The following is a 60,948-nucleotide window of genomic DNA, read 5'->3' on the forward strand; positions in this document are numbered from 1 at the left end:
AATGTGTCCCCTGCAGGGTCAGGGCATCTGCTTCCCATTGGGTGGGGTCACTGTAGTATTCAATCCAGTCTCCCTTGAGCCAGCCTGGGGCTGAGGGTGGGGCATTGGCAAGGACCTGACCCTCCTGTGTTTGCAGGGAGGAGCGTGGAAGAGCCTCCAGAGCCCAAACGGATACCAGAGCTCAGCCCAGCTTGGAACCTACCCCCCCGTCCCCACACAGGCCATCCTTGGACAATAAACTCTTGACAAACATAGACATTCTCTGACTCTGCATGGGGGGAGGGGGGGGTAAGGGGACAGGGGAGGCTTCAGAGAGAATGGTACCAGCCTCATGACCCAAGGCAACTGCACAGTACACATGGAAGTGGGGGCCCACCTTGACAAGGCCACCAGATCAGGTCCTACATAAAGCAAGGGTTTAAGCAAGAACAGGTCTCACCAAGGGGAGTATAAAACAAGATCCCTCAAGAAATGGGCCAGGTTCCCTGGTCCTCATCACTGGGCCCTGATGTTAATCACTGAGCCCAAGCCTGGTCACTGAGCCTTGGTCCTGAGCCCTGAGCCCTGATCCTGGTCACTGGACCATGGTCCCGGTCACTGAGCCCTGGTCCTCCTGATCACTGGACCCTGATCTTAATCACTGAGCCCTGCTCCTGGTCACTGGGCTTTGGTCCTGATCACTGAGCCCTGATCTTAATCACTGAGCCCTGTTCCTGGTCACTGGGCCCTGGGCCCTGGTCCTGATCACTGAGCCCTGATCTTGATCACTGAGCTCTGGTCTTGGCCATTGAACCCTGTTCCTGGTCACTGGGCCCTGGGCCCTGGTCCTGATCACTGAGCCCTGATCTTGATCACTGAGCTCTGGTCTTGGCCACTGAACCCTGTTCCTGGTCACTGGGCCCTGGGCCCTGGTCCTGATCACTGAGCCTTGATCTTGATCACTGAGCTCTGGTCTTGGCCACTGAACCCTGTTCCTGGTCACTGAGCCCTGGTCCTCGTCACTGGGCCCTGGTCCTGATCACTGAGCCCTGGTCCTCCTGATCACTAGGCCCTGATCTTAATCACTGAGCTCTGTTCCTAGTCACTGAGCCCTGTTCCTGGTCACAGAACTCTGGTCCTGATCACTGAACCCTATTCCTGATCACTAGGCCCTGATCTTAATCACTGAGCCCTGGTCCTAGTCACTGAGCCCTGATCCCAATCACTGAGCCCTGGTCTTGGTCACTGAGCCCTGGTCCTCCTGATCACTAGGCCCTGATCTTAATCACTGAGCTCTGGTCCTAGTCACTGAGCCCTGTTCCTGGTCACTGGGCCCTGGTCCTGATCACTGAGCTTTGATCTTGATCACTGAGCTCTGGTCTTGGTCACTGAGCCCTGGTCCTGGTCACTGGGCCTTGGTCCTGGTCACTGGACCCTGGTCCTGATCACTGGGCCCTGGTCCTCATTACTCGGCCAGGTTCTGGTCTTATTTCCACCCTAGTCCCTATTGTTAGCCTGCATCACTTTATCTTACATCCTGAGTCCTATCCCCATGCTCTGGGTCCCAAGCACTGACCCTCTTTAAGCAGTGACCCACATGGAGGACAGGGAGCCTCCCAGGGGACCTATCACCCTCTGGGTCTGGGCACTGGATGGAGAATGACATGATGACCCACCACCTGGCCCCCTCCTCTCCAGGTACAAGAGTGTTGAGTGGGTGCCAAGCCCAGGTGGCCTGGACAACTCCCCTGTCCGTGAGGGTTTCCAGGCACAGAGGTCACCATGGGAGAGGGCTTGGGCACCCAGGGTGGGAACAGAAGGAGGAGGCATTGGTGTTTGTGTTCTGTTGTTTTTCTCTTTCTTCTCCATCACCTGCTGAAACTTCCAAAATAGCCCTGTGAGGCAGCTGAGTCATTGTGAGCCCAGCCTGGCCCAGGTGTCCCAGCCAGAGCCTGTGGGTCTGAGATGAAGCCCCAAACCGAGACCTGGCCAGATGGCTGGGGCCTGAGCAGTGGGCCGGAGCCCAGAAGAGCCCTTCTAGAACAGTGAAGCCCCCAAAGGCGTGCAGAATGCCCCAGCCCCCACCTCACAACAGCCTCATGCAGAACAGGGTCAGCTGGGGTCCACTCAGGGTCAGCTGGGACCACCCTGGATCAACCAATGTTGGTCTGCATCAGCCAAGTCAACAAGGGTCAGGCCTCAGAGAGGCCAAGTTCAGCCAAGATTACACAAAGGTCATCCCAGAGTCGGCTAAGGTCCAGGGTCAAGCAGGTCAGCTCGGGGTCAGCCAGAGTCAACCAAGGTCTGCTGGGGTCTGCCATGGTCAGCCTGAATGGTGCCCAGATATGGGTGGACCAGCTAGTCAAGGAGATTTCAGGGTGCCCAACATAGGCCCACTGGCCTCAGTTATGTCATGAAGGGTCAGGATGGGCTCCATTCCTTTCACAACCAGGGGAAGAATGTGGGCACAGCCCCGGGACCTCACAAGCCATTCCCTTTGGGCCCTGGGAACTTTTTGGAAGGAGCAGTCCCCTCATTGCCATCTGGTGACTGTGGAGCCATGACTGGGTCTTACAGAGGCCAAGGTCAGCCAGGATTAGAAAAGGTTAGCCAGGTCTGTCAGGGTCAGCCAAGGAACCACCAGAATCTACACCTGTTGTTCTGATGTACATCCAGTTTGGGCCAGGTTTTGGGGGGATCTAATTAGCTACGGGACTGCAGCCTATAGCCCTCACGAGGCCTGTAACCACGATACAGCCAGGCCCATGTGGAATGCTGGCATTGCAGGGTCCCGCATGGACCACTGCCGGGCCAGGCGCCCCATGCATCCCTCCTTCCTGCTTCCCCTGTGCCAGGCCCCACAGCCAGAGGCAGAGTGTGGGCACAGCCCTGGGACCCCAGCAGCCATCCCCTGTGGACTCTGGGCCAGGACAGGCATGACCCTACAGGGCTCCTGGCAGGGCCCACAGCCCACACCCAGGGACACTGCACCAAAGTCAGAGACACAGACAGAGACAGACACAAAGACAGAGACAGGGACAGACAGAGACAGAGAGAGACAGACACAGACACAGGCACAGATACAGATACAGATAGTGACAGACACAGAGACAGGGACAGACAGAGACAGGGACACAGACACAGAGATAGAGGCAAGGACAGACAGAGATAGGGACAAGGACAAGAGACAGGGACAGACAAAAACAGACAGAGTCAGAGACAAAGGCAGGGACAGACAGACACAGACAAAGGACAAGGACAGAGACAGACAAAGACAGGGACAGACAGACACAGAGACAGACAGAAACAGGGACAGAGACAGAGACAGAGACAGGGATAGACAGACACAGAGGCAGAGACAGACTGACCCAGAGACAGGGACAGAGACAGAAACAAACAAAGACAGGGACAGACACAGGAACAGACAGAAACAGAGACAGGGAGAGACAGAGACAGGGGCAGACAGGCACAGAGACAGAGAAGAACAGGCACAGAGACAGGGACAGAGACAAAGACAGGGACAGAGAGAGACAGGGACAGAGACAGGGACAGACAAAGGCAGGGACAGAGAGAGACAGGGACAGAGACAGAGACAGACAAAGGCAGGGACAGACAGACACAGAGACAGACAGACACAGATACAGACAGGGACAGACACAGATAGAGACAGGGATAGACAGATATAGAGACAGACTGACACAGAGAAAGGGAAAGAGACAAAGACAGGGACAGACAGACACAGAGACAGAGACAGAGACAGAGACAGAGACAGAGACAGAGACAGAGACAGAGACAGACAGATACAGAGACAGACACAGGGACAGGGACAGAGACAGAGACAAACAGGGACAGACAGAGACAGGGACAGACACAGAGACAGGGACAGAGACAGAGACAAACAGGGACAGGGACAGAGACAGAGATAGACACAGGGACAGAGACAGGGACAGACACAGGGACAGAGACTGGGACACACACAGAGACAGACAGCCACAGAGACAGAGACAGACAGACAGACACAGGGACAGAGACAGACAAAGACAGGGACAGACAGAGACATGGACAGAGACAGGGACAGACAAAGACATGGACAGAGACAGGGACGCACAGAGACAGAGAGAGACAGGGAGAGGGGGAGAGAAGCAGAGGTGGGGAAATGCAGAACCTGACAGGAGAAACACAGGGGAAGGCCTGGGGCATAAACAGACACAGAGGCAGAAGAGGGAGCCAGGGCACTCGGGGGTCAGGTGTGGGCCCCCCACAAACACCACACACTCCACCTGCACACGCGGCGTTTACACAGGTCCCCAACCACTGCCTGGCCTCCTCCTACTCAAGGCCACACACTCCACTCACACCCACACACTCACTCATCTATCATACTCCCAGTCTCACACTCACACCCACACACTCAGCCTCACTCTCACACTCTCACGGTCACACTCACAGTCTCTCGCACACACTCCTCCCTTTAACCCTTTGAGCTAAGGGAGACCCACTGAGGCTCGCTCAGGCCTCACCCCTCCCTGTGGGGTGAGAACATGCCCAGCGTCAGGGCCACCAACCCCACAGCTCACTCCCCGTGTGCCTGGCCCTGCCTTGGGGTCCCGTCTGTGAGCTGGGCACATGCTCTGTGCTCAAGGAAGGCCCCAAGCACAGCGTGGGAGCACAGGGGCAGAGGTCGGCAGCAGCTGGGAGGGTCCAGAGTGTCCTGGGTCAGAGCCCAGGGTCCTATGTGTGGGGTGGGCACAGAGCAGGCCAGGGCCCACCTGCAGCTCTGGGTCTGGCCTCTGAGGTTGCTGGGACGCCCACCAGCCGTCTGCCCTCTGCACTGTCACTGTGCTGGCCGAGCCAGGCCTCAGGGCCTCGGGAAAAACCCAGGCCTGCCTGGGCCCTGACACAGGGCGGGGAGGGGGGCTCGGAGGACACTGCACCAGGGGAGGCGGGAGGCCTGGGACAAGGGCACTGGGACCCCAGTCCTGGGGGCTCAGGTCTGGGGCTGGTGCAGGATGCCCCACAAGGTGCTGAGAGCCAGAGGCTTTGGTCTGCTGCCCCTGGGGAGGGTGCCCAGGGACAATCACAGAGCAGGGTGACCAGCACAGCACGGCCGGACAGGGATGGATGCTGCCAGGGTTGCAGAGTGGTGGGGGGCCCTGGTGAGACCGTGTGTGGGGCTGGGGGGCAGTGGAGATAGACGGAAGGAATGACAGAGAAACAGAGATGAAGAGAGACAGAGATAGACAGGGAGGCAGAGAGAGGGAAGGAGAGAGAGGCAGGGAGAGACAGGCTCTTCCAGGGGGTGGGTGAGCAGCTGGGTGGGCAGCTGGGTGGGCAGAGGGTCAAGGTGAGCGCCTCAGAGGGGAGCTGCTGGCTGGGCTCTGACTGAGCCCCGATGCCTGGGGTCCGGGTGGAGGTGGGAGCATGGGGTGGGCTGGGGCTGGGTGGGGGGTAGTGTGCAGGTGGGGAGGGTGTGCGACCCGGTCTGCCTGCCTCCCACTGCTCGTGGGCCCACATCACACGCGCCCCTGTCCCTCCGGGCCCTCCTCCGTGTTGGCTGGGCATGTTGAAGCCTCATCTGAAATGCTTGCTCAGGGGGCATGTGGGCAAAGGCCTGGGGGTTGTGCCCAGTGTATCTGCCTGCCCTGGCATCTCGGACACCCCAGACTCCGCCTGCAACCCCTCAGCCATGCTGTCCTTGCTGCTCTGAGTGATGACTCACCACCCTAGTGTCACACGACCCCCCGCATTCCCTCACCATCTCACCATCAGGACCTTTGTCCTTGGCGGTGCCCCTGGGGTGCTCTCCTGCTCCCCTGCCCTGCCCTGCAGTCCTGGAGGGGGGGTGGGCACTGGGGCAGCCCCCGGCTCCTCTGGCCCTCGGTACCAGGGTCTCTCTGTGGAGCTCACGGAGTGCAGGCGAGGGCGTGGGCAGCCACTGCCCAGCACTGCCCAGTCGCGGTCCCCAGACTCGCCCACGTGGGGCTCTGAGTGGTGCCAGGTGTGGGTGGACCAGCCTGCCCGGGAGACTCCAGGGTGCCCAACGTCAGGCCCACTGGCCTTGGACATCACGTTGTGAAGGGCCAGGATGGACCCCGTTCCTTTCATTCCTTCCTCACGTGTCAGCTGGGAACCTCTTGGGAGGAGCGGTCCCCTCATCACCCTCTGGTGACTGTGGACCATGGATCATTCTGGAAAGAGCAGAGGAGCCTGGCCCTCCCTAGAGTCACCGGTTCAAGACAAGGAGAAACACAGTAGAGAGAGACAGATGGACAGAGGAAGGAGAGACAGAGAGACAGGGATGGACAGAGGAGGGAGAGAGTCACAGAGAGACAGAAAGACAGAGAGGGAGAGACAGAAGGAGAGGGAGAGAAAGAGATGGATAGAGGGGAAAACAGAGAGACAGAGATGAAGAGAGACAGAGAGAGACAGAGAGACAGAGAGAACCAGAGGGAAGCAGAGAGACACAGAGAGACACAGAGAGATAGGGAGAGATACAGAGAGATAGGGAAAGATACAGAGAGACAGGGAGAGACACGGAGAGACACAGAGAGACAGGGAGAGACACAGAGACAGGGAGAGATACAGAGAGACAGGGAGAGATACAGAGAGACAGGAAGAGACAGGGAGAGACACAGAGAGACAGGGAGAGACACAGAGAGACAGGGAGAGACACAGAGAGACACAGAGAGACAGGGAGAGATACAGAGAGATAGGGAGAGATACAGAGAGACAGGGAGAGACACGGAGAGACACAGAGAGACAGGGAGAGACAGAGAGACAGGGAGAGACACAGAGAGACACAGAGAGACAGGAAGAGACACAGAGAGACAGGGAGAGACACAGAGAGACACAGAGAGACAGGGAGAGACAGGGAGAGACAGGGAGAGACACGAATGGCAAGAGAAGGGGTGAGGAGAGGGTCAGGGGGAGAGACGGAAGCGCAGGCGCAGGTGGAGATGGAGCGTGGCCAGGCCAGGCCGGGATGAAGGCAGAGCCGGGCAGGCCAGGGCCAAGAGGTGACAGGCTGGCGAGGGCTCAGGCCCTTTGACCACCGCCTGGGCCCATGATGCCCACTGTGTGGCCTCAGGACAGCTCCCTGGCCGGCGGAGCCTGGCCATCCTGTCTGGGAGGTGGGATCCCCAGCAACCCTCTCCTCTGCTCCCTGGACCCCCACAGTGGTGCCTGTAGGCCTGGGTTACAGAGATGGAGACGGCTGAGAACCGTGTTTAATTCACTGAAGTCACCATTTGCAGGGTGGTCGCTGTGTCGCTGACCGAGGTGGGCCTGGTGGGTGGGTGGGCTCTGCCTGGGGCGGGTAGGGGTCCCCCGAATCCTGAGGCTGGCCAGCCTGGCCACACAGGGGGCTGTGGTGGGGCTGCAGGTGGGGGAACTGGGGCGAGTTATTTCTGGAAACAGCCTCAGAGGGTGAGAAAGATGTTTTTCGGTGTGGAACAAACAACCATTTGCATGTGCCCTTCAGGGCCAAGTTTGCCCCAAATGAGTCACTTGGGAGAAACTGAGAGGAGTCCCCTCGCACCTGCCTGGGGGAGGGTGGCGGGGGGGGATGAGAGTGGGCCCTATGGGCCCAGAGCCTGGCTTGGGGTCCAGAGACCCCGACAATGTAGCCCCCAGCCCACCATGGTGCCTGCTCAGCACTGAGCATCCCCGATGGACCCCGTGGGAGGCCCCCAGCAGCCCTCTGGGCAGGACCCCCGCAGATGAGAGCTTGACCCGTCTTGGCTGGGCTGAGGCTGGGCCACGAGGAGCCACTGCTCTCCATGCCCTTGGCCATGGTGACCCAGGATGTGGCCCTGGGACCCAGGCTGGGCAGCGGGGGAGTGACAGCGAGGCTCCCTCTCGCCCCCAGGGCTCCGTGCACACGAGTGACCAGTGAGGGTGCTGAGAGGTGGGGGCACCTGCGGAATGAGGGGCTGGGGGTGGTGCAGGCCCCACCACTGGCGTCTGTGGGAGGCCAACCAGGGCCAGTATCACTGGCGGACTTGGTGTCACTGACCAAATGCTGGGAGATGCCGAGAGGCGCCAGGCCTGGGGAGCTGGCCTCCTGAGGGTGACAGGTCTGTGGGCCTGGGCGCTGTGACTGAGGGGCACCCGTGGGGGCAAGCGGGGGGGTGCAGGGAGCCACACAATCTGAGCAACACAAAGTGCCTGAGACACTTGGAAACAAACTCATTCTAGGGAGGGCCGGGCTCCTCTGGTCTTTCCAGAATGATCCATGCTCCACAATCACCAGACAGTGATGAGGGGACTTTTCTTTCCAGAAGGTTCCAGCTGAGATGTGATGAAGGAATGAGAGGAATGGGGCCCATCCTGACCCTCGGTGACATGATGGCCTTTCCCCCCAGACCTCCCACATCCATCTGTCCCTTCTCTTTATGGCAGCCGGGGGACAGGGTCAGTGCCCGGTTACACCTGTGCTTAGGATCAGTCACCCTGTGGCCTGGTGACCCACCTGACCTTTCTGCCCTCTCCATGCCCTCTGCCCCCACTCAACCAGCCCACTCAGCTGCTCACGGGCCCCTTGGGAAGAGCCTGGCCAGGCTGACCATGGCCCCCCAGCCCCACTGCAGCCTTGCCAGGGCCCTCCCACCACTCTGCAACCCTGGCAGCATCCATCCCTGTCCGGCCGTGCTGTGCTGGTCACCCTGCTCTGTGATTGTCCCTGGGCACCCTCCCCAGGGGCAGCAGACCAAAGCCTCTGGCTCTCAGCACCTTGTGGGGCATCCTGCACCAGCCCCAGACCTGAGCCCCCAGGACTGGGGTCCCAGTGCCCTTGTCCCAGGCCTCCCGCCTCCCCTGGTGCAGTGTCCTCCGAGCCCCCCTCCCCGCCCTGTGTCAGGGCCCAGGCAGGCCTGGGTTTTTCCCGAGGCCCTGAGGCCTGGCTCGGCCAGCACAGTGACAGTGCAGAGGGCAGACGGCTGGTGGGCGTCCCAGCAACCTCAGAGGCCAGACCCAGAGCTGCAGGTGGGCCCTGGCCTGCTCTGTGCCCACCCCACACATAGGACCCTGGGCTCTGACCCAGGACACTCTGGACCCTCCCAGCTGCTGCCGACCTCTGCCCCTGTGCTCCCACGCTGTGCTTGGGGCCTTCCTTGAGCACAGAGCATGTGCCCAGCTCACAGACGGGACCCCAAGGCAGGGCCAGGCACACGGGGAGTGAGCTGTGGGGTTGGTGGCCCTGACGCTGGGCATGTTCTCACCCCACAGGGAGGGGTGAGGCCTGAGCGAGCCTCAGTGGGTCTCCCTTAGCTCAAAGGGTTAAAGGGAGGAGTGTGTGCGAGAGACTGTGAGTGTGTGTGTGTGAGTTTGAGTGTGTGTGAGTTTGAGAGTGTGATTGTGAGAGTGTGAGAGTGTGACTGTGAGTGTGACTGTGACTGCATGAATGTGAGTGTGTGCGAGTGTGAGAGTGTGGCTGAGAGTGTGTGAGTGTAACTGTACGAGTGTGTGTATGAGAATGTGAGAGTGTGAGTGTGGCTGTGGGTGTGACTGTAAGAATGAGTGTGTGTGAGTGTGAGACAGCAGTAGCATTTGAGGGGTGTGATTATGTGTGTAAGTGACTGAGAGCGAGTGCGTATGGGTGTGGGGTATGGGAGTGAACTCGTGTGTGGGTCTCCAGGCCCACCGGTGTGGCCGTGTGGCGTGTCAGTGTGTTCTGAGTGTGGGGATGATGTGAGTCTGGGTGACCTGTGTGGCTATGTTCTGTTTTGCTGGGTCTGAGTGTTTCCTCACTGGGAGGACGTGCTGTGAGTGTTTCAGCGGGGGGTTTGGGTTCCGTGGCTGTGCTGTGAGGGGAAGTGGGTCCATGTGCGTATCCGAGCCTCTGCCCTGTCCAGGTTTGGGCCAGGTGCCCTGAGGCCCTGGCTGCCCCTGAGGTGAGTCGCTGGCCCCAGCCCAGCCCCTCCTCACAAGCCAGCCCCTCACCAAGGGGCTCCTTAGCCCCCACACACCCCCTGCTTAGAAGTGGGAGGCTGGGGGCTCTGCCCATACCAAGGGGTGTTGCGCAACTTCACCCCCACTAAGAACCCCGCAGAGGCCCCAGCCATCCAGTACACACACATGCACACACACATGCATGACACATGCATGTGCACTGAGTACATGTGCACCAGACATAAGTGTGTACAGACAAGCATATATTCACATTCAGACATGTGCACATGCAACACAGAGATACGTATGCACATAAGCATGCACATACAGGCACACATGCACACACACTCAGACCAGTGCACACACCAACATGCACACACACAGAGGCCCTAGAGTAGGCCGCACACACCTCCCCTGGGGGCCCCTCCCAGCCATCATCCACTGTGGTGCTCACATCATGAACACGCACTGCCTGCTGTGCTGGGCACCCTCCCAGCCCTGTCACTGCCCAGGGGATGGCAGGTCACTGTATGCAGAGAACCAGGAGGGCCTGGAGCATGGACAGTGGTCTTGTCCTGGGGTGATGACAAGCCAGGCCTGGAGGGGTGGGAGGAGCTGGCTGGGTCTCCTGGAAGCCCCCACTGTACATCTGTACACACACTACACACATCTGTACACACTCTACACACATCTGTACACACACTACACACCACACACCTACACACATCTGTACACACTCTACACACATCTGTACACACACTACACACCACACACCTACACACATCTGTACACACTCTACACACATCTGTACACACACTACACACCACACACCTACACACATCTACAGTCACTACACACTACACAAGCTTGTGCATACATCTGTACAAACACATGCACTACACTCACCTCTACACATACCACACACCTATACACACCTACACAAGCCTGTGCATACATGTGTACACACACCACATGCACTACATACACCTGTACACACACCTATGCACACCACACACTACACACTACACACCACATACTTACACACACCTATACACACTTACATTCACTACACACTACACAGGCCTGTGCATACATCTGTACACACACATGCACTACACACTCCTGTACACACCCCTGCACACACCACACAGCTACACACTATGCACTACATACACCTACACTCACTACATACATCTACACACTCCACACTCCACACACCTGCACACACTTGTGCACACACCTGTACACCCCCCACACCCATGGGCCATGCTCACTCCACCTGCCTCTGCACATGCTCATGCTCACGCTCATGCTCACTCGCACGCTCGCACCCACACGAATGACGGGCGTTGTGGAGGCTGAGCTCCCTCCTTGGAACCGAGAAGGCTGGCCCAGGGGGCATCTGTGCCCAGAGCTGGGGGCAGAGCTGTGAGGCCACAATGACAGGACTGTGTGGCCACACAGAGCGTGGGCAAAGGTCAGCTCTTGTCCCCTTGCCAGCCCGTGCTGGGCCACAGCATGTGCACACATGTGTGTCTGTGTGTGTTGTGCACGCACATACATGAGTGTGTGACTGTGGAGCGAGCCCCTGCTCATCACTGGACCCCACTTTCCATCTGTCCCCTCGGCCCAGGGACTGTGATTCTGGAAGGTTCTGTCTGGCAGGGCACTGGACCACACTCAGGACAATGTCTCAGCTGCCCAGGGCCTCCCCACAAGGACAGGGCCCATGTTTGGGGTCCACAGGCTGCCCAGCGTGGGGTCACACACTCTGGGGCCCCCAGGACCCTCCCTGCCCCCATAGGGGAGGCTGCACACACAGCTCCCCCCCCCGCCGCGCCCAGTCTGAAAAACAAGGCCACGGGCCAGCTCGTCCCCACCCCCACCCTGCACACAGCACAAACAGCACTTGCAAATATTTCTAAAAACACCAAGGACAGGAACCCAGAGCAGGTGGGGCCGGTGGAAATCCCCACTCACCCGAGACCACACCAGCTGAGCCAGAACCATGGGCATTTGCATTGGCGGGGAGGGGCTGAGGCCAGCTGTTGGGAGGATTCCTGGCTATTCTCCTCCATGCCGTGTCCACCCCCCCCCAGGTGACCAGGCCTGTGCTGTGGCCAGGTCCAGAGTGACCAGGCCCCCAGAGGACTGCCTGATGGAGGGGGCCTCCTGGGTGGGGACAGATGAGGCACAGCTCCCATGGGCAGGGTCTCCCAGCACCCTGGGAGGTGGACTTCACAGGCCACAAGGGGACGAAGCCCTGGCCCACAGCCGAATCTCACCCACCCTTCATTCTAGCCTGCATTGCCCTTCACAGCCCATCCTGCCACCAAACCACTGTCCTTGCTGTGCCCAGGACAGGAGCTGCCTGCTCCAAGGCCAACTGCACACCTTTTGGCTGCAGCCCGCAGTGGGGACTCCCAGACCCACACCACCCCAGGCCCCAAATGTTCACCTTGTCCCGAGCGGGCTGTGGAGACCCATGTCAGACCCCCACCCTGCATACTGAAACCCTGGAGGACCAGCAGGGTGTGGTGGTCATGGTGACAGGCAGCTCTGAGGATGTCTGTGTCTGGGGACATGGTGCAGGGGTGTCCTGGCCAGGCAGGCCCTCTCCACCCCAACCTCCCAGAACCAGGGCCAGGGCCTGCACCCACCTCAGCAGCCCTCCAGGGAAGGGGTTTCTGGAGGACCCCAGAGTATAGCTTGGGTGACAGGGGTCAGTGGGATGGGCCCTCCTTACACACACAGTCTCCCACACATGGTCATGCAAACACATAGAGATACAAACGGACACACACGGAGTCACTCAGAGAAAGACAATCACATAGGACACAGATACACACAGGACACAGGGACACACACAACACAGAGACACAGGGACACAGTCACACAGGGAGACAAACACACAGACGCACAGACACAGGGACACACAGAGATATAGACACACAGACACACACAGAGATACAGGGACACAGAGAGGCAGAGAAACAGACACACGGAGACACACAGACACAAATATTCGGACATGGAAACACACCCAGGCTTTCAGACACACTACTGGACAAACACAAACACACAGGTGTTAACATACAGATATACCCACAGAACCCATGGGCTCATACACACATGTGGGCACATGTGTCCTCTCAAGTAAACATGTGTTTACACTGACAGACACACAGACGCATTAAGACACACACAGGCATCCTCCCAGCCACACACATTCTCAGAGGTTCACACTCAACACAGCATGTGGATACTGTGTGTATCACACTCAGGCTCACACCACCTCCAGAGACTCACGTGGAGCTGGAAGCACACACTCCACCATGCTCATGAGTCCTGCGGGCTCACACGGCTCACACGGGTTCACACAGCACACATGGGCTCACACGGGCTCCCATGGCTCACACAGCACACATGGGCTCACACGGGCTCACATGGCTCACACGGGCTCCCATGGCTCACACAGCACACATGGGCTCACACGGGCTCCCATGGCTCACACAGCACACATGGGCTCACACGGGCTCCCATGGCTCACACGGGCTCCCATGGCTCACACGGGCTTGCACATGCTCTCCCAGACACAGTCACTCCCAGAGGCCCTCGGGGGATGGGGCTGTGTGGGCCCAGGGGGGACTCTGAGCAACAGGGACACCTCTGCCAACCCAGAGACCTCCAGGCCTGTCCTCAGGGCTTCATTCTGGGGACCCAGGGACCCTGGCACAGCACAGAGACACACATCCAGAAAGGGCCATACCTGTGTCAGGCTGAGCCTGGGGCTGGGTCCCAGATGCACAGGTGCGCACACCCCACACCCAGAGACCCTCAGTCACCTGTGCACTTGCCCAACAGGGGACACAGCAGGACATGTGGTTACAGGGAAGAAGGGCAGCAAGTGGCTCAGGCTGTGAACACACACACTCACTCTCACACACCCACACACACACTCTCACACACCCCCACACACTCACTCTCACACTCACACCCCCACACACTCTCACACACACACTCACACACTCACACACTCACACACTCACACACACACCCCCCCACACACACTCTCACACCCCCACACACTCTCACACACTCACACTCTCACACACTCACACTCTCACACTCACACTCTCACTCTCTCACACACACCCCAGGCAGCTGACTGGCAGCCTCTTTGAGGCCCACACCTGCCCCATTAGGCCAGGAACCCAGGGCCCACGGTCCAGCCGCCTGGGCCTGTCCCCTTTCAATGGACCCCATGCTGACCCCTCCCTACAGGCCTCCCAGCCCCTTGACTCTCATCTGCCACCCTGAGGGTGGCTTTAGCGCCCAGGCTGACCATGACACCCAGGGCTCTGGGGGTGAAGCCCGGCCAGGCCCTGCCTCCTCCCTCCACAGCCACCTCCAGCCACCTGGGCCTGGGCTCCCACACGGCTGTGGGGGTCTCCGGGCAGGGTCCATGCGTGAAGGTGGGAGGGCGCAGCCGAGGGCGCAGGTGCAGCCAAGCCCGTCGCCACCCCACTGTCCCCTCCTGCTGAGCCCTCTGGCCAGCAGGACACTGGCCCAGGAAACCTCCTGGTCACAGCCGGCCCCTGGCCGAGCCCCTACACCTAGCCTTGCTGCCGTGTGAGGGCCACCCCCCGGGGGCACAGGCTGTGCCGCCCCTGGGCCCCATGCCCCCAGGCTCCAGGGGAGGCAGGTGCCCCCGGTTGAGGGGCTGTGGAGGCCGGCTCAGCATGGGGGGTGCACCGGTGCTTTTGGTGGTTCTTGAGTTGTGTGTCTTGGTTTGGGGCACTCTTCTGTCAGAATGTGACATTTCACAATAAAACAGGTTTTTTTCTTTAAGAGAAAGCCCTGGGTGGAACAGGAGTCCAGGGGCAGCCATGTGGGCACCCCCCAGAGAGTTCGGTCCAAAGACGAGAGGCGGGCGAGGGGCCCTGGGGGGCTAGGAGGGGCCCGTGGAGGGGGAGACAAGCCAGTGAGTGGCGGCCCGACTGCAGAGGCCACTCCACCACCTGGGAGCCCGAAGCCTCAGACCTAGGCCTCTGAGGCCCGGGGGCCCCTGTGGGCTGCTGGGTACAGCCTCTCCCTCCTGGGCTCCCCACGCCCCTGGCAGAGGCCCACTCCCCAGCTTGCCCCCCCCTCCAACCTCCCCCACATCCTCCTGGGCCCAGAGGGGTTGTGACTGGGAAGGAGATTCTGGCCATCGTGGGGAGGGGGGTGCTCCCTTCCTGGGACTTTCCGTCCAGCCCTCAGGCCCAACAGACAGTCAGGGCCAGGTGTGGCCACGAGGGTCCAGAGGACTGGCTAGAGAAAGGACGGTGGCCCTGCATTAGCCTGGGCCCCCAGCTGGCCTGGCCAGGTCTCCCCACGCGGTTGGGGAAAAATGCTGGTTTGCGTTTAGTTTCCGATGCTGCTCCACAAGCTCAACTCCAGGCACCTGTTGCAAACACACCCACTCGGTGGTGACCTTTTGCTGAAGTGAGGGGTGCGAGCCCCTGGAGGCCAGGGGCCGGCAGACCTGGGACGGTCACGCGTTACCTTTCTAAATATAATTAGACACAGTCGGGGAGGGTGTTGTGTGTCCAGGGAGGTCTCGGGAGCAGCCCCCCAGCCCAACCCACCCTGCACTCAACACTCAGGACACTTCGAGAACTGGAAGGGTCTCTGATCCCCAGGGGCCGGGAGGCCTGGGACAGGCAGGGACTGGGAGCAGCAGACAGGTCGGATGGGGTCAGGGAAAAGGGGGATCAGCGGGGCCAGTGAGCAGGAAGTGGGGAGGCCATGGTGGGGGCAGACAAGAGGGGGGTGTGGGGAGAGGAGGGAGGAGATGGGGGCAGGAGAACAGGAGGCACTGGCAAGGACTCTCAGAAGTGGGCAGTTTTGGGGGGAAGGGTCAGAGGTGCCCCAACTCTGAGCCTCTGTCCCTGGTGGCCTCGTCCGTCCCAGTCTCTGCCCAGACCTCATCATCTGCTTTTAGGATTTACCAGAGCCCTCGCCCTAAAGGGGGTGCACAGGTCTCCCCAGGAGGATATGCGAGCTTCCCCACATTCAGGGCCTGGACCCTTGGGTGCTACACCTGGGGACCCACAACCACCCTTTCACCCACGAGGAACCTGGGGTCCTGCCGTCCCGTAGCCCCCACCTGTGTGCAGTGACCAGGGCCCCCATGGCCCCTCCTTTCTCACAGGTCACCTGGCCAAAGCAAAGGGGCAATTTTACGTCTTTTTCAGCCCAGTGTTTTCAGGGGTTTCACCAGGACGGCTCTGCATCCCCGGTGGGAACAGAACTCCCAGCCTGCTTGTCCTTCTGTGTGTTACTCGCTGAGGTCACTGCGGCCCCTCGGCGGAGGAGGTGCCTGCAGGTCCGCATGTGGCTGACACTGGGCAGCACAGCAAACCAACAAGGGGCGGACGGGCTCTGTCGCCCCCCCAGGGTGGAACTGGGGAAGGAGAGGGCACTCCAGGGGCAAACAGGAACTGGGGCCACCTGAAAAAGTCCCAGGTGTTTAGAACATGTACTTGGCAGGTCTACAAACACATGTAGAACCTGGACACGGGCCCACACATGTGTGCAGGTCTGACAGGTTGAGAAGAACCCCTGAGGGTGGGAGGGGGTCCCATAGACCCTGACACTTGGAGGGTGAATCCACCTGCCACCTAAGGACCTGGTCCCCTCCTGACTGCCACCACCTCACCCTGCCCCCTGGAGGCCCAAGTGACCCCAATGCCCAGACTTCCTCCCTTGGCAGGCACCAGGCACCCTCCTCCTGCCCCACTGGGACACCCCGCTCTGGAGGTGCCCAGGACAAGACAGGTGATTAGGGGCATGGTCCCCTCAAGCTGTCTCCCAAGCACCAGTCTCAGTGTCCAGGGGCCCAGTGCCACCCGAGGTCTCCGAACACTGCCCTCAGGGTGGACGCTCACCAGGGGCACAGCCAGCTCAGCCCCGACGGCCGCCCCATTGTGATGAGCTCAACCTGGCAGACACGGGGTCAAGATGAGCCTGGGGCAAGGGTCGGGTGGCCTGAGACAGAGGTCGGGTGGCCTGGGGCTGACCTCGGAGCAGGCGTCCCCTCTGGCCCACTCCTGCCCACCTCGCCCAGCACAGCCCTCGGGGCTGGACCTCAGCACCCCGCAAACACCGGGCTCTGCTGCCCCCGTGAGGCCACCGGCAGCATTGCAGCCCCTGGTCCGCAGGAGGCTCTTCTCGGACCTCTGGCTGGGGCAGGGCGGGAAGGAAAAGGCAGAGGGCAGGGGGCAGGGGGCAGAGGGAAGGGGGCAGGGGGAAGAGGGCAGGGGGCAGAGGGCAGGGGGCAGGAGGCAGGGGGCAGGGGGCAGGGGGCAGGGGCAGGGGCAGGGGCAGGGGAGGGGCAGGCGACACGCACAGCACCACCTGGGCTGGGGGCTGGGCCCAGCCAGTGGACAGTGCTGGGTGTGGTCCAGCCCCACACCCGGTCCGGGGCCGTGGCCTCTGGGGCCCGAGGAACCACCTGACGGGGGGTCCCGGGGCGCCGGGCGCACAGGTGCGTCTCTGTCCTGACCGCTCCCGGCCCAGCCCGGCCTGAGGGTTGAGGCCCGAGCCGGCCGCTCAGCCCCCTGGGCAGCGGGGTGCCGTATTCGTCCCCGCAACTTCGGGGGACACTCCCCGGGACCCGCCCGCGGCCCGCAGGGCGACAGCCCGGCTCCGCGCAGCAGGCGCGGGCGGCGGCTCGGGAGCCCCCTGGTGGCCGTCCTGCGCCACCGCAGTCCTGCCGTTCCGGGCGCCAGGCCCCCGGCGGGCGGCGCTGTGGGCACCCGGGGGAGCTCGGGCGCCAGAGGGAAGCCTCGGAGCGTGTGCAGGTGGAGGTTTGGGCCACGGAGCCCGCGAGGCAGCAGGAGCAGGACGGCGCCACGAGCAGGGGTCGGTGCCGGAGGCTCCGCGAGGGGCCCAGAAGAGCCGGTCATTGGAGCCGTCGGGCGGACTGCGCTCCTGGTGAGCTTGCTTCTGTCGTCGCCGTGCTCAGTGACACAGGGAAACGGACATTTTAAACGGACCCACGGGTTTGGAAAGAACTTCTGGACAATGTGTGCTTGACGCTGGAGTCAAGGACAGCGAGACAGGGGCACACGGGACCCAGCCAGGGGGACAGCCCCTGGGACGCACAAAAAGTCGAGATGCAGCACAAAGGGCCCGGGACAGACCAAGCACGACCAGGACGTTAGGTGGCCCGTACACCGGAGCAGGAAAATACCACACCGGGGCTTTTCTTCCAAAAGCAGAAATACAGGGGTGGGCACAGGCAGCGACTGGGAGTTTTCCAACGCCGATGAGGCCCCGGCTCGTGGTCGTCAGAACCCCACCAGGCCCCAAGTGGGGGTGCACCTGTCAGCGTCGCGCAGGTGGGGTTGGCAGGAGGCAGTGCCGCCTCCTGGGCAGCAGGAACAGAAGCCCGTGGCCCCACCCTGGGGGCTGAGTCCCAGGACGGGTGTCTCGGGGCTGGTTCCTCGAAGGCCCCGCTCCTTGGCCTGCAGAGGACCGTCTCCCCCCGTGTCCCCCGTGTCCTCACGTGGCCGCTGTCCCTCTGAGCGTGTCTGTGTCCTGATCTCTTCCTGCAAGGTCACGACTCAGTTGGCACTAGGGCCCACCTGGGGACCTCATTTTACCTTGATCACCCCTTAAAGCCTCTCCATACACAGCCACGTTCTGATGTCCGTGGGCCTTAGGATTTCAACATATGAATCTGGGGGACACAATTCAGCTCTTCACACTAAGTAAAAATAAAGTGCAGTTCCTGACATTTTGGGGTGAGCACAGGGCTTAGAAGCGTCCGGACAGAAGGGCAGGTGGCTAGACACGGACAGGGCAGGGTCAGGATCAGCCCTGGGGGCCAGTCAGGGCTCGGTGGGCCCAGGTCACGCCGGCAGGTCCCCCGTGTGTCAGGGCCGCTGGGACCCGGCCCAGCCCCAGGGGCAGAGCAGCCTCGGGAGCCCCCTGGTGGTCCCCTGCGCCATCGCACATGCTCCCGACCGCGTGGTGTCCCAGACCCTGGCCTCCAGCCCCCCGCCCCGTGTTCGCCCACAGCCCACACCCCTAAAGCCACCTGCAGGAACCAGGACAAATTCCACATTTTATACAAACACACTGCGTGTCAGAAAAAGGGGAAAGATTCGGAGAAAATAAGGAAGAGTCAGATGGAAAAGAAAGAATAAGAAAAACACAAAAAAACACGCGAGTGACCAAATAGGCATCGCGTGGGGCCGAGCACAGCAGGGACGTCCGAGGAGGCTCCGGGGAGACTGACCAGGCCCTGGACACGCCTGGGGGCGGTCACGTGACGGGAAAGCCCAGGCCCACGAGCGCTTATCTAAGTCGTGTCAGGATGTCACCCAATGTGCAGAGCAGAGGCCGGCCCTCCCGGCCGGACCTAGACGGGGTGTAGGTGCGGGTGCGGGTCCAGGTGATCACACCATGTATGTCCAGTTCTGCCCACCGAGGGGGCCCAGGAGCAGTGACAGACACGTACACCCCTGGAGGGGGCCCTGTGCTGGGCAGCACCACCTGTGGAGACGGCGGGGCCATGAGGAGCGTCTGTCCTGCTCCTGCCCTGTTTCCATACCTGTGAGATGACCTCCGCGTGGACATGCACGCACTCTCCTTCCTCGGGGTCCACCCTTGCAAGTGGGCCTTCGATCGCACTAAGACCACAGGAAGGAACCGTTTGCAGGGGGCTGCAGGGGGCCAGGCCGGAGGTAGCATCTTGTCCTGGCCAGGAGCAGGCCTGGCCTGACCGCTTCCCACAGCCCAGGACAGCAAAGGACGCCGTGCGGGCTGGGGTGTCCGGAGACTCTGGAGGACGGCTCCCCCACTGCCCCCCCTGAGATGTTGGACTCCTGGCTGGAGAGACCGAGGGGTGGGGGCCCGAGGAGCTCAGCCACCAGCCAACACCTTCAAGTGACCCGTCAATGCCCCAAGGAGCCAGGAATGCCTACGGAGCCAGTGGGTGTCCCCACAGCTCAGCTCCAAGGCCCATGGAAGGTGTGAGGGACCCTCCTTCTCACAGATGCAAGACTCGCGTTGTGTCATCAGCAGCAGCCTTGCCAGTTCCAAAGGCCGCTCCTTACCATTACTGTTCTCAAACTGGTGGCAAAGGGTTAGCCTCAAACTGGGGACACCTGTGAATATCAACCCCGCACCTGCGTCCAGGGGTGACAGCTGGAGAAGCGCCTCCTGGTGGACCTCATAGGCCCTGCAACCTGGAGCATGAATCCACCTGCCACCTAAGGACCTGGTCCCCTCCTGACTGCCACCACCTGACCCTCCCCCCTGGAGGCCCAAGTGACCCCAATGCCCAGACTTCCTCCCTTGGCAGGCACCAGGCACCCTCCTCCTGCCCCACTGGGACACCCCACTCTGGAGGTGCCCAGGACAAGACAGGTGATTAGGGGCATGGTCCCCTCAAGCTGTCTCCCAAGCACCAGTCTCAGTGTCCAGGGGCCCAGTGCCACCCGAGGTCTCCGAACACTGCCCTCAGGGTGGACGCTCACCAGGGGCACAGCCAGCTCAGCCCCGACGGCCGCCCCATTGTGATGAGCTCAACCTGGCAGACACGGGGTCAAGATGAGCCTGGGGCAAGGGTCGGGTGGCCTGAGACAGAGGTCGGGTGGCCTGGGGCTGACCTCGGAGCAGGCGTCCCCTCTGGCCCACTCCTGCCCACCTCGCCCAGCACAGCCCTCGGGGCTGGACCTCAGCACCCCGCAAACACCGGGCTCTGCTGCCCCCGTGAGGCCACCGGCAGCATTGCAGCCCCTGGTCCGCAGGAGGCTCTTCTCGGACCTCTGGCTGGGGCAGGGCGGGAAGGAAAAGGCAGAGGGCAGAGGGCAGGGGGCAGGGGGCAGGGGGCAGGGGGAAGGGGGCAGGGGGAAGAGGGCAGGGGGCAGGGGGCAGAGGGCAGGGGGCAGGGGGCAGGGGGCAGGGGGCAGGGGCAGGGGCAGGGGAGGGGCAGGCGACACGCACAGCACCACCTGGGCTGGGGGCTGGGCCCAGCCAGTGGACAGTGCTGGGTGTGGTCCAGCCCCACACCCGGTCCGGGGCCGTGGCCTCTGGGGCCCGAGGAACCACCTGACGGGGGGTCCCGGGGCGCCGGGCGCACAGGTGCGTCTCTGTCCTGACCGCTCCCGGCCCAGCCCGGCCTGAGGGTTGAGGCCCGAGCCGGCCGCTCAGCCCCCTGGGCAGCGGGGTGCCGTATTCGTCCCCGCAACTTCGGGGGACACTCCCCGGGACCCGCCCGCGGCCCGCAGGGCGACAGCCCGGCTCCGCGCAGCAGGCGCGGGCGGCGGCTCGGGAGCCCCCTGGTGGCCGTCCTGCGCCACCGCAGTCCTGCCGTTCCGGGCGCCAGGCCCCCCGGCGGGCGGCTCTGTGGGCATCAGAGGGAAGCACTTTTTCCCCCGGTTCAGCTGCAGCAGGTACCAGCCGGTGGTCGCTCCTGGGTGTCGCCTCAGGGCACATACGGCAACACCAGGTGTGTGGCCACAGCCCCTGAAGACCGGACCCGTCGCCGCAAGGACCGCATAGCGGTCTCGGGAGCCCCCTGGCGGCCGTCCTGCGCCGTCGCACTGCTGCAGGCCAGGGGCTTCTGCGCCCTCGGAAACGAAGCTCCCAGGGACACCCCCGCAGTCACCGCCCACGCTCCCCGAAGCCGCCCACCGAACCCGGACACCACGCGGAGCCCGAGGCAAAGACAAGACCAAACACGCGAGTGACCCGCACAGGCCTCACTGGGGCCCACGCACAGCAGGAATGTCCGAGGAGGCTTCGGGGAGACAAATTGGACCCTGGACATGCGTGGGGGACACATGTGATGGGAAAGCCCAGGCCCGTGCGCACTGACCGAGTCGCAGATCCGCCCTGTGACTGGACCAGTTCACGAGCTCCCGCGGCCAGAGGTGGGACCACCGAGCAGCCAAACTAAGTCATGACAAGTAATAACCCAAAGTACAAAACAGGTGTCCCCGGGTCCCCGCTGCTCCGAGCAAGCCATCCAATAAAAACATCAATGGACAGAAGAGCCCAGTCTCCCTGCAGAAGAGCCCACGTAACGGGGCAGAGGCTCGGGCCTCCGGGAGGGGCTCGGTGCCCACCCCCAGGTGTGGGCTGCACGGTGACCTCCTTCCAGGGGGCGCTGTGCCAAGGGGGGAAAGAGGCGCGTTCCCGTGGAGAACCTGACAGCACACCTCAGCCCGGTGACTAAGGTCAGCGTCGCGATGACCATCCAGGTGGACAGCGTGTCCACACCATCGGTGTGCAAACCCCAGTGTCATCCCGAGGAAAACGTCAGACAAACCCCACGGAAACACCTGCCCAGTCCTGGGAACGTCCAGGTCCTGAAACACGAGTCCCCAAAACTACACAGAGGAGCCTGAGTGACGACTAGAAGCCGAGTGGGGTGGCGGCTGGGGCCCTGGAACAGGGCAGGAAATCATACTGGCTGAAAGGTAAGGAAACCTGAATCAATGGCAGGTTTTAGTTAATGACATATTAATGCCAGTTCATTTGATTGAGACAAATGTCTCGTAGGGGAGAGGTAAGATGTTAATCTCAGGGAAACTCGCTGTGATACTGTGTACTGTCTCCCCCGTTTGTCTGTGAATCTAGAGCTACTCTAAAAGGACACTTGTCAAAAATTTAATAACCTGCCCGGCCGGGCATGGCTCAGCGGTTGAGCATCAGCCTGGGATCCAGGTGATCCGGGTTTGATTCCCGGTCAGGGCACATGCCCGGGTTGTGGGCTAGATCAATGACTCTCTCATCATTGATGTTTCTGTCTCTCTCTCCCCCTCTCCTTTCCTCTCTCTGAAATCAATAAAGATATATTTTTCTAAAAAAATTAATAACCTGAAAATAACAAAACAAAGCTTTACTCTCCAGCCCCGTCTCTGGCTGCAACTGTCATGGTTTCTTTTTGGTTATTTTTGCTGTTAATCCCCACCTGAGGATAGTTTTCCCATCACCTTTTTAGAGAGAGTGGAAGGGAAGGGGGGAGGGAGAAACATCGACATGAGACACATCGATTGGTTGCCTCCCACATGCACCCTGACAGGGGCTGGGGATGGAACCTGCAACCCAGGTATGTACCTTGATGGGGAATCGAACCCGAGGCCCTTCAGTGTGCAGGCCAGTGCTCTAACCACTGACACGCACCAGCCAGGGCGGTCATGGTTTCTTAGCACAGATTTTCCTGTCCTTGTTTTCTCAACTTCTCTGGTTTTTGTTTTGTTTTGTGTCAATTATAAAGTTGGTCTTGGTTTTTATTTCAACGTAAGAACACCCACTTCTTAATTGATTCACGTATTAAGCCGTTAATACTTATTGTAATTGCTAGTGTACTGTCTTATTTCTGCCGCCATGTTTTGCTCTTTTCATTTATGATATTTCCTTTGTATTGCCTTCTTCCTGGTTTCTTGCTTTCCATTGAATAAATTTGGGGGGGGGGGGTTGGTTTGGTTTTTTGCTGGTTTAAAAGGTTATACTTTCTGATTTTTTTTAAGACTCATTTTTATTTTTTTAAAACATATCTTTCTTGATTTCAGAGAGGAAAGGAGGGGGAGAGAGAGAGAGAGATAGAAACATCAATGATGAGAGAGTCATTGATCGGCTGCCTAGCCGGCAACCCGGGCCTGTGCCCTGACGGGGAATCGAACCCTGATCACCAGGATTCTAGGTCGACGCTCAACCGCTGAGCCACACCTGGCCGGGCTAAGACTCATTTTTAATGACCTCTTTTCATTTACAGAAGTTGCTAATAGTCACATCCTCTCAACAAGGAAAGCACTTACCACAAGCTAGGCTCCTTGGTAATCCCACCCCGGCCCCCTAGTGCGTTGACACTTTCGTGGAATTTTAGCTCCAAGTAATTGCAGACATTTTATCTTCTGCGTTTCTTGTTGATCCGCACCTGAGGCTATTTTTTCCGTCGCTTTTCAGAGACAGTGGGAGGGAGGGAGAGAGGGAAACACGGATGTGCTCACATAGACCCGGTTGCCTCCCACGCGCGCCCGGGCGCGGGCGGGCAGTGAACCCGCCACGCAGGTAAGTGCCCTTGACCGGGAATCGAACCCGAGACCCTTCGGGGCGTGGCCAATGCTGGAACCACTGAGTCACACCGGCCGGGGCTCTTCTGCATTTGGACGGTCTCCCCCTTTTTCAGCAGCGACTCTCCTCCCTGACTCTGCCCCCCGCAACAGCTCCCGGAACTCCCGTCTGCGAGACCCCCGTGGAGCGCGGGCTGCGCGGGCCCGTCCCGCGAGGATCCCCGCGCGCCTCTGCCTGGAACTGTTCACGGCACCTCCCGCTCGCAGGAAGTTGGCTGCGTCGGGCCGAAGGCGCAGAGCCCTGCCCTTGGCCGCGCTGAGCCCCTCGCGGGCGCCGCGCCCGCGCTCCTTTGGGGGCACCCGCTCTTCCGCCGTCACTTTCTCCGCCTTCCCTTCTTTCCCTAGTATCGGTGCATTTGGCATGGTCGTGGGCGGGTGTGGCTTTCCTTACTGCGCCGTCCCGGGGGCCCGTGGGGGGCTGCGGGCCGGCGGGTCCAGCCGGAGCCCCGCGTGGCCTGCAGGTGCGCGGGGTCCCCGCGAGGCCGCAGCCCGTCAAAGCCGGGGCTCGGGAGCCCCCTTGCGGCCATTGCGTGTTCTGCCAGCCGCAGCCCGCAGCCCGTCAAAGCTGGGCTCGGGAGCCCCCTTGCGGCCATTGCGTGTTCTGCCAGCCGCAGCCCGCAGCCCGTCAAAGCTGGGCTCGGGAGCCCCCTTGCGGCCATTGCGTGTTCTGCCAGCCGCAGCCCGGCCCGCGAGGCTCAGGCAGGTGAGCTCCATCCCGCAGGGTACCCGCGCCCTCTTCTCCCCTCCCGGCCCCCAGGCAACTCTGACGTGGTCAAGTCCCAGGGTCAGGTCAGCTGGCGGGGAGCCCGCCCACCTGTGTGACGCCCGTCTCTCCCAAGCGCAGAGCCTGTCGGGGGGCAGTGTCCTCGGCACAGGCGTGTCCCGCACGGGGGGCACCTGCATGCCTGTGTGCGGCCCGCCCACGTGGAACCTGCGTGCAGCGTGTGCTGGGCCTGTCGCTCCCCACACACGGCGTCTCCAGAGGCCAGCACAGCCCACCTCCTGGTCCACAACCCCTGGCTGAGGCACCACAGTGTCTCACCTGCAGGCACCCAGAAACTGCTCCTGAGCTCTGGGCACGGTGTGACCTTCGGGGCCAATGAGCACCACGTCCGATGACCCCCATGGTCGGCCCCGTGCCATAGGAACGAGTGAAGATCCTCTGAGCTCTCTTGCTTGGCCAGGAGGACCGTGAGGTGCAACTTTCGTGGGTAAAATCCTGCAGAGCTAAATTCAGGGAAGGGGGTTGGCTTCCCGCCACCGGTCCGGCCACCGCGCATGTTGCCGTGTGCAGTTTCACGCGGCCCAGTCACTGCGCCTGCAATATTCCTTTTCAGCCCGATAACAGGCTGAAAGTTTGTTTGGGGGACTTCCAGGGAGCCACAAAGGATGGTGCGTGGGCATTTAACAGCGTTCTCTCCCAAAACACCATTAAAATGAGAATCCCGACAATAGCGAATGCTTACCTGCCCTTTCCACGCACCCGGCACTGTCCCCGGCATGTCACATGGGCAGCTCGCTTAATCCCCACATGTCTGGCTTACAGAGGGGAAACTGAGGCAAGCCCCCAAAGTCTGTCCCCCACCCAGGCCGTCGGACCCCCATCAGGGAGCAAGCTCACTCTGAGCTCTCTGTGGCCCGTTAGGCTGGGACCCTGAGAATAGGGTTGGCGATGCCCGACTCCCAGGCGATGGGTGAGGCACCTGAGATCTGGGCGGGGCGAGCTCCCAGAGCACCTGAAGTGGGGCTGTCTCTCCAGCCAGGACCACCCCCTCTGGGACATTGGCATGGATGGCTGTCCAGACAGCTGTTACCATGTCTAGGTTTTGTCCTCTGACCTCTTGTCTGCTGAGGTCTGTGAGGAGGTGGCATCTGACCTTGCCCGGGGGCAGAGGCTACAAGGACACCCAGGCCAACTCCCAGCTAAACCTCCTGAGGAACTGACCCCACCATCTCCACTTTCCTGCCCACTTCCTCGGGAGCTCACTCAAGTGGGCGTCCACCCCAGTCTACAGGCTGCTAGGTCCAGTGGCCCGGGGCTTCCTGACTGACTGATGGGCATCTCTGCCCACCCCTCCCACCCCAGCCCCACAGCCTCTCCAGCTCTGTGCTGGAAACTTCGGCATCTCACTGAGTCAGCAGGGGACTCGGCCAGCCCAGGGCTTTTGCCTGTCATTCCATGGTTCTCTCAGGGCCCCTCGCACCCCAGGCACCCTTCTAAGATGGGCACCAACACCCCAACGCCCAGGTCCTTACACAAAATTCTGATTTTTCCAATTCCTGCCCTGCATGCAGTCTTCGTGTTAGTCACTCCCCTCCCCCCTGCCCCCAGGGGTGGCTCAGGCCTGGGTGACCCCTCACCTCCATACCCAGCAATCCCCAAGTCCCACAGCCCCGCCTCCCTGCTGCTCGCCACCCCCCGACTTCCTAAAGTGCTCTCACCAGGCCGCCCCCACACAGTGACCTCCTCCAGCTCCGGTCTGGTCACACCACTGCCCACTTAGAGCAGGATCTGCAGGGGTCCCCTGCTCTTGGAGCCCAAACCCAAGCCGCCGCCCAGGCCCACCCACTGGCCCAGCACCCACCACGCTTGGTTCAGGCCCCCACACCTCCAGGGCTGTCCCACCCTGTGGCCTCAGCACCCGAAGGCCTCCTTGGTCCTCCCTCCTGGTGATCCGTTCAGTCTGGCAGCCCCACAAGGCCGCCTCCCATAGGGACACGGACAGGTGCCCTCTGCCTGGGCTCAGCCAGGTAAGAGACCTGCAGATGGACTCCAATGCCTGTCCTCTGTGCCCCACCAGGGTGCCACGCTGCCTGGGCCAGGGCTGCTGCGGGCTCCACGCAGTCTGTGCCAGGGCCAGGCTGGGGAAAGTGGGGCCAGGCTCCATGCTCCTGGCCTAAGGCTGCAAGGGTCACCCAGGAGCAAAGCTGGGCCTCCTCTGGCTCCAGCTGCTGTGGGTTGGGGGAGCCCCTGGGCACCGGAGCAGAATCAGGGCCTTGGAGACACTTCTGGGCCTGAGATGCGGGTCAGGGACATGGGCCCTGGCGCCCTGGGGTTGGGGATGGGTTAAGATATTCCCGAAGAGCAGAGTCAGGGCGATGGTACCTCTGGGGGTGGGGACAGTGAGACTGGGGAGAGGAATCCCTGGGACTGCAGCAATGGTGCCCCACCCCAGAGGAGTCCCAGCCTCCGGGCATCACGCACTCACAACCCCTTCTCCCCCCCACCGCACCCCACCCCCCCACCCCCCTCCCCTCCCCAGGACCCGGCAAACAGGCAGCACAGTGAGACTTTGGATACAAAACTGTAAACACGAGTCTTTAAAATGACAGAGGCCTCCTTGGCCCCCACCTCTGAGCCAGGGGCCCCCACCAGGGACCCCAAGGGACCAGACCTCCGTCCCCTCCCCTCCGTCTGCCCTTCCCGCCCCGGCCCCAGCGGGCAGGGGAGGGCCCTTCCACTCCCGCTCCGGGGCCGGCTGGCTGAGCGGGGCTGAGGTCAGTGGTCCGAGGGGTCCCTGAGATGAAGAACCGGCTGCAGCGGGGAGGCCCCCCCAGCCCATCCCGTGCGCACCAAGGTCTCCGCGCCCGCGGGCGTCCCCGGGGGGGGGGCAAGCGGGCCCCGTCACGTGTCCAGGGCGTCGCGCGTGGGCGAGGGCCCGTGCGCGCGGCCGGGCGGGCCGTGCAGCGGCTGCGGGGGCGGCACCGAGTTGCGCTGCGCGGGGGGCGCGGGCTGCAGCTCCAGCGCGAGCGCGGGCGGCGGGAAGTCGCGCACCTGGCGGCGGTACTCCAGGAAGGTGCAGGCCTTGGTGGCCAGCGCCACCACGTTCTTGCCCACGAAGATGGCCGAGACGCGGCTGTCCCGGAACAGCGCCAGGTTGGCGGCGCGCGCCAGCACGGCCACCACGTTGACCGTGGCCAGGCTGAGCACCGGGTAGAGCATCATCTTCTGCGGCGCGATGTGCTCGCCCTGCATGCTGACCTCGCTGAGCGCCACGCACGGCAGCACCAGCAGCAGCATGTAGCAGTAGAAGAAGGTGAGGCCCTCGGCCCAGAGCGGCAGCCCGGTGCGCGGCGGCTCCCACAGGTTGGCCTGCATGTCCAGCAGGTCCAGCAGGTCCAGCGCCACCCAGAAGAGGCGGCCGCGCAGGTCCTCGCGCTTGCGGAAGGTGCGCACGTACTCCATGCGGTCGAGCGCCACGAGCAGCAGGAAGAGGCCGGGCACGCACACCGACAGCAGCAGCGTCAGCGCCTTGCGCGCCACCGGGTCGGCCGCGCCGCGCCGCGCCGCCTTGTAGTTCTGGAAGACGAAGTAGAGCTTGATCTCCAGCACGAAGATGTAGAGGAACCAGAGGATCATGGCGTAGCCGCGCCGCGCCGTGCGCACCTCGGCGCCCACCCACACGGCCACGTAGCGCAGCACCAGCAGGAAGCACGCGTCGCCCACCAGCGCCACGATGCACACGCCGATCTTGCGCGGGCCCTGGTTCTGCTCCACCAGGTAGGCGTCCATGACCGCCATGCTGCCCATGATCACCAGCGTGGTCAGGCACACGTGGCGCCGGTCCGGGGGCGGCAGCACCATGGTGGGCCGCCGGGGCTCCGGCCGGGGGCGCGCGGCCCCCACGCGAGGCGGGTCGAGGCCCGGCGGCGACGGCGCTCAGCCCGCGGACATGGCGCGGCGGGGCCCGTGCGGCCTCCCCGGGGGCGCCCCGCTCCTGGCCCGCGAGCTCCGGACCTGGGGAGACCAGAGAAGAGTGAGAGCGCGGGGGGCGCGGCCTCCCGACCCCGCGACGCGCCCCGGCCCCGGGTGCGGCGCGCGCGCCCCTGCGCGCCCGGCGGCGGAGGCGGCGGCGGGGCCTCCAGGGGGCGCTGTGGCCCCACCTGAGACCCGAGATCTCCGTCCCGCCGCAGCCGCTGGGAAGCAAACGGACGGAAGCGGCTCCTCCGAGCCCCCGGGGCCGCGGTGGTTCGTCCCCGCTGGGCCCGCGCCTCCATCCCGCCGGCCCCGGGGGCCCAGGCCCCGCGCCCCAGGCCGTTCCCGCAGGGATTCGGGCGCCCTCTCTTCCCCGGCGCCACGCAGGGCGCAGAGGCGGGCCTGTGCCCTCAGTTCCGCGCCCTCGGGAGGCCCAGGCCCCATCCCGAGACCCGGGTTTTCTGACCCAGGGCCGAGGGCCGCCCAAGTCCTGAGGGCGCGACCCCAGAGGCCCCCCCGGACCCCCGGCCTGGCCTCGCATCTCTCCGCCCCGGCCCCCCGGGCTCCCCGCGCGCCCACCCTCCACAGGCCTGTACGTGGACATTCTCCGCGCTGCTCCCACCGTGGCTCCCGAGCCCTGGAAGGCTGGCACCCCCGCCGCACCCCCGCCGGCCGCCCCTGCCCGGGGCCAGCACGCGCGCTCCCCGCTCCCCGGACGGGCCCGTGCGCTCGGCCCCTGCACCTTCCTGCAGCGCCCAGGAAGCCGCCCCGGCTGCGCCCACCTGGACCCGCTTTGGGTTCCGCAGCCCCAAGCCTCTCACACCCCCGGCACCAGTTGGTTGGAGTCACACGCCGGGCTGAGGGTCCCACACCTGGGCCGGGCCCCACCCCGGGGGGCTGTGGAGCCACCCGCACCCCCACCCGCCCAGGAGGCACCTGCAGGCTCGCTTCCAGCCCGGCCCCTCTCCGCTCCCCTCCCCTCCACCGCACCCCTGGCCCCAGGGCTGTTTACTGTCATGTCTAGACAGGGACATAAAACTTAATGTCACCCGTGACTGTGGAGCGAGGGCTCGGCCTCCTCCTGACGACAACGCAGCCCCGCCGACTGGGGAGGAGGCCCCCCCGGGGGTCCCCACGGCCACGCACAGGACGCGGCCGCTCTAAGCGCGCCCCCGCCCCCACGGTCCCACGAGTTCCTGCTCCCCACGCACACACACACCCTGTTCTCACCCCCGGGTGGACAGGCTTGACCCGGGAGCCCCCCGGACACACCCGGGCCTCCCGTGGCCGCCGCCGAGGCCTGGCAGTTCCCTGCCCAGTCGGCCAGGCCGGAGCCCGCGCGCCCGCGCAGCCGCCCCCCCGCGTCCCCCACCGCGGCCTCGCGCCCGCCGCCCCTCGTCCGACCGGGCGCAGACCCCCCCGACGCGCGCACGGGGGCGCGGAGCCCCGATCCCTGCGCGCAAAGCGGGGGGCCTGACCCCCGCGCCCCAGCTGGCCCTGGAGACCCCGCACGCCCCGCCCGGAACTCTCAGGCCCCGCGGCCTCGGGCCCCTCCCCCGGCCACCCCGCGCTCGGGCCCCACCGAGAGCCACGCCCGTGCCCACCGGAGAGGGGAGCGAGGCCGCGGGCCCGGCCGGCGGAGGCTGGAGCAGGGGGCGGGCCGCTCCCCGCGGGCTGCGCCTCGGCCCCGCCGCCCCGGCCTCACGCCGGCCCCGCGGCCCCCGCCCCCGCCGCCCGGCAGTGGGGGCGCCCGGGCCCCGCCCCCGCCCAGCCCCGCGGGCGCAACCGCGCGCCGCGCCCGCACCTACCCGCCGCCGGTCGGCCGCTGCGCCCGCCGGCCCCCGCGCGCCCCGCCCCGCCCGAGGCCCCGCCCCGCGCCCGGGGCCCCGCCGCCTGCGGGGATGGGGTCCGGCGCCGGTTGCCACGGCGACAGCGCTGCGCGGCGGAGGCGCGGGTGGCTCGCGGGAGCCGGACGCCCCCAGGGCCGCGCGCAGGCCCGGGAAGCGCCCACCCGCCTCGCCGCAGCCGCGGCCCGGCCTGCTCGCCCCCGAGACGCCCGGCGGCCCCTTCCCAGGCCGACCACCGGTGACCCCTGCCCGCGGCCGCGGACCCGGGGGACCCCGTTCCTGCCCACGCCGCTGACCCGGACGCGGGGCCGTGCGGCGCCCGCGGGGACCTCGGTGGGACCTGGGTGGCGCGTGCCAGTTGGGGCTATACACTCAGGCCTGCGGTCCGCCTCGAGGTAACGGGGCGTCGGAGGAGGCAGGCTGAAGCCCTCCCGCCGGCACCGGGACGCGGGGCCTCCTTTAGAGACACAGTTGACCCTTGAACAGCGCAGGTTTTAGCTGCACGTGTCCACGTGAGGAATTTTTCAAATCCACGCGTAACCGGCCGGCCGCATTGTGTCAGGGCCAACGGTAGCTTCTCTGCAGGCTCATCGGGCCAACCGATAGCGTCTGAGCACAGTGACTGCGGCGCGTACACGGGGAGAGGCCTGGAGACACCTCGCACGGAGGGGAGGAGGCCACAGGACAGGCCGGGCTCAGAGCCCAGCACTGCAGGCGGAGACCACCAGGGCCTGCGGCCCCTGGGGAGCTGGGAGGGGGCCCGGGGCAGGGAGAGGGGCCCGGGGCCGGGAGAGGGGCCCGGGGCCGGGAGAGGGGCCCGGGGCAGGGAGAGGGGCCCGGGGCTGGGAGAGGGGCCCCAGAGCTGGGAGAGGGGCCCGGGGCTGGGAGAGGGGCCCCGGGCTGGGAGAGGGGCCCCGGGGCTGGGAGAGGGGCCCCGGGGCTGGGAGAGGGGCCCCAGAGCTGGGAGAGGGGCCCCAGAGCTGGGAGAGGGGCCCGGGGCCGGGAGAGGGGGCCCGGGGCCGGGAGAGGGGGCCTGGGGCAGGGAGAGGGGCCCGGGGCAGGGAGAGGGGCCCGGGGCAGGGAGAGGGGCCCGGAGCAGTTCCCCTTCAGAGCCCCCAAAGGAGCCAGCCCTGCCCACACCTTGGTCTCAGACCTGCGGCCTCCAGAACTGAGACAGCACATCTCTGTTGTCACAAGGCACCCAGCGTGTGGTCATCTGTCCCAGCAGCCCTAGGAAACTCATCCAGGCTCCGATTTCATTCTCTTGTCCCAGCACCGTCTGCTGAGAAGACTTCTTTCCCACCGGCCAGCGTGGCTCCGTTGACTGACCATGGTCCTGTGTGCCAGGAGGCTGCCCATGAGATTCCCGTCAGGGCACATGCCCGGGTTTCGGGCTCCCTCCCCAGTAGGGGACATGCAGGAGGCAGCTGATCAATGACTCTCTCATCATTGATGTTTCTCTCTCTCCCTCTCCCTTTCTCGCTCTGAAAACAATAAAAAACATTTAATAATAATAATAAAAGGCTCTTCTTTCCTCATTGACTTGTCTTGGCGCGCTTGTCAACAATCAGTTGAGCCCAGCCCTAGCTGGTTTGACTCAGAGGTTAGAACGTCAGCCTGTGGACCGAAGGGCCCCAGGTTCGATTCCAGCCAAGGGCATGTACTTCGGTTGCAGGCTTGACCCTTGGCCCCGGTCAGGGCACGTGCAGGAGACAACCAATCGATGTGTGTCTCTTACATCCATGTTTCTCTCTCCCTCTCTCTCTGAAAAGCAATGGAAAAAGTGTCCTCGGGTAAGGGTAAAAATATATATTTTTAAAAATCAGTTGACCACAATGTGAGGGTTTCTTTTTTTTTTTTTTAATATATCTTTATTGATTTCGGAGAGAGGAAAGGAGAGGGACAGAGAGAGAAACATCAATGATGAGAGAGTCATTGATCAGCTGCCACCTGCACGCCCGACTGGGGATCAAGCCCACAACCTGGGCATGTGCCCTGGCTGGAATCGAACCCCGATCGCCTGGATCCTAGGTCGACGCTCAACCGCGGAGCCACGCCCGGCCGGGCGAGGGTTTACTTCTAGGTTGTCAACTCTGTTCCACTGATGCGGACGTCTCCTCTCCTGCCCACACCACACTGTCTTGATCCCTGTAGCCATGCAGTAGCTAAGTTTTCAGATTGGGACGTGTGAGTCCTCCAGCCATGCTCTTCCGTTTTAAGATTGTTTTAGCTATTCTGGATCCCTTGTGTTTCTACGTGGATTTTAGGATCAGTTGTCAATTCCCAAAGAGGTACCTGGGACCTTGAGAGGGCTTGAGTTGAATCCTTAGGTCCACTTGGTGATGACGTAAGATGTCTTTCCATTTCCTTAGGTCTTTGTTAATTTTTCTGACAGTGTTTTTTATAGTTTTCAGATCACAAGTTTTGCCCTGCTTTTCTTAAATTTGTTCCTAAGTATTTTATTGTTTTTGATCCTGTGACAAGTGGAATCATCTTAACTTCATCTCATCTCGGCTTGCTAGTGTGTAGAAACGCAATGGACTTTTGCATATTGACCTTGTGTCCTGCAGCCTTACTGAACTCATTTATTAAGCCAGGCTTAAGAACGTTTTAAAGAAAAGACTGACGAACGTTCCAGATGGAAGGAGACTAAGGGGAGGGGACACCAAGCGTGCACATGAGCTGGGGTGGGTCGTGGGCCCCTGAGCCCGTCCTCAGGACAGTGGGGACTTGGAGGGGTCTGAGGGTCAGACGGGGACATTGTATTGGTGGTAATTTCCTGAAGTGCCACAGGAGAAAGTCCTGTTACTTGGGGACCACTCCGAGGGTTAGGATGACGGGCATTCTGCCTGCAGCTCATTCTCTGATGGCACGGAGGATACGTGCAAATCCGTATGAACAGATAGGTGCCTGCTGCGTGCGTTCCACGGGTACATATGTCACGAGTGGTGGAGAGGGGATGAAATGTGAATGTTGACCGAGGAAACTGGGAGCTGTGGGAACTTCTGCAGGTTTATTTGCAATTATTTTTTAGTGGAAATTTTTAAAACATCAATAAGTACAGTTATTCACATTAACAGGTTAAAGAGAAAACATGATTATATTATAGATGCAGAAAAGGCATTGATGGAATCAATAGCTGTTCACAACTTATTAAAAAAAAAAAGCCCAGCGGGGCTGGTGTGGCTCAGCAGTTGAGCACTGACCTAGGATCCAGGAGATCATGGTGCAATTCCCGGTCAGGGCACATGCCCGGGTTACAGGCTCGATCCCTGGTATGGGGCGTGCAGGAGGCAGCCGATCAATGACTCTCATCTCCCTTCCTCTCTCTGAAATCAATAAAAACATACTTAAAAAAAAAAAAAAGAGCCCTCAGTGGAGGAAGGGAACTTCTTAGTCTGGTCAAATGCAGTCTTAGCAAGAGGAGGTGGAGACACCCTGTTTGAGATGGAGGCAGACAGATGCCAGTGGCCACGTGGGCTCAGCGCTGTGCTGGTCTGAGAAAGCCCAGACCACGTACCACCACCTACAGAGGTGTCATCCAGGTGGGTGGAGACCAGATGTTAAAGGAAACGCAGGAGAATATGACCTGGAGAGGGAGGAATGTCCTAAAGAGAACGTTCATGGCCCTGGCCGGTGCTGCTCAGCGGTTAGAGCGTTGGCCCTTACACCAAAGGGTCTTGGGTTTGGTTTCCAGGCAAGGGCATGTGCCTGGGTTGCAGGTTCAAAGCCCAGCCCCAGTCAGTTGCAGGAGGCAAGCAATCGATGTGTCTCTCTGACATCGATGTCGCCCCCCGGCTCTCTCTAAAAAAGTCAGTGGGGAAAAATACCCTCACGTGAGGATTAACAACAAAAATGTTACTTGTAAAAACCAAAACACAAAAAAACGAGTGCGATTAAAACAAAACTTAAACTTCTGTTCAACAAGGGAAACCACGAGCATATCTTTAAGGAGGTGACAGAACAGAGAAGGTATTTATAACGCGCGAAACCAAGGAGAGATTCATATCTTGAATTTTCAGGGTTCCTGCAGAGCATCTTTAGAAGACCGCAGTCCCCAAAGGCAGATGGTCAAAGGATGTGAGTAGGCAGTTTGCAGAGAGGAGGCCCACAAAGCTGGGCGGGCGCAGGGAGCCGCGCAGGTGCCGTGAGCAGAGACACGGCCCGTAAACCGGGAGACGCTCAGCACCTGCTCACCTGTGAAAAGTGGGGTAATGATGGAGGGCAAGACCCAGAACGTGGGAGCTGGGCGGTGTGGCCCGGCAGGTGCCATCAGTCTGCTCCCGCATGGACACCCCACGCCCTGCGCCCGTGGGCCCAGGAGGGCAGGGCCGTCCGCGGTGGCCGGGAGCCGGGGGCGGCCTGGGAGCCCTCCGTGGGAAGTGGGTGGGTGGGCGTGATCGGCTGGGGACACTCTCCACTCTCCAGCAGGCATCGGCTGTGCCCACAGCTGCGGGGACGGGGCTTTCAGACAATACTTAGCGGGAAGAACAGAGGGAAACACACGCCCGTCCTCCGTTGGGCCCCGTTCCCAAACTGTGTGCCGAGGCACCCGGGGTGCCGCAGGGAAGCCTCAGGAGCCACAGGGCATTTTAGATTTTCCAGGGAAGCACAGTGGTAACTGAACATGCGAGATCCTCACGGGCAGCTCTATCGAGTGCGCAGTTTCAACAGCGGGTCGCACTGCAAGCTGCTCACAGCAGCCGCTCCAGCGAGGAGCAAAGGCCAGGCACAGGTGGACCAGGGTCGGTCATTCAGGGGGCAGCGTCCAAGCTGAGTGGGGTTTGAAAAGGTGTGCAGAGCGGAGTGGGGCCAGACAGTCTGCTAATAAGTAAGTGAAGCCCGGCCAGCCTGGCTCGGCGGTTGAGGGTCGACCTACGAACCAGGCGGCCAAGGTTCGAGTCCCGGTCAGGGCACATGGCCGGGTTGTGGGCTCGATCCCCAGCAGGGGGCCTGCAGGAGGCCGCCAACCAGTGACTCTCATCATTGACGTTTCTGTCGCCCTCTCCCTTCCTCTCTCTGAAATCAGTAAAAAACGTACTTTTTTTAAAAGTGTGCCTATTGAAGAATAAGGTGGGTTTTTTTTTCAATTTCTGTGTTATCATGGCTTTGTTTTGGCTTTTTTTCTGACCAGCTACTCCGTCACTAGGACCTAAATGCTCAAGTTGTTTGGCCCCAATAAACAGAGCTGTTAGGTGTTTCTTTTTGCCAAGGGTGCTGTGAAAAATTGCTCAGCGGCCATGACCCCATGAACAAGAGTGCAGGAGCCTTCGAGGTGGGCAGTGCCAGCCCCGAGACCTGACGCAGATGGAGGGAGGGGCACTGACTGCGCCGCGCCACCTGGTCCCCTCCCCACCACATGCCAGGGTTTTCTCCATCACATCCACGTCTGGCTCTTGATCCAGACCTGTCTATAAAATGAAACTAGAGACACACGTGCGCCCCCAGCCGAGATGTGGACACACTCCCCCAACCACGAGGAGAAATGGATAAGCAAACTGTGGTCCATCCACACAACGAATGTTATTCAGCCTTAGAAAGGACGACCATGCTGCCCCGGCCAGTGTGGCCGTTGGCTGGGCATGGTCCCTGCACCAAAGGTTGCCAGTTTGATTCCGAGGTCAAGGCGCATGCCCAGGCTGGGGACTGTCACAGGCAGGGGGTGTGCAGGAGGCAGCTGATCACTGATTGGTTCTCACGTTAATGTTTCTCTCTCCCCCCTCCCTTCCTCTAAAATTCAATAAAAATATTTTTAAAAAGGATTGACAAGCAGACACCTGCCAGGACACGGATGGACCTGAGGATGTCATGCTCAGTGAGATAAGCCAGACACAGGACCGACACTGTGACCCCACTGATGTGGAGTCAGATCGAGACAGAGCAGACGGCGGTGCCGGGGCTGGGCCAGGGAAGGGGAGGGGAGGGGAGGGTCCCTGCGTAATGGGGACAGGGGTTCCGTTGGGCAGGCGATGAGTTAGTTCTGGATGGCGGGGTGCACCCCGCCAGGGGCCCCACTGTGCCCCGAGGCCTGCCTGCCGTCCCCGCCCCTTGGCTCCGATGCTATCACTCCCTGGTTGTCCCTGGTTACGAAAGGCGAACGTTTTGACTCAGTTACCTGACTTCCTGTTTCTCGGCGGTGGCAGCCCTTGGGTTTTGCTCACTTTTTGCGTTTCTTTCACAATGATTAATAGTTCTGTGTCAACTCTTTATTGGCTACAAATGCCACAAATTCTCCCGCTCTGGCCGGTCTGCCCTTTCTCCATGGTCTTTGAAAGAGCAGAGCCTCCTAGCTTAGGGAGTCTAATTCCTCTTGGCCTCAGGAAGCCAATCCCCACAGGCCAGTGTCCTACCTCCTGCAGGGCTCTGTCCCTGCGGGTCCCCGGGCGCAGTCCTCACACTCCTGTGCAGACCGGCCCTCTCCAGCCTGGGGGGTGGGGGAGGGTGTTGGCCCTGGCATCAGGCCTGTGAGCTGTCAGGTCGCCTGCAGCAGGGGACGGAGGTTGCCTGGGGCTGGGGGCAATGCCACCGCATGGGCAGGGAGTTAGAAATGGCAGCCTGCGTGGGGACTGAAGACCTGCCACCTGCCCACACCTGACTTCAGATCCTCAGCGCAGCAGGACCATTCAGCAGCGCTGACTCACTCCCAGCCCCACTCCAGGTCACGGTAGCCTTAAGACGAGCCAGCGCTGTGGGGGCTGTTTCCCTCGCTAGGACTCTCGGCCGACCCCCTTGGGCTCCACAATCAGCAGCTGGAGACACACCGACAGACACGTGGGGTTGCCGGAAGTGTATTGACCACAGATCAGTTTGAGAAGTGACAGTTCTGTAACAGTGACTTTCATCTGGGTCCCTGAAAATCAAGGTCACAAGGGCCTGTGGCCGTCCTGGCGATGGAAGTCCACACAAGGCAGGGGTCTCCGGGATGAGCGGGGTCCTGCCCCGTGGTCAGGATGGTCAGGCACCGCATGGGGGGACAGCTGCCGGGAGTCCACAAGTGACCGCACACACTCAGAGGGTGCAGGTGGAGGGTCAGGCCCCCTGTGCCCAGGGTCACAGCTGGAGCCAGCGGGGAATAACGAGACCTAAGAGGAGCTGGGGCAGTGGTGCCGAGGGGCATCAGAGGAAAGGGTTCCAGGCCAGGAAGGTGGGCAAAGGCCCAGGGTTCTCTGGGGACCAGCCCCACAAGGACAAGCTCAGGGATATGCTCCTGAAAGGGAGGACCTGCTGGCCACCGCCTGGTCCGGCCAGGGACTGGCTGAGAGGGGCTGGTGCCCGTGTGAGCTGTGGATCCAGCACACGCACGCACACAGCAGGCAGGAAGCGCTGAGAGACGAGGAAGGGGGTGAGGCAGGAGACCCAGGGGCTAGGGGTGGCCTGGGCCTGAGCTGGCCGGCGGCAGCAGCAGGAGGCAGCCCACCCACTGGCCCCTTCACCTGCCAAGCAGCAGGTTGGGGTTCAGGATTCAACTGCCCTGGGAAGAGGGGAGCCTGCCCGTGCCTCCTGGGGGGACGCGTTGGGGGCGATTCTAGCAGCTGGGGGCACATCCCCTGCACACAGATGGCTCTTTGTCAGGACCAAGCCCCATTCACCAAGCAGGCTCAGGGACAAAGCCCCCTCTGTCCATAGTGGCCTCCCCCTCACCCCGTGCTCAGGCCCCACCCCAGCTCCCATGGGCCCCCGCGCACCAGGCGCAGGCCTGGTCCTGGTGGTACAATGACAGCCAGAATGAAGGGCAGCCAGAGGGCGTCCAGGGCAATGCCTGCCCCCCAGGGGCTCCGGGACCACCCTGTGCTACGGGCCACAGCCGTCCCTCCAACTCCCAGGCTCCTCTGGCCAGGCCCAGTCTTGGCCACCACTTCCCAGGTCCCCTTCCCACTCCTGTCCCCAAAGACCTGAAAGGGTGGCGGAGGAATGGCCAGTTCTCCGCATTTACTTCTGAGTCCTCTCTCGACCCTGAGAGCCCACAGCCGCCACGCTGGACATGGCCTGACCTCCTGAGGAGGGAGCGCCCATGCCACTCCTGCTACTGTTGGCCAAGGGGCTGAGCTCTGTCTGAAGCAGGGATGACCCAGGGTCAGGAAGGTGGGGCACTGCTTCTACGTCAACTCTATGGCTACCCAGCCTAGAATCTGCCCTCTAAGGCCAGACCAGGCCACAGCAGGTGCCCTCAGCGTCTGGACGGCGGGATCCAGATGAGGCCAGGCCGAGCTCCTGCCAGCCTGGCCAGCTGCTGCCGGCACTGTGCCTGTAGCTGGTGCAGTGCCTCCTCCAGGCAGGCCTCCCGGCTCCTCAGAGTCCCGATCACCTCAGCAGCCCGCAGACCCGGGCCCCCCGGCACGCCAGCCTCAGTCCTCACCAGCCGGTGGGGCCCATGGGGCTGGGCCCGGCCCCTGGCTCGCTCCCAGGCCTGTGGCAGAGCCGCCAGCTCTCGACTCACGGCCTCCTGCACAGCCTGTTGGGCAGCGTGCCACTCTGGCCCCTGGCCTCCAACCTGCAACGGGAAAAGTTGGTTACTCGGGGGCCAAGACATACATCCCGCCCGGGACACTGGCTTTGGGTCCCCATGGCACTCACTGGGCCCTGACACAGGCCCTCAGAGGCCCCGCAGCCCCCACCAGCACCCTGAGAGGGGCTTCTGGGCCAGATCCATGGCTCCCAGGGAACCAGAGGCCAACCCTACACCAGCTCAAAGGCCCAGCCCTTCCAGGCTCCGCAGCACCCTCCCCAAGCCCCTACACCCTGAGCAGCAGCCGTGGGCTCCAGGGACAGGGCGACAGATGACCCCCCCCCCCATAGCCTGGTAGCACTTGAGCCCTCACGGCCACCAGCTGCAGGGCCACCTCGCTCACCAGGGTCAAGGTCTGGGGGTACAGCTTGGCAGCTCCCAGCAGGCCAAGTCCCTTGGGGCCCTTTTAGTGCCCAGAGCTCAGATCCCCAAGATACCCACCCCAGGGGACACCCACCCTCAGCCCCACCTGCCACTCCAGAGTAAGCCCAGCCTGAATCCAGGAGGGGAGTGTGGGGCGGGACTGACCTGCGGGACACTGGACCGAGGGCACAGCCTGCCGAGGCCTCCTGGGGTTGGGGGCAGAACGTGGGGGAGAGGAAGAGGCTCTCCCCACATCCTCAGGGAGCCCATGGCCCTGAGCCTGGGATTCCCAGCCAGAGAACATCAAGGGCTCCGAGCCTCGTTCCTTCTACAAAACCCCCTACAGACATCAGCTGTCACCGCCGGGGTGGGAAGGAGACCTCAACAGCAGCGAGACAGCAGGGGGGCAGCTGCAGGCCCTCAGAACCCTGTGCTCTTCCCTTCGGGGTACACTGAAGACTTCAAGGGGAAACCATGCCCACAGTTTAAGATGCCCACCAGCAGGTTACACAGGCCCCTGGGATGGGAGATGACAGGGACGGGAGATGACAGGGATGGGAGCCAACACGGACGAAAGGCTTTGAGTGGCTGGGCTGGCCATGCACCCTCCTCCGCTGGAGTCTGACCCGTGAGTACACCAACCACACTCGGATTAACCCATGTGAACTCACCCTGGCCACCCAGGCCGCCCGCCTGGCTTCCACCGCCGTCCGGAGCTCCTCCTGCAGGGCCTGCAGCTCCCGTGCCACTGGTTCCAAGGCATCAGCCCCGCACTCTCGGACACTGGTCAGAAACGTGGGCTGTGAGACCTCCGGGGGGCAGGCACCCAGGACCGTGTCCTGCAGAGAGAGGCCCGAGTGAGGGCAGCACAGGCCTCGGCATCACACGCAGCCCAGCTCCCAGCTAGTGGGGACGAGGCACAGGTCACACAGCGAGCCAGACAGCGACCATCACCCAGGCAGGGTGGAGGCAGGGGCACAGAGGCCAGTCTGCAAACCCCCGAGAAGTCTGGGCCTCCCAGGAGCTGGCAGGGTGGGTGGAGGGACCACTGGACATTTGGAAGGAGCCCCAGACTCAGCTCCACAGACCTGGATACAAAGCTGGCTTCAGGCTGGGCTGGTGTGTGGCCCCAACTCCTCACCACCACCCCGGGGCTGCTGTGGCCCAGGCCAGGGAAGGGAAGGAGGGAGGGCAAGGGAGGGAGGCGGTAGAAGGTGTCCTGACCATCCACTGCCAGAAGACAAGCTCACGTTGCCGCCACTCCAGGGCAGCCTCCAGGCGGGCATTCTCAGTCTTCAGCCTCTGCAGCAGCTGCAGCGCAAACCAGAAACAGGCCGGGTCAGAACCACAGGCACTTCAAACCCCAGCGCTGAGACCCCACCCACCTTACCCACCCTTCTCGGGCCCCTGTGCTCAGTCCCCTTGGCCTAGCGCTGGCCCAGCCATCTCCCTGCACCAAAAGGCAGCCTCACTGCCACATGCGACCAGGCCTCTGAGCAGGCCTGTGTTTCCCATATCAGCCCCGACTGTAGCCCTTCGGGGTCAGTGGTCAGTCCAGGTGCCCCCTAACTTGGGACGTCCACCCCACATCCTTTGCTGATTGGGGGCTGCACCCTGGAGGCTGCCAGGCTCTGGGGGAGAACCCCACACCAGGGCAGAGGCTGTGTGGTGCCCCCATACAACCCTTAGCCCACCACAGCCCCACAGCACCCCTGCCTGGCACACACAGCCAGCACCCATGGACCCTGTGCCCCAAGGGCCCCACACCTGCAGACCCTGCTGGAGTGGACATGAGCCCAGGTGGTCCATAGCCAGCTGACAAACCGCCACACACTTCGCACCTCCAGCCCCTGCCTCAGCCTTGGGAAACTTGGCTAGGACCCCCACCCACAGAGGGACCAGTGGCAGGATCCACCTGAGGGCCCACCATCAGCCCCCATCCCCATTGAGAACCCCCCAAGTCAGGTGCCTGTGGTGGCTCCTCTCTGGACACACAGCTGGATACCAACCACACCAGCCACGGGCTCAGCTCCTCCTAAAAGACAGAGGTGCTGGGCCGTGTGGGAACCCAGGAGCATGTTCTGTAGCCAGGACAAATGTCCAGAACACAGCAGCCACCCTGTCAGCCAAACACGAGCTCTGCCAGGCTGCCGCTCACAAGGGCCAGTGCACACGCCCTGCACAACCCCACCAGTCTCCTCTAGCCAGGGAAGGCTCCCTGCTCTGCACCCCAATCCCATGCTGCCCCTGGCCCAAGAGACAACTCCTAGTGCTGGCCAGGCAGCCAGGGGCCTCCCTGCTGCAGCTGGAACCTGGTCAGGAGACCAGATGGGGGTGGCCTTGAATGGCAGACCAAGGGCCCAGCCCAGCCCATCGCCAGGCATAATGAAGGCAGGCATGCCGTGAGAACCAGCCTGCTGCCTGGGGAGCACACAGCCTGGGGGGGGTAGAGAGGCAGAGTGCGTGGCCCACACATTCACACCGCAGGTACACGCTCACACTGCAGGTACACGTAAAAGTGCCTGTACATGTACACACACACACACACACACACACACAAACACACATGCCACTGGTCAATGAGAAAAGCAGTTAATGCCTTTTCCAAGAACAGTCCCACAGGCATGAGAAAGGGGCAGCATTAAGGAGGGGGAAGGCAACAAGCCCCCTTCACCCCTAGGGCTGGGGCAGGGCAGACCCAGAGGTGTAAGGAAAAGGCTGCAGCTCAGCCAGCAACCAAGGACACTGCCCAGTCCCTCTGCAGCATGCCTGGCTGTTCACAAAGCAACCACGGATCACTCCAGAAGCCTCTGGAACCCATCCCAGGAGTGCAGCCCCGAAGACAGGAGGTCCAGGCTCCCACCAGCTCCCCATCCAGAAACACTGAAAGGAGGCCAACCATGGCCTGTCCACCTGGCCACTCTGCCTGAGTCCTGAGGCACCAATGGATGCAGCCTCTGCTCTGCTCCAACCTGGGGACCAGGGGCAAGCCAGGACCTGAGTCACCCTTAAAAGGGAAAAGAGCCAAGGGCACCTCAGGAGGCCCAGATGCTGCCTCAGCATCTCCAGGGCCCAACACAGCCCTTCCCAGGTGGGCCCCAGAGAAGCGTCTGCCAGGGATGCAGGCTCAGCAGGCACCAAGGGCCAGGTAGGCATCCCTACCTGGGCACCCTGACCCTACAAAGGAAGGCAGGCCCCCTGTGAGCAGACGGCTCAGGAGCTGGGACCCGCTGGGCCAGGAAGCAGGGACCACACCAGTCTCAGCAACCCCACCTGGCCAAGCACCTCTGGGGCCAGGCAGTGCCAGCCTCACACCGCCCGACCCTCCAGTGACAGCCAGCCCTGAGTCTGTCAGAGTGTGGAATACGCAGGGCAGGCATCCCCATCATCAGGTAACACCTGCATGAGCTCGAGGTGCCAACACCCTCAGCTGGGATGCTGCAGTGGTGTTCCTTAATTCCAGCACCCTCCTCCGGACCCGCCCCTGCCAGCCACCTGCACACACACAGCAGCCAGTCCACATTCCTGCAGCGCTGGGTGGTCTACGGGGCCAGGAGAGACCTGAGGACCTGCCTGTCCCCCACACCCACAAGATGGTAAGCTTGGCAGACAGAAACAGCTCAAAGCCCTGGTCCTCCCCCAGACCCCTCCCACCGCTGCCAACCAGCCCTCACCTGCTGGCCAACCTCTGGGTCCCTGAGCAGCTCCGTTTCGGTAACAGACAGATGGCCAAGGCTACGGTCACTGTGGCAACCGCGAGTGTACTCGTGGATCTGAAATGGGCACCACAGAGCCAGGCTGAGCAGTGCCACCTTACAGATGAGGGAATAGGCACAGAGAGGGCACACCTGGTCAAGCCAGTCCAGGGCAGGACAGTCCTCGGCCTGCTGGGGACCAGCTCAGAGCCTACCAGAAGGCCTCTGCAGAGGGAGGGCACTGGGCAGTTCCCCCCATGGCCTCCTAATCCCACCCAGCTCTAGGGATACAGTGGGGGTAGAGAGGGGCACCTCTGCTTCTTTCCCCCCTCAGCTCGCCAAGTGCCAAGACCGTGTGATGAGAGAAACAGCCTGTGGACAGGCTCAGCGGTCCAGTGGGGACACAGAGTGACCTGTCTGGGCCTGGAGGACAGAGAGGGCTCCCCAGCCAGGGGAGGCCTGAAGGTGGCATGCAGGTTAACAGGTGGCCATGTCCCAAGCGGCAGGAGTAGCTGGAGCCGAGGCCCAGGCAAGACGGAGTGAGGGGTCCCAGGGAAGGCCAGCTGAGCAAAAACCCTCTGCTGGTGGTGGAGATACAGGCTGGACAGGGTTCCAGCACCAAGGAGTCCTGCACTGGAGGGAGGTCAAGCCCACTGGCTCCCTGCCCCAGCGATGTCCAGCTCCACTTGCCCTAGGCCCCTCTTGCACCACCTGGAGCCCTAGTCTCAGGCTCTGCACCACCTCAGGGCAGTGACCAACCAGTCAGCCCCCAGCCAGGCCTGGGAGGCCCACGTCCAGCCAAAGGCCAAGGCCCCAGCCTATTCAGGGCTTCGCTGGACAGGCCCCAGGCAGGGAGGGGCGGCCCACAGCCTGGAGTTCAGAGGGTAACTGCCCCCGTGTGGACAGTCCTCTGGCGACACTACCTTGCCCAGGAGGGCGCACTGCTCCTGCTGGCTGGCCATCAAGTTTCGCCACCGGAACCGCAGCTTTCCCATGAGCCACTGCAGGTGGCGGACGTCCACAGGGCCGTGTGCTTCCACCCGCGGTGCAGGCCGGCCAGGGCTGGCCAGGGCCTCACACTGGAGGGGAGGCAAGGGTCAGGCCGGGCTCCCACCCGGCAGCAGAGGCCCAGATGGGGAGAAAGAAAGGGGGCCCCTGAGAGTGAGAGCCGTGGGGTCCCGAGAGTGCAGCGGAAGGGTCAGGGCCAGAGCCTGTGGGCAAACACCACCTGCCCTAAAGGAGGGGTGGGGAGAATTGGGGAGAGGGGCGGCTTAGGACGCCAGGACGCGGAGGGCGGTGGAGGCGCAGCCTCCGTGTCCTCACCGGGCGGCCAGGATGCCAACCCTGACCCACAGGGCTGTCCTGAGGGCTGGCCCAGGCCCGTCCCCGCGGGACCGGCAGGCTGCGCCCAAGGCCCCGGCCACGGGTGGGACGGGCGCACCCTCACCCACACCCACCTCGCAGACAGGCACCTCGTCGCCCAGCCGCACGCGGGTCTGGGCCAGCAGCGGCTGCAGCAGGGACTCGCGGGCCAGGAGCCAGGAGAGCGCCAGGAGCAGCTCGCGGCTGCCCCGCGAGCCGTCCTCGGGGAGCCGGGCCAGCCCCCGCCGGGGGTAGCCCTGGGAGAGCAGCGCGCACTTCACCCAGCGGGCCTGCGCCTCTGCGGGGCGAGCCGGCTCAGGGGGGCGCCCTGGGAGGGACGCCCCCCACTCCCAAATGAGGGGCTGGGGGGCTGGGCGTGACCGGGGCGAAAGGGCGGGGCTTATGGGGTGAGGGGGGGACCAAAGCCCATGAGGCCCGACCTACTGGAGGAAATAGGGCTGATGGGGCGGGGCTTGAGCGGGTGGGCGGGGCCAGGGCCCACGGGGGCGGGGCTTACACGGGCGGGCGGGGCCAGGCACTCCGGGAGGGGGTTACGGGGCGGGGTTGGCCAGAGTGGGCGGGGCCAGCGGTTGCTCGGTAGTGGGGCCCGCGTGGGCGGGGCCTGGGGCGGGGCCTGGGCGGGGCTTACCCGGGGCGGGCGGGGCGGCGGCGCTGCAGTCAGCCCGCGGCTGCGAGAGCGCGCGGAACAGCAGCCGCCAGAGCGCGGGGGCCTGCGGGAATCAGAGGGGGTGGTCAGCAGGCCCGGCTGCCGCCCAGCGTCCGCCCGGGGCCCCGCCGCGCCCGGCCGCCCGCCCCGCGGGCCTCACCGCCTCCGGACGGTCGAACTTGGCGCGGCGGAAGGTCTCGGGGCTGGGCCCGGCGGGCAGCGCCCGGCTCAGCGCGGCTATGGCCCCGGGCAGCGCCCCGGCCGCGTCCGCCGGGTCCATCCGGCGCCGCCGCCGCCCCATGCAGCCGGCAATGGCTTCGAACGGCCGCGCTCCGCCGCCGGCGGGTCCCGCGTCCAATCCGCGCGCCGGCGCCGCCTCTGATGCGCCCGCGCCCAGTCCCCGCCCCGGCCCGCCCCGGCCCAATGAGCGGCGCCCGCGGCGCCTGGGCTCAGCCCGTCCCGCCCGCGGCGGAGGCACTTCCGGCCAGCGGGGGCCAATCGGCGTCCACAGCTCCGCGGGGTCCGCTCCGTGCGGCCCAATTGCGGCGACAGCCGACCCCGCGGCCCAGACCTCACCAATCAGCGCCTGACCCCTTTGCGCCCAGCGGGAGCCTATCCACGGCCGGAGGGTCCGCGGCCGCGCTCCCGGAGGCCCTGCGGCCGGAAAGGTCGCGCCACTCGCCCGGCGCCTGCGACCCCGCGGGCGACCCTCGGCCTCCAGACGCCCTCTCCGGCCTGGCCGCCAGGGGGCGCTCGGGCCGCAGTGCGCACCAAGACCCGGACGGGGGGCGCTGGGGACGCCCCCACCCGACGGCTCCGCCCGGCCCGCGCGGGCTGGGGCTCCACCGGGAAGGCCGGCGAGCCTCCCCACCCGAACCCACTCGCGCACCCTCCCCGCCCGGCCTCCCTCCGTCCCGCACCCTCGGGCCCCTCCCGCCACCGACGACGGTCTTTGAAGGGACGCTGGGAAGGCGGTGCGGAAGCTCCGTCCGCGTGAGACAGGGCTTCCCCGCAACGCCCGCCCGGGAACCTGCGAGCCCCGCGTCCCCGTGCGCGGAAGGCACGAACCTCCGTTCACGACAAGCCCGGGCTGTGCGGCAGCACCAGGCGGGGGCGGCCCGTGTGCGTACTGCCCTCTGAGATGCCCGGCACGGCAAGCGTGGCCCCGAAGGAGCCCAGGACTGGGCACGGGGAGCTCTCGTGGGTGCCGAGGGTGCTCTAGAACTGGGCCGTGGCTGCGGAAGCCTGTGACCCGCTACGAGTCACCGGGCGCGCACGGGTGAAGTTCACGGTGTATAAACTGAACCGCAACGCTGTAAGGACAGAGCATGGGGGCAGAGGAGAGGGCGGGAGGGGAAGTCAGCGCCCGCCCCAGCCCAGCGCACAAGAAGCGTGGTCACGCCTGGCCCCGTCTTCCTCCCAGTCCTCGCCCTTGCTCGCCTGCCTCTCTCTCAGGCACAGCCAGCTCCTCGCCCATGTGCCCCCATAACTGACTTCCTCCTTCCCCCAGACTCCACCTCAGGTGCCCCTGGGCCCCCTGCCCTGGCACCCCCACCTGGAGTAGCCATTTCTCTTGTCCATGCCCTCCCCTGAGCCGCAGTGGCCACCCCCACCGGAGGCCCCCTCCCCCAGCCCAGGTGCACTGCTTGCCGCCTGCTCCCCCTGGCCTCCACCATCAGTCCCCTCCCAGGTACACCTTCAGCTCAGGCGGGACCAGCACAGGCGTCCGGTCTGGCCCTGCCTTCTGGCTCCACAGCAGTCCACAGGTCTTCCTGGCCACCCTCCCTCTCTGCAGCCTACAGAATAAAGACCACTTTCCTTAGTCTGCCCGATGGCTCCTGATATAGGAACCATCTGGAACCGTGTCTGGCCTTTGCACCTGCCAGGTCTTCCTCCTGGAGTGTTTTCGCCCCACCTGAGGCCTGGCCGACCCACTTCCTGCAGGCCAGTCCTCTTCACACTCACCCCAAGTTGCCCCCCCCCGGGGTGGGGGGACCTCTGCTGCCATTCAGCACTGCCTGTCTCAGAAAGTCAGGGCAGGCTTCCCTGCACACCTGCTGCACAGTGTCCCCCGGCCCCAGCCCACCGCTGTCCACAGAGAAACCTGGCCTCAAGCTAGCATCTGTGCTCTCTCCTCCCTGCTCCCACCCCATCTGTACCAGAAGCACTCCAGCTCCTACCACGTGGAATGCAGTGAATCACTCAATCTTTTTTTTTTTTTTAATCTTTACCCAAGGGTATGTGTTTACCAAATTTGAGAGAGAGAGGAAGGGGAAGAGAGAGAGAGAAACATGGATCAGTCCCCTCCCATACATGCCCCGAACAGGGATCAAACCCACAACCTAGGTATGTGCCCTGACCCGGAATCGGACCTGCAGTCATTTGGTGTATGAAACGCTTCAACCAACTGAGCTACCCGGCCACATTTTTCGCTGTCTCACACACAGCGGACATTACAGGCTGCCCTTCAGCCACCCCCATCCCCCAGCCTGCCCAGGCCAGGCGTGCAGAAGCCCCACTAAAGCCCCGGGGCAGGGCCAAGGACACATTCCAAACTAAGATGACCCTTCTGGGCTCTTTTAAGTCGGCAGAGACTTGGGAGGGGTGGCGTTTTCCAGGCCGAAGTGGGAGTGGCCAGTGGGGGACATGGGGAGGGCTCTGAGGGTGGCCAAGTCTGCAGCTGATGCCCAAATTGACAAGGGAGTTTCCAGAAAGCCCCCAGCCATCTCCAGACAGGCAGTCCTCAAACACCCCATTTGGGCAGCCAGCCACTGAGTAGTCCCCAGGCACAAGGTGGGGACAAATGAGGGACGGCGGTGTCTGGGCTGAGGCCCCTGCCGAGCACAGCTGCTGGGTTGGTGAGAGAGCGCCAGGATGGCGATGAGGTTGGGGCAGGAAGAAGGGGGGGGCAGGCAAGGACTCCCCACCACAACTCCCCAAAGCTCAAAAACGGAACCAACATGAGCTCTGATGATTCACCCTGTGGCTGGTCCTCCCACTGCTGCACTTGTGGCCTGGTGTTCCCGCTGACCTAGTGGTCAACCGGCCGGTCTTCCCCTAGCCCAGTGGGGCTGGGGCACCTTTGGGCCTGAGAAATGGAGAGCTGAGCCTCCACGGGGCTGTCCAGGGTGGCCGAGCCACTTCCTTGGATGCAGCCTGCAGTGGGCCCCCAGCAGAGCCCCCAGGGCAAAGGGCCCAGCGTCAGGACCCCCACCGCAGTTCCCTCGACCACCCCCCAACGACAGGCACACACTGGCAGGTCTTCTCAGTGTTGGGTTTATTGAGGGCATGGGGTCTGCAGGGGAGCCCCCAGGAGCCTAGAGTTAAGGCTGGACATCAGCCTGGAGGGGCAGTGGTCCAGCGAGCGGCCAGGGATGGAGTCTCCACGACCTGCAGAGAGACAGGGGCGGGGTAAGTGCAGGCCTCACTGCGGACGGGGCGAGGAGGGCCTCCTGAGGACCGGCTGGGCTGGGGGCAGGATGGGGGCGGACCTGGGTCTACTTGAAGGTGTGGCTCTCGGCTCCACCTCTCCCGAAGCCTGCAGAGGAGACAGTTGCAAGTCAGGGGTGGCCCGGGGCCGCGGGGCTGGGCCCACCGAGGGGCTGGGCCCACCAGGAGCCGGGCCAGGCCGCGGAGCGTACCTTTGGGCCCGAACAGGGCGGCGTAGCAGGGGTGGTTGCAGTAGGGCTTGCCTTCGTGCTGCAGAGAGACGGCCGTGAGCGGCTGGCCCCCCCGCACCCCGCACCCCGCACCCCGCCCCTGCCGCCCCGCCGCCTACCTCGGCGTGGGCCCCCGCGGTCAGCGTCTTCCCACACTTCTCACACTTGAGGCATGGCCGGTGCCAGTCCTTCCCCAGGGACGTCACCCGCTCAGCTGCAGGGGGACAGGCGGCGCTCTGGGGACGCAGGGCACACCCCCCCCCCGGGCCTTGCCCACGCGCGCCTGGGGCCGCCCGAGTCTCAGCCGGCCTTTGTCCCTCCAGGTCCCTCGGTCAGCCCCGCCAAGTGGACGCGAGGGGGCGCTAGCCCGGGGCGGGGGTCAGGGGCCGGCCGCCGCGCACCGGGTGGGGCCCGAGGGCGCCCCTGCGCGGGGGCGAGGGTGCTTCCCGCTTCCTCCTGCGCCTCTGGGGCGGACCCGGGTCGCGGGGCAGGAGGGCGGCGCCCGGGCTCCGGCCTCGGGGCCTGTTTTCACCCAGCGCGGGAGGGGCGGCGGGGACCCCGCGTTCCTTCCTGCCCTCGGGGTCCCCCCGGGGCGCGCCCAGCGGGAGGCGGCAGGAGAGACCCGGACGTGGGGAGACGGTCACCCCGGCAGGGGTCCCGGCTGCACACCCAGGCGGCCGCGGGCAGGGCTCAAGTGCCCGCCCCAGGGGCAGTTTCCCGGGGCCCCCGGGCGCCCCCGCCCCGAGCCGCCCCGGGCCCGCTTCCCCGGCTCGGTGCCCCCGGCCCGGGCGGGCGCCTTACCGAAGTACACCTCCTTCTGGCACTTGGGGCACTTGGGCATGGCGGCGGAGGGCGCGGTGGGCACGACCAGGCGGGCAGGATGGGGGCGCTGGACTGGGTGGGTCCCGCCCCGTGCGCGCCTTTCAGGGAACCTGGGACCCCGCCTCCTAGAGGCCGGCCCCTCGCGCCCCGCCCCCGGTCCTGGGACTTGACCCGGGGCCTTGGCTCCATCCAGATCATGAGGTCGAGAAAGGTCCCCGCCTCCGGGCAGCCCCCGGGCCTAGCCGTCCACTAGGCAGAGGCTGGGGGGCGCAGGAGGCCCGTGGGGGCCCCCTGAAGGGTGGGGCTGCTCCGGGGGCTGCTCCTCGCCCAGGGCTGTGGAGTCTGGGGGTCCAGGATCTGCCCACGGGGCTCCCCAGGAGTGGGAAGGCGCAGCCGGTCCCCAGCCCTTGTCCCCGGCACCTGCCACCTGCTAGAGTCCCCTGGAGACAGGCTGAGGCGGGAGAGGGGACGGCTCACCCCTAAAATTCAGGTAGATGCACAGGGCTTGCGACCCCGCCCCACACACTATGACCCGGCCCCCTCCGGGGTGGAAGGTTGGGGACACCTGACAGGGTAGCCTCCCAAGAATTTCCCTCCGGTCTTGACCACGCTCCGGCCAGCCCCACTCCTGAGGGACATCCCAGCCCTGTGAGCCCTGCAGCCCCCACACCCCTGGGAAACCCTTCCCACCACAGTGGGACTGTCCCCAGGGTAACTTGGAAGAGGGAACTGGAGGCCAGGCCCCCCTCCCATGCGGAGGCAGTGAGCACTGGGCCCAGGGCTCTTGGGGGCTGGTGCAGGGCCCAGGCTGTCTCCAGACGCAGCAGGGGAGGGTCCTTATCTCTGGGGAAGCGCCTAGGGGCGGGTGTGGTCCAAGTTCGCTGCCCTGGACATCAGCTGGCCCCCGCCTCCCGGTGCCAGGCAGAGACCTTGGGACCCACACGCCCCAGGAATGGGGTGGGTCCAGGGGTTTGGCACTGGGTTTCAGGCCATCCTTCCACCGCAGGCAGGAGGGTGCAGGCAGGAGACAGCAGGACCCCCCACCTGAAAATCCGTGCCCTGAAGGGCAAGGTCTGGCCTATCCCTCCTCCCTCCTGGTCTGTCACACAGGCCCCCCCCTCTCTGCTGGGGGAAGAGACTGTCCCATCTCAGCTCCCAAGAGCCCCCATGCCACACCCAGCTTCTTGGCTTCCCCAGCACCAAAGCGTCCAGCCCTCTCCCCCTCCTGCCCCCAGCTTTCCTCCCCTCTGTCCAGGGTTCCTCCCTTCAGCCACCACTAGCGTCATCTCCCCTCAACACACCCATCCCAAAAAACACATCATCTCTGGGCCTGTCCACGCCCCATCCCCGTGGAGCCTACTGGAGACCATCCTCCCACAGAGCTCAGGAGCTCCTGGCCTCCCCACGCAGACGCTCGGCCCTGGCAGCACTCAGTGACCCCTACTTCACCCTCCCTGAAGCCCACCTGCCCGCCCCCAAGCCCTGCAGCCTGGTCCTGGAATACAGAGGGAAGCCATGGGTGCCTCCATTTCAACACCCCCAGACCCCAGGAGGTCAGCTTGTGGCAAGGGTGAGAGCTCCCAGGGTTCAAGGGTGACCCTAGAGTCTTCTGTCTGTGAGGGTGTCACACTAGACCCCACACCCCCGTGGCCTGCTCCCCACACCTCTCTCTGGTGGCTCTCTCCTCCCTGGGACCCCCACTCTGAGACCACAGTTCTGCCCCCACTGGGCCTCTGCCAGCCCAGGGTCCTGGGACCCCTCAGTGGCTGGCCACCCACTGCCCATGAGAGTGGGGTGCATGCTCTGCACTGGTAGAACCCCTAGTCTCCCACCCACCCACACGGGTCTGCTCCCATGCCATCAGGGCTCCTGCCCTATCTGCTGGCACTTGGGCACCTCACTGTGGTTTCTGGAGCGAAGGCCACCAGCCCGACAGCCCACGAGCCCCCACTGCCCTGGGTGTCTCTCTGGCCTTCACCAGATGCAGCTGCCCCAGAGCAGTAGGGTGGGTCCTGACTTCCCTCATCTCCTGGCTGGAATGATGATCCAGAGAGAGAACAGGAGAGGGGAGGAGACCAGTGGTGATGGGGGGCAGGGCCCAGGGCAGTCAGGGGAGGTGGGGCATCTGTCACCAGGCCACACACGCTGCACACACCACCTGCAATTCTGGGGAAGGCTGCCTCTCCTGGGTGTGCTGGGCAGAGGCCTCAGGCGCCAGGGTGGGGCTGCCTCCAGAGGGGTCAGCCAGCGACAGGGTGCCTGGACTTGCACACCTGTGTGTGTCTCCTTGCCTGTGGGCATACCTGTGGGGGGGGGGCAGCCATCTGGGCATCTCGGGATATGCACAAGGTTACTCTCAGAGCACTCGGCTTCCCATGCTTCTGTCCAGTGCACACCCCCAGCCCACGCCAGCGCTCGGGGGGGGGGGGGGGGGGGAGGCAGTGAGCCAGCATCTGTCCTCCCCTCTCCCCACCCTCCCCCCACTGTGACTCCAACCTCACCCCGTGGGGGAGCCCCCCCTTGAAAACCCGGGTAATGAGTCCTTCCTAGCTTTCTCTGCTGTTATTGCCCGTTGCCATGGTCACAGGGCAGGGAAGGGGGAGGATGCCAAGGGGGGGCAAGGGCCACGGGCCTTGCCCTCTGGTTGGTACACAGCAGTTTTTCCAGATACTCAGTTCATACACACACACTCTCAGGAACACACACACAAACCCTCCCAAAGCTTCAGCCACAGACTGATGTGCCCTACTCCCCTGAGCCCCCAATCCATCCAGCCTGCCCAAGGAGTTGGGACCCCATATCAACTGCAGCTCCCAGTGGACAGCTCCTGCTTCCCCCAGACCCTATGTCCAGGCGCCCCATCTGAGGCTTGGCCCCCCACAGCATTCCCAAGACCTGGGCCCCACTAGGTGCAAGGCCTCCTACTTCCATCAGCGCACCTGGCCTAAGATCCACCTGACTCAGGACCACCTGGCCAGTTGAGGACCTTGCCAGGCCCTCCACCCCTGACACCACTCTTTTGGGGTGCTGTTGGCACTTGTTGCAAGAACAAGTGGAAGATACACTGAGCTCCCTCATATACCCCGAAATGCAGCCCCCAACCTTGCCCCCCAGTGCCGCCAGCACCGGCCAGCAGGCCCTGGGGGCCTTGTCTGCAGCGTGAAGGACAGAGTGGCCAGGACAAGACACAAAGCACCCCAGCTGCTTGCCCCGGGCTGCTTCTGTGCCCAGAACATCCCACTTTGCACCAGCACACCATGAGGGCACCTAGGGCCCTAAGACCTGGGGGAGGCCGACGCAGGGTCCTGGGTGCAGAGCCAAGGCTGTTTCCACCTGCTCACCCTTCCCTCTGTGGGGATGCAGAGGCGAACCAGGCAGGATCCTGCCTCACAGAATTCTGAGACGCCCATACGCATGGGGGCAGTGGCAGGGCTGGGCCCCAGTGACCTCAGAGGAATCCACACAGGGGCCACCCGCCCCCACCAGGGAAAGTTCTGCTCCCTGGGGCTCCCTCTGAAGACGGTGGCGCCTGCTCTGGCCTCTCCCCTGGAGCCACACCCAGCCACCCCGCCCTGGCCTCCAGGTCTGCTGCTCAGCACCAATGAGCTGAGGAGCATGGTCAGGTGTAAGAATGTCCCCTCTGGAGGCTGGCTAGGTTCCTGTCCGCTGCTCCGGCACACAGGTGCCCAGAGCACTCAACCCGCCCTCCAGGACAACTGCTGAGCCTAGAGACCAGAGGGTTCCCTCCTAGGCTCCAGCCTGCCTGCCCTGCCCCCAGGCCTGGCTGAGTGAGGGACAGGCAGACATTCCCAAGGCCTATTTTCAGCAGCTTGTCTCCCGGGAACCCCTGTCTGGCCCAAGGTCTGGTCCCAGAGTGGGCCTGCTGGGCCCCACCGCCCCTCCTAGCCCCGGGGCATGGGGGAAGGGACAGACTGCCCTTTCCCAGAAGGGTTCTACTCAGGGCCACCCAGGCCTCACGGGGGCCCTGTGGGGGCAAGGACCCCCTCCTCTCCAGAGTGCCTGGCAGGCAGAGGGGTGGGGGCACCAAGAGCTTGAGCTGCCTCTGCCCGCCAGCCTGGGGTCCACGGGCTGGCCAGACCGAATGCCTCTGCCCTCCCCCGGCCTCGGAGCTGAGCGTGGTTCCAGGAATCCGCGTCCTGGAGCCAAAGCCCAGGCAAAACCGCCTCGAATTCCACCCTCACCAGCCCGGCTGCTGGGCCTGTTCTTGGGCCCCGAGCCCGCCCCCAACAGCCAGCGCCCCGCAGCCAGGCCAGCCCTGGGAAACGCGCCGCCCGCACCCGGGCCTGGGAGCCCACCCACCCTTGCCTGGCCTCGCCCGGGGTCACCGGCACTCAGCCGCTGGCAGTGAGCGGGCGCCTGGGCGCAGGAGGCGGCCAGGGCCCCGTCCCCGCGCCCGTCCCACAGCAGCTCGGAGGCGCCGGTCTGAGCGGGGGGGGCCCACAGGGAGCAGCGGCGGGGGCCCAGGGGTGGGGGCGGCGGGGCCCCACCGGCCCAGGTCAGAGGTGCGGGCCCGGCCGGGGTCACGGGAAGGCGGGGCCCGCGGGAGGCGGGGACAGTTGGGGAGGACGGTGAAGGAGGGTGCTCCTCGCGGCCCTGGGGCCCGGGGGCCCAGCGGGGTGTCCCGGGAGGGCCGGGGACGGAGCCCAGGCCGGGAAGGGGGCACACCGGCGGCGGGCGCCCACTCACTCCCCCCCCGCGCCCGGGGCTGCGGGCGCCGCGGGAAGCACCTGGCCCGCGGGGCAGCTTCCCGCGGCTCGGGGGCCCCGCGGCCCCACCCGCGCGCTGGGCGACGGCCGCAGGAGACTGGCAGCGGCGGCGCCGCCCGGTTTCCACAGCAACCCCTTGGAAACAAACACGAGCGCGCGTCAGCCTCGGCCCGCAGGAAGCGGGCACGCCCTCGGGCCCGCCGTGGGGGTGGGGCGCCCCGAGTCCGCGCGGGTCCCCGGCCCACCGCCCGCGCCCGCGCCCGCGCCCGCGCCCGCGCCCGCGCCCGCGCCGGGGGCGGGGCCTGCCGCTCCAACAGGCCCCGCCCCCGGCTCCGGGCCCGCGCGAGGCGCCGAGCGCCCTCCCCACCCCGAGAGGATAGGAATTTCCCGTCGGACACCGGGAGCCCGCCCCCGCGACGGCAGTGGGGGCGCTCGGGGAAGTCAGGTGCCCCGGGGCGACTCCCCGCGTGGGAAGCCGCGGGTCGGGGCCGGGAGGGGAGGCGTCCCCGCCCCCCTGAGCTCGCGTCCGTGCGCCACCTGCCCAGTGTCCCGCCCGGGTGCGGCCTGGGGGCCCTGGGGCACCTGCCCGGGGGTCCCCCACGCAGGCCTGCCCGCCCGTCACATTCTGGCCGCACTCCCGGCGCCGGCCGGGGGAGGAGACGCTGGGCGCCTGGCCGGGACTGGCCCGGAGGGCGGCCTGGCATTGCCGGACACTGGAGCCGGTCCCCCACCCCCTGGGACGCGGACGGCCGCCCGTCGGACAAAGGGCCCGGCGTCAGGTTCAGCGAGCTGGGCCCGAGCCGGCGCGCTGCGCGGGGGCGGGGCGGAGCCCGCTGGGGCTGGGGTGCAGGGCACAGGAGGCGCCCAGGCCCGGATGCCCAGGCCCCGGGACGGGGAGGCACCTGGGAGCCCGGCGGTGCCAGCCGGCCGGCGCGGAGGCGGGCGCGGGCCGCGGGGGTTGGCGCGGCTTCTGCCCCGGGGCGCCGAGGGGAAGAGAAGGCGCGCCCCCTGGCGGATGCCCCGGAGCGGCCGGTATCGGGCAGCGGGCCGGGGGGAGGCGAGTCCCAGGCGCTCCCAAGGGGTCCGAGGGGAAAGGGCAAAGCCAGGCCGTCCCGCTACCGCTGCAACCGCAGACTCCGGGACGCGGTTGGGCGGGCGCGCCCGGGCAGTGGGGCACGCAAGCCCCTGCCCTCGGGCTGCCCACCCTCCGTCCTTGGGCCACCACCAGTGCTGAGCCAGGCTGACCACCATGGCCACCAGGTTGCTAGCCCTGCACACAAAAGCCACGGCAGAGCCCGGGCGGTCTTGGTCTGACCACATCCCACCCCTCTGGACTTCCAGGCTCAGTCCCGGGCTGAAGGCCCAGCTCAGGCCATCTACCCTGCAGAGGACCCCCTCCTCTGGTCACCTGTCCCCTCTCCCTTCACGTGGCATGCCCTCTGCCGCTTTACCGAGGCTGACCCAGCACCTCCGGGCCTCTGATGGACCCAGGCATCTCCTGGCTCTAGTGCCCAGTGCTGGCATTTCCAGGAGTCCGGGCTCAGCCCTATAGGCTCCAGAGGGAGGTGACCTCGGCATAACACAGGCTCCTCTCCTCTTCTGGACCCCACCCCGAGGAAGCCTCCCACCCTCCCACTTCCACCTACTTGACCCCCTCTCAGCTGCCCTCCACTATCAACCTTGGGAATAGGACCTCCTCCCACCAGAAGCCCGGCCCAGGCGTGTTGGGAGCATTTGTGGATGGGACAAAGGACCCTGTCCTGGATTCGCATCGACCTCACAACCAGAGGCGCAGTGCTGGGTCCTGTAATCCTCAAACGTTTTATTGACAGCAAGAATCTCAGCGTTGGGTGTGAACCACGTGAGGGTGGTGGGCGGCGCTTGCATGGCAGTGTGGGAGACTGCAGAGGGCCTTGTCTGGGGACACTGTGAGGGGTAGGGGTGTGGCTGTGCCACCCCGCAAAGGGAGATAAATAACACTAGGGAGGCGTGGGGCAGCAGGAAGGGGAGGTGGGCTGGCCACCTCAGAGAGACTCGCCCAGGGCCACGGGGATACACAGGGACACAGGGGGGAGAAGACACAGACATGAAGACATGTGGGGTCACACAGACAGGGAGGCAGGACACAAAAGGGGGTAACAGTGCTGAGACACAGAGGCAGACACACCTAGAGAAACGGGGACGGGCTGGCCTCTTCTGGAGATGCCCCAACTGGCTTCCTCCTCCCCCAACACGCAGGCCCTGGACTCCGGGGCCGGACCAGCTGAGGCTAGGCGGGAGTGGGCTGCTGGTCACTCTCCCCACGGAGCCAAGCAGTGGGCCCTGGGGCAGGGGCCTAGGGCTGAACTTTGCCCTCGGGGTCCCTGTCGTAGATGTAGCTGCCCACGGCTCCAGTGTTCACGCCTGTGGAGAAAGGCCCAAAAGGCTGGTGGGGAGGGGTGCGGAGGGGGCAGGAGGCACCTGGTTCCCCACCCTCCTGGCCACACTCACCCTTGGGTCCGAAGAGAATTCCATAGCAGGGCTTGTGGCAGTAAGGCTGGCCATCGTGCTGGGGACAGGGTGGGGGTGAGGCAGGGGTCCACAGACTCCTGTCTCCCCACTCCCTCCGGTGGCCTCCTTCTTGTCCACGCACCTGCCTCCCTCCCTGAGAGCCCTCAAGACCCCAAAACCATGACCAGTCCACTCAACTGGTGGTGCCTGGGGCCACAGGGCCTCTGCAGTGCCCGGCTCCTCTACTCTGGCCACCAGGGGGCAGCCCCCATCACCAGGCTTGGCCCTCCCCTCTGGAGCCCAGCATCCCCACCCTTGGGCCCTCTCCAGGCCCCTCCCGTCTGGCCTGGACCCCTGAGCGTGCCCATGCGGGCCCCTCACCTCCGCGTGCCCGCCCGGAGTCAGCGTCTTCCCACAGCGCTCACAGCGCAGGCATGGCCGGTGCCAGTCCTTGCCCAGAGAAGTCACCTTCTCAGCTGGGAAGGGGAAGAGATGGTGACAAGGGGCCCTTGGCAGACACCTCCCATAGGTCGGGGCTGGGCATGTTCACTCACCAAAGTAGACCCTCTTGTTGCAACGGGGGCACATGTTGGGTTCTCCAGTAAAAGTGGTGACACTAGAGGCTGGGGTGGAAGGTGGAAAGGAGTCAGGGCAGCCCAGGGGCTCCCACACCTCCCCCCAGACACAGAACCCGGTTCACCTTTGCTGGGCCCCTTTGGGGGGCCGCTCGCCTTACGCTCCTCAGCTCGAGCCACCGGGACCTCGATGGGGCCAGTGACCTGGGGTCCCTCTAAAGAGGGCTTCTCATAGATGTAGGAGCCGGCACCTCCGATGTTCACACCTGTGGGGTGGCAGGCGCTGTAGGGTGGGTGGCCAGTGGCCCCGCCCACCATCCAGGCCTAACACCTCACCCAACTTCTCAGAAAATGGCCCTCCACAGCCCACCCTATGGGGTCAGGACCCTGCTCCCAGAGGGCACCACGCGCTGGGGCACAGTCCTGGGAAGGGCATGGAGAGAAGGGGCCCACCCCTCCCCAGCAGCCAGAGCAGGTCCAGCTGGGCGGCCGGCTGGCCAGCTGAGCTCACCTTTGGGTCCGAACAGAGTAGCGTAGCAAGGCTTGTGGCAAAACGGCTTCCCGTCATGCTAGGCAGAGGAGCAGGGGGAGAGGGTGAGGGCCAGTGCCTGAGCTTCCTGGGTCCCCCTCCCTGCTGAGGGTGGGGAGAGCCCTGCAGCCCCCACCACAGCCCCGGGGGGGCTCACCTCGGCGTGGCCCCCAGGCGTCAGGGTCTTGCTGCAGCGCTCACACTTGAGGCAAAACTTGTGCCAGTCCTTGCCCAGGGAGCTGACCTTCTCGGCTGGGGGCGGGAGGGGACGTGAGAGCCAGCCACGCACCCTCTCGACTCCTCAGGGGCCCTGCGGTCCCACTGGCCTCCGTCACCCTCACCGCCCCAGGGCTGTGAGCTGGAGCCGACTTAGAAGGTCCCTTAACACTACCCCTGCCCCTCTACACACCTGCCTCACGCCGTGTCCCTCACACCCACCTCCTCCTCACACCCGTCCATGGACCACCCCGAACCCCCCAGTCAGGCTCCAATGGAGCTGGCAGAGGCCCCTGTTGAGGGGAGGGTGACCGAGCCTCCAGACCCCCTGTGGGGAAGCCAGTTCCCATCCCCCAGTGGGAACCCCAGGGGACAGGACGCCTGCCTGTCTACATTTGGCCCTGAGTCCCCACCCCACTAGCTCCAGCTGTTGCTTTGGAGCCCAAGGTCTGGGACCAGCTGCTGAGGGTCGGGTCGGGTGCCCTCCCCATCCCCCTACCATGGTGTTGGAGCTGCTTGGACACCTCCCAATAGAGGGAAGTGGGGAGGAAGGCTCCCCAGGAGCTCGGCAGGAAAAGGGCCGAGGAGAAGGCAGAAGAAAGGCCAGAGACGGCCGGAATTCCGGGAAGGGGCCTGACCAACAATGTGGCGGGTGGGGGTGGGGGCAGGCAGGCTGGCCCCTGCCACCCGGTGGAATCTGGCCAAGGACCAGCAGCTCTCTAGTCTCCCTCACATAGAGGTGGCTGTCTGGGTCGGGCCTCCCCTAGGGCCCCAGCAGCCTGGGAGTGGGGGCCCCCTCGTGTCCATGCCAGGGGACGACAGGAGCTCAGGAGCCCAAGGCAGCTTGGATCCATGCCGGCCGAGAGTCCTCTCCCAGTTCCACTGGCCAGCTCCAGGCTGCCAGAACCATGCTGCACCTTGGGCTCTAGGATGTGGCCACTCGAGGGCAAGGGAATGACCCTTAGACCAACCGAGCAGGTCAATAGCCACACATTACTGATTGAATTGGGAAGACAGAATTCACTGGGTCTAATGGCTACGAAAGGAACCATTGTTGGGGACACAAAGGCACAGTATCCTGAGGTCGCTCTGGGTGTCCTGGCCCTGTTCCGCTCTGCTCACACTCAGGTGTTGGCTACTGAGGCGGGGGTGTTGGGGTGCAGCCTTGCTGGGGGGAAAGGCCTTTCCCTCCACTACTGACTGCCTCCTGTCCAGGACAGAAGCCAGCGGGTGTGAGCGCCTTTTGTTTTCTGCTGGTAGCCTACGGCCGCCCAAGCTGGCAGAGCACTTCTCCGGGTTGTCCACAGGCCTGTGAGTCCAGCGGGAGGGCAGTGAGTGGGCCTCGCTGGGGGCAAAGTCGTGGGCAGCAAGGCAGGCAGGAGGACCCGGGATGGTCCCCCACCCTGAGCCTCACTGGCAGGAGCTCTCTCTGGGAAAGGGAGAGAGGGCTGGGAGGGTTCCTGGGAGGCGGCCGGAAGCCCCTAGGCTCCCGGCCAGGCCAGAAGCACTCCAGGCCAAATCCGGTCCCTCCCCTCTGGGAACAGCAAACAACCGTTGGCCTCCTCCTCCGGCCTGTCAGCGGGGAAGCCAAGTAGCTTCCTTCACGTCAGCCTGTCCCCATCCTGGGCCCTGACCACTGCTCCCGAATGACAGGGAAGGGTCCCCTGTCTGTCCCCACCCTTCTGGCCATCCTCGCTTCTGGCTCTGTCTTCCCCCCGGGGTGCAGGCCTTGGTGGGAAGGTGGGTGGGCAGGGACTTTGGCGACCTGGCTACGTCAGGCCAGGATCAGCCAGGAGGAGGGAGCGCGGTGAGTAAGCCAGTCAGTGGGTGAGCGCCAGGAGGTGTCGCCTACCCAGGGGCACCCTGGCAGAGACACCCCCCCTCCTGCCCTGCTACCCCCTTAGGTCCTGGCCTGTTCTGACCTTGGGTGGGGGGCGGCTGGCCACCTGGACTCGTCTCCTTGAGTGCTCATGGGGACTCGCTTGTCACCCCGCCCCACCCGTGGGAAAGTCCTGGGGGAACTCGCACCAAGGAAGGGTGCACGTTGGAACACGCGGGAGGCAGAGGCCAAGGTCGCCTCCGCGTGGACCAAGTCCAGACAGAGCCCAGGTCTGGCCCGGCCCGGCGTGGGCAGAGGTGGGAGTCAGGGCTGGGGGGTCCCTGCGGCCAGGTGTCCGAGGGCAGGCGAAACGGGGTGCGCGGGAAAGGGCGGAGAAAGTCAGGAGGCGCCTCGAGCACGGGACCCGCCCGCCTCCCCGCTCCGCGCGGCACCGCCCGGGGGACCGCCACGCGCCCGAGACGCGGGGGTCGAGCTCCCCGGCCCGGCCTCCACCGGGGACCCCGCGCTCCCGCCCCGCGCCCCCCGCCGCTCCGGGGGTCGGGCGTGGTCGCCCCGCCGCGCCCCGCTCCACCCCGGGCGGGGCCGCGCATCCCGGGGCGGCGGCCGGGCGCTCGGGGGTCCCGCGGTGGGCGGCCGGGGTGGAGCGGGGCGGGCGGGCGCCGGCCGGCCCGGGCACTCACCGAAGTAAACGGTCTTGTCGCACTTGGGACACTTGGAGGCCATGGTCGTCGGTGCGCCCGGTCGGCTCGCGCCCTCCGCCCGCGCCCGTCGCCGCGTCGCCGCCGCCTCGCCCGCCCCGCCGCCCCGCCCGCCCGGCCCCCCGCGCACCCATTGGCTCCGCGGCCGGGGCGGGGCGTCGGGATCCCTCCCCCGGGCCCGGCGGCCGGCAGCGGGGGCGCGGCGGGGCGGGGGCGCACCTGCCCGGCGGCGGGAGGGGGGGGCCCGCCGGGCG

The 60,948-nt window shown here is 64.3% G+C and overlaps 4 protein-coding genes across 4 annotated transcripts; all 4 read right to left on the bottom strand.

Moving 5' to 3' along the window:
* Positions 1 to 27,314: 27,314 nt before the first annotated feature.
* Positions 27,315 to 28,619, bottom strand: TMEM121 (transmembrane protein 121). The gene has a single exon (XM_016221673.2). It carries the CDS (start codon positions 28,585 to 28,587, stop codon positions 27,628 to 27,630), a length of 960 nt encoding a protein of 319 aa, XP_016077159.2. The 5' UTR covers positions 28,588 to 28,619; the 3' UTR covers positions 27,315 to 27,627.
* A 7,852-nt stretch (positions 28,620 to 36,471) lies between these two features.
* On the bottom strand, positions 36,472 to 45,454 carry TEDC1 (tubulin epsilon and delta complex 1). Its single transcript, XM_087817828.1, has 8 exons — positions 45,299 to 45,454; positions 45,121 to 45,202; positions 44,567 to 44,769; positions 44,033 to 44,188; positions 43,089 to 43,187; positions 40,639 to 40,725; positions 40,086 to 40,253; positions 36,472 to 39,036 (listed from the first exon to the last, which is right to left on the bottom strand). Exons 1-8 carry the CDS (start codon positions 45,437 to 45,439, stop codon positions 38,713 to 38,715), a joined length of 1,260 nt encoding a protein of 419 aa, XP_087673954.1. The 5' UTR covers positions 45,440 to 45,454; the 3' UTR covers positions 36,472 to 38,712.
* A 2,944-nt stretch (positions 45,455 to 48,398) lies between these two features.
* LOC107543935 (cysteine-rich protein 1) lies at positions 48,399 to 49,684 on the bottom strand. The gene is made up of 5 exons (XM_087813339.1): positions 49,599 to 49,684; positions 48,917 to 49,011; positions 48,780 to 48,837; positions 48,630 to 48,676; positions 48,399 to 48,528 (listed from the first exon to the last, which is right to left on the bottom strand). The coding sequence occupies exons 1-4, from the start codon at positions 49,636 to 49,638 to the stop codon at positions 48,636 to 48,638; spliced, it is 234 nt and encodes a 77-aa protein (XP_087669465.1). The 5' UTR covers positions 49,639 to 49,684; the 3' UTR covers positions 48,399 to 48,528; positions 48,630 to 48,635.
* Positions 49,685 to 56,152: 6,468 nt separating this feature from the next.
* On the bottom strand, positions 56,153 to 60,746 carry CRIP2 (cysteine rich protein 2). The gene is made up of 8 exons (XM_087813363.1): positions 60,677 to 60,746; positions 58,098 to 58,192; positions 57,923 to 57,980; positions 57,537 to 57,677; positions 57,391 to 57,459; positions 57,218 to 57,312; positions 56,837 to 56,894; positions 56,153 to 56,749 (listed from the first exon to the last, which is right to left on the bottom strand). The coding sequence occupies exons 1-8, from the start codon at positions 60,717 to 60,719 to the stop codon at positions 56,682 to 56,684; spliced, it is 627 nt and encodes a 208-aa protein (XP_087669489.1). The 5' UTR covers positions 60,720 to 60,746; the 3' UTR covers positions 56,153 to 56,681.
* Between the last annotated feature and the right edge of the window lie 202 nt (positions 60,747 to 60,948).

The sequence above is a fragment of the Miniopterus natalensis genome, chromosome 1, assembly GCF_054644295.1.
Source record: "Miniopterus natalensis isolate mMinNat1 chromosome 1, mMinNat1.hap1, whole genome shotgun sequence".
Classification (NCBI taxonomy): Eukaryota; Metazoa; Chordata; class Mammalia; order Chiroptera; family Miniopteridae; genus Miniopterus; species Miniopterus natalensis.

What these genes read in the sequence shown, in the direction of transcription:
- TMEM121 (XM_016221673.2), bottom strand. Translation starts at nt 28,587, where the DNA reads ATGGTGCTGCCGCCCCCGGACCGGCGCCACGTGTGCCTGACCACGCTG.
- TEDC1 (XM_087817828.1), bottom strand. Translation starts at nt 45,439, where the DNA reads ATGGGGCGGCGGCGGCGCCGGATGGACCCGGCGGACGCGGCCGGGGCG. An exon ending in CGCCGCCCCGCCCGCCCCGG is followed by an intron (nt 44,770 to 45,120) that starts GTAAGCCCCGCC and finishes CTCGCCCCGCAG; the next exon opens with AGGCGCAGGCCCGCTGGGTG. An exon ending in ACCCAGAGGTTGGCCAGCAG is followed by an intron (nt 40,726 to 43,088) that starts GTGAGGGCTGGT and finishes TTTGCGCTGCAG; the next exon opens with CTGCTGCAGAGGCTGAAGAC.
- LOC107543935 (XM_087813339.1), bottom strand. Translation starts at nt 49,638, where the DNA reads ATGCCCAAGTGCCCCAAGTGCCAGAAGGAGGTGTACTTCG. An exon ending in CCGCGGGGGCCCACGCCGAG is followed by an intron (nt 48,838 to 48,916) that starts GTAGGCGGCGGG and finishes GTCTCTCTGCAG; the next exon opens with CACGAAGGCAAGCCCTACTG. An exon ending in CGCCCTGTTCGGGCCCAAAG is followed by an intron (nt 48,677 to 48,779) that starts GTACGCTCCGCG and finishes TCTCCTCTGCAG; the next exon opens with GCTTCGGGAGAGGTGGAGCC.
- CRIP2 (XM_087813363.1), bottom strand. Translation starts at nt 60,719, where the DNA reads ATGGCCTCCAAGTGTCCCAAGTGCGACAAGACCGTTTACTTCG. An exon ending in CGACAAGACCGTTTACTTCG is followed by an intron (nt 58,193 to 60,676) that starts GTGAGTGCCCGG and finishes TCCCGCCCCCAG; the next exon opens with CCGAGAAGGTCAGCTCCCTG. An exon ending in CCCAAAGGGGCCCAGCAAAG is followed by an intron (nt 57,460 to 57,536) that starts GTGAACCGGGTT and finishes CTTCCACCCCAG; the next exon opens with CCTCTAGTGTCACCACTTTT.